We start from the raw sequence: 69788 nt of genomic DNA, 5'->3' as shown, positions 1-69788 counted from the left end.
CAGAAAGGATATCAACACAGATTTGAAATCTATACACGTGAATACAGATTTGTTTTGAACCTGTTTCGTATTAAAAAAATGATTGGAACCACTCTTTTTGTAAAAAATATGTTCCATTGAATACCGGTAAGTCATTTAAGATACATCCAATTTTGCTTCAGAATTCAGGCATCTTGAATTCTGGAACAAAGTTGGATGTATCGTAACCACTCTTACCGATATCTAGATAAACCTATTATTTAGAGGGATCCTAAATAAAGTATATTTTGAAAAAGATAAGCGGTTCCAATTATTTTTTCAAGACCCGATCGAGATGGGTGCCCTATCCATCTGTATGCGGGGTTTGTGTTGCTACATCTGTACGGATAGCATCTCTCATAATTGTCGCCATCGTGCTTGTAATTGAACATGAATGGCAGTAAATTAAGTGAGGATAGTAAGAAGACATGATTATTGAATTAAAGCCAACGAACGTCTAACGGCGTCCCAATCCGGATCTAAGGGACGGGGCCGGAGAGGAAATCTGCCACCTCCTCCTCCTTTGGGTGGTGATGGACGGCCACATAGAATCTCAGTCCATGATCGCTTGGACCCACCATTGACAGAGCACCAAGCCGGGGATAGCGCTCGCTTTAGGTAGCAACTTTCCCCGGTTCATCAACGCCTCGGTAATGGTGCGGGATTTAGAAGAAGAGAAGGGCGACGAGAAGGAAGCCCACATACTGTTTTCTCAAGTTTGTCGGCTGGAGACGAATATTCCTAGGGCTCCCAGAGTTACGATACCGTGGAATTTCAAGACAACGATCAGGCTCTTATCCCGTATGAATCCGAACGGCGAAGAAGCCGAACGCCGCGAAGAAACGGGAAAGGACCCCAGAGCCATCGTATTGAACATGATAAAGTCCCTCGGGAAAAGACCTACGACGGACGAGTAACAAATTCAGGGAACATTCGGAAACTTCCCCGTGAAAAAAGCGTAAGCGAAGTCGTTCGGCAAGACGATCGTCCTAGCCAACGAAGGGTCTATCATACTGAAAATCTTCCAGAAAAGGACCACAAAAGGGTCCCCATAGAGAAGAGAGAGAGGAGATCTCAACATCAGCATGATGTGACGGACGAAGAAATCTCGGAACAGGAATACCGAGCATCGAAGAAATCTCGGAACACTCGAAAAGGTCTCCCTCCTCGGCCAAATCACGAGTATCAATTGAAAAAGCTGACGGAATCTCCCTTATCAGCGAAGATCCAAGCCACCTTGCCAAAGCCAGGGCTCCATCTCCCGAAATTCCAGAAGTTCGACCCCAGCACGACCGAAGCATACACCCATCTCATCAGTTACAGAAGCACCATCTCATGCGTCACCGATGACGACGCCATCATATGCAAAGCATTTCCCTCGAGTCTTGGGCGCCTCGGCCTACTTTGGTTTAACCAATTAAAAGCAGGATCGATCCATAGTTTCAAAGAGCTTGAAAGGGCTTTTAACTATTGATTCATCACTAGCAACAAGTAAGCCAAGGAAGAAGATGCCCTGACACAGATGAGGAAGAGGCCCGGCGAAACGCTTCGGAAGTATGCCGAGCGTTACTGGCAATTGTTTAACGAGATACCCGGTGTTGATCAATACTGGGCAGCAAGGAACTTCAAAAATGGATTGGAAACAGGAAGCAAGATTTTAGATGAGCTGGCAATACGGGCACCTCATGGAATGAACGAGCTAATGAGGACGGTTGAACAGTTCTGTTCCTACGAAGAGTTCCTCGCCGAACGAGAACTCCAAGGAGGACAAAACTCAACTGCACCTCAAAGCCTTCATATCCCCACGCCCCAAATCGCACCACCAAAGCCTGTGGTCGCGGTCCAGCCAAAGAAGCAGGTCAACACAGTCAAGATGGCGGACAAAAAGGGTCCGAAAGCTCATGACTATATAGCTGAAACCACCGTTTTTAAAGAGCCAATTTATTTCCTCCTCTGTACGTTAGAGAGGGAACCGTTCTTTGTATGGCCGAACCCTCCCAAGTTGAACACAGAAGAAGGCAACAATAATGGTCGAAAGAGATGCTCGTACCACAACGAACTTGGGCATTACACTACGGCTTGCACTCCATATAAAGCACTTTTGGAAAATTTAGCGGCACAAGGACTAAATTTAGCGGCACAGGGACTTCTCGATGATCATATTGACTGGACAAAAACGCCGAGGAGACAACCGAACGCCAGTGGACAAATCCCATTCCCCGTCCGATCGGGGTAATAAACGTTATTCACGGACCAACCACAAAGGAAGCAGCGAAACAGCTTCGTTTAGAGCTTGACAAAGCTCAGAAAGCAACCCAAATTTTTTCCGTCAATCATGCTTCTAACCGGATGAAGACGCTTGAGCATCCCTGGTCAATTACTTTCACCGAGCAAGATCTTCAACGAATCCAAACACCCCATAGCGACGCTTTGGTGGTCACGGTGCAAATCTCAACTCACTCCGTCAAAAGGGTGCTTGTAGACCAAGGAAGCTCGATGGAAGTAATGTACTTATCCCTCTTCAAGGAACTCAGAATCCCAGAATCATGCCTTCTCCCAGCAGAAGTTCCCTCAATTGGATTCAGTGGAACTCCTGTTTGGCCTATCGGTAGGATCACCCTCCCCGTTGTTACTGGCTCGGTTGTTTCTAATCTAGAGTTCGTCGTCGTGGACGCCCCGAGTCCATACAACGTAATCCTCGGCCGAAATTGGCTCCATTCAATAAAAGCCGTCGCGTCAACCTACCACCAGGTGGTCAGATACATCGGCGCTCATGGCAAACAAGAAGATCTGTTGGGAGACCAATTACAGGCCAGACAATGTTATGTCTCGGCCGTCGGAAAGACATCAAGCTCCAAACGAGTACATTGGGTTGAAGTCCCGGACAAACCGATTCTCGAAGACGTCGGATCTCTTCCTGAAGAAAATCCATTGAAGACCTTATCAAATTCCCACTCAACGAGGATGCATCACGATATTTCATGATCGGCGCCGGATTGCCTGAAGCCGAGAGTAAAGAAACGTTTCAGTTCTTAAAAAACAATATTGAAGTCTTTGCTTGGACGCTGTACGATATGCCAGGCATCGACCCGAAGCTCATCCAGCATTCCCTTAACATTTCAAAATCGACAAAACCAGTGATTCAAAAGCCTCGACGTTCGGCCACTATTCATGCCGAAGCAGTAAACGAAGAAGTGGACAAACTCCTCGAGGCAGGTGCCATCAAAGAAGTGCAATACCCCACTTGGCCTGCGAACCCTGTGGTGGTAAAGAAGAAGAATGCAAAATGGAGGGTATGCGTGGACTACACCAACTTGAATGATGCTTGCCTAAAAAACTGTTTACCCCTCCCAAAGATAGATCAATTAGTAGATGCAACAGCGGGTCACGCTCGGCTAAGTTTTTGGATGCCTATAGAGGTTACCACCAGATAGCCATGGACCCCGATGACATGGAGAAGACGGCATTCATCACCCCCAGGGGCCTCTTTTGCTACCTGGTTATGCCGTTCGGTCTTAAGAACGCGGGGACCACATTTCAAAGAATGGTATACCTATTGTTCGGAATGCTCATCGGAGAGATCATGGAAGTCTATATTGACGACATGGTCGTCAAAAGTCTCAAAGCCGAGAACCACCTCTCTCACCTTGCCGAAGTCTTTGCAATACTGAAGAAGCACAAGTTAAGGCTAAATGCCAACAAATGCGCCTTCGGAGTTAGTTCCGAGAAGTTCCTCGGTTATCTCGTCACTCGGCGTGGAATCGAAGCAGATCCGAACTAGATCTCAGCTATTCAGCAATTAAAACCACCATCAACTCCTCGGGAAATTCAGAAGCTAACAGAGATGGCAGCGGCCCTCAACAAGTTTATTAGCCGCTCATCAGATAAATGCCACGTTTTCTTCCAAACCCTAAAGAAGCAAAGCCGACGAAGTTTTAAGTGGACGGAAGATTGCGACGCAGCCCTAACCGAGCTGAAATCTTATCTTTGTTCGGCCCCACTTCTCGTCAAACCAAAAGCTTTTGAAACTCTCCATCTCTACTTAGCTGTCTCTCCACATGCTGTGAGCTCGGCACTTATCCGACGGGAAGGCCTTGAAGACCAACCAATTTACTTTTCTAGCCAAACCTTACTCCCAGCACAAACCAGATATCTGCCACTGGAAAAGCTTCTTCTAGCATTGGTTACAGCTGCTCAAAAATTACTCCCTTGTTTTCAGGAGCACCCTATCGTAGTCCTCACAGAGTTTCCACTAAAAAACCTCCTAAGGAAGGCCGACCTATCTAGCCGAGTATCTCAGTGGGCGGTCGAATTAGCAAATTTTGATATCCATTTTGCGCCTCGAACAGCAATCAAGGCCCAAGTACTGGCAGACTTTATTGCTGAATTCACCCCTGGAAGCCCGGACGAAGAAGCATTGGTTAAACCTAATTTTGGAATGCTGGAACAACAAGAAGCTCGAAAAACATGGGACTTATTCAGTGGAGACGTTTGGAAGCTACACGTTGATAGGGCATCCAACAGTAACAGTGCGGGTGCTGGGGTTGTCCTTGTAAACCCTTGTGGCGTCCTCCATGAAAGCGCTATCACAATCAACTTTCCAGCCACAAACAACGAAGCTGAATATGAAGCACTGCTAGCTGGGCTTCGAGCAGCAACAAGTTTACAAGTTGAAGACCTACAAGTTTTTTGCGACTCTCAGCTGATGGTTAACCAAGTAACAGGGGATTTTGAAGCTCGGGACCCAAGGATGATAAAGTATCAGGCTTCGGCTCTTGAGCTAATACGAGGATTCAGGGGATTCCACATTGAACAGACCAACAGAGAGAACAACGCTCATGCCGATGCTCTGGCAAGTTTAGCCTCGGCAAATAAAGCATCTGAATACAGACACATTAGCCTCGGTGAGATCCACCAGCCAAGCTTTGAAGTCTCAGAAGAAGTTCTAAGCATCTCCATCAGTAATAGCTGGATGGATGAGATAGTCTCGTTCCTCAAGAATGATACGCTACCATCTGACAAAAAGGAGGCCCATCGTGTACGCAGCAAAGCAGCCCACTATTGGATCTCTGAGAACGGCCAACTCTACAGGAAAAGCTTCACAGGGCCATATCTTCGAGTCGTTCATCCATCCGAGGTCCCAACAATATTGACTGAGCTTCACTCTGAAAGCTGCGGTTGTCACTCCGGCGGGCGTTCCCTCTGTCAAGGAGCTCTAAGTCAAGGATACTTTTGGAAAGGAATAAAGAAGGATTGTGAAGAAGTAGTCAAAAAGTGCAAACCTTGCCAACTTTTTTCTCCTATACCAAAGCAGCCAGCTCAATCCCTCAAACCCATCACCAGCCCTTTGCCCAATGGGGCTTGGATATAGTTGGCAAACTTCCAACTGCCCCTGGGGGCTTCAAGTTTTTGATAACTGCAACGGATTATTTTTCCAAGTGGGTGGAAGCCGAGCCATTAGTCACAACCACTGAAGCAGATGTTCGGCAATTCGTTTGGAGGAACATCGTCACGAGGTTCGGCGTTCCTTATGCAATTGTTTCGGATAATGACTCCCAATTCGTCGGCAAAGAGTTAACAGGACTTTGTGCTGAGTTCAGAATTAGATTCTTCAATTCAACCCCATCCTACCCCTAGGGCAACGGTCAGGCCGAAGCAACAAACAAGACAGTGTGCACTGGCATTAAGCGTCGGCTAGACTCCAAACGAGGAAAATGGGCTGAAGAACTGCCTCGGGTTCTCTGGGCCTATCGCTCCACTCCAAGACGCTCCACTGGCCAAACTCCCTTTGCAATGGCCTTCGGCATGGAGGCTGTCATTCCACTTGAATCCAGGTTCCCAACCCTGCGCACTGAAACTTTTGATCCACAAACCAACAATGATGCAGTAGCTACCGAGCTTATTTTAGCCGAAGAAAAGTGAGACGATGCCCAGCTCAAATTAGCTAACTATCAGCAGGAAGTCGCTCGGGGCTACAATCGGAACGTACGACTCAAGAAGTTCCGAATCGATGATTGGGTCTGGAGGAAGGTTGTCCGAGCCAGCCAGAAGACTAAATTCAAACCTAATTGGGAAGGACCCTATAGGGTGATTAAGGATGTCGGCAGTGGCTCATACAAGTTGGAAGATAAAGAAGGAAGGGAAATTGAGAACCCCTGGAATGCTCTAAACCTCAGGAAGGCATACCTTTGAAGTTTCTCCTCGGTCTCGATCTATCACGCCCTCTACCAAGTTTGTTACTTATCGCTTACCAAAATGCTGTACCTGTTTTGGTCATCTTTTTATTTAATGAGAAGTCCCTCCTATTTCTGAAGCATCAATGTTCTCTATATTCGATTACATTGTTTAAACTTTGATACTTAAGTTCGGCTTTCTAACTTTCACGATTACGTTCGGACCAATCATCAGCAAAACATGTCGTGGCTCGGACAACTTGACGTCCAGACACAAAACAATCAACGAACTTAAAAGTTTGTTTTTAGCTTGGCTATGTTCATACTTTGACTTAAACTAAAGAGCCACATCGGACAATTACTCCACATATTACGTTGGCATGAGACTGGCATTTTTTAGCCGAGCCTTATACTAACGTAGGGGATATTATGAGTAAATATCAAAACCTTGGATACAAGCCAAGGTTGCTTGACCTTCGGCAAAACTCAGAAATATTTCTAAGGCATATAGAGGAATATTCAATAAAGCAACAAATTTGAGAATTTTTTCTAAGTCATTGAAACATAAACTGGAAATTCAGAAACTCCTACCAAGAGGGCTCGGCTTGGTAAACCGTTCGATGCCGACCCCCTTCAAACTATTACATCTGGCATGGCAAATTTCAAATGTTCGGAGCCATCCAGTCCAAAAATAAAGTTCAAAATATTCAGAAAGCAAAAAGATTTAAGAAAAATTCCTCAAACATTCAAAAGATCTTTCATCAAATGGCTCCCGATTGGAGCGTGCCCATCTTAGTCAATTTGAGCATCTCCACTTTCGGCATTCTTCTCTCGAAGCTCGGATGGCTATTCAGCAATTTTCCCCTGATGATCACCATCGGCCATTTCCTCATCATCATCTTCGGGTGGCAAAGGCTGACATTCCTCTTCGGTATATGGAAGATCAAGATCTGGCACAACCGGCTCGGGAAGCTATTTTAGGAACCCAGATTCTGGTTCGATAGCCATCACCCCAGCCATCGCGTCGGCACCAGCAGTGTACCCCAGTCCGTAAAAATCAGGAAGCCGAGCCTCCAGCTCATTGTTCACCATTTTGTGAGCAATTTGGGTGTACTCAAGGGCAGCTCGATTGATCCCGGCTTCGTAACCCTTTGCGTCGGCCTTCTTGAGTTTTTCCTCTTCCTTTTCCTTCATCTTCTTTATCTCGGCCTCGGCAATCGAAGCAGCGGTATTAGCATCAGCAAGCTCTTTCCGAAGCCTCTCTAACTCAGCTTCGGAATCCTTAACCTGCTGATCCGAGATCCTCCATTTGGTTCGAAAGGAGTCCCGATCAGACCTATATCGCTCACGCTCGGCGCTCACCTTGGTCGCCTTGTCTTAAGCCTTCAAAGCAGCTTGCCCGGCCTATCAGAAACATAGAAATAAAGATTACCACGAGGAAATTCTAAAAGCTAGATCACAAGGAGTAAAACTAAGTACAAGTAATACCTGCACCAGATGGGAGCACATTTCTCCGAGCCCAGGGATTAGGTCGGTTGGCACTTGATCATAGTCTCTCGGAAGAGCTAGACCCCTTAGGAGTGTTACTGCAAGATTCGGTTCTTCCTTAACGGAATCGCTTAGCTGCAGGACTCTGCCGTCAGACATCGTGTAGGAAGGACTGAATTGACAACGAACGGCAGCCTCGGTTGCAGGGTCAGTAAGATCAATGTGTGGTTCGGAAAGGTTTTTTTGTTCCTTTCGCGGAGAGGCTAGGGCAACATTTGAAGGAGTTGACTGAGAAACGTTCGGTGGTGGAACATCCTCAGATATTTTTTGTCTCTTTTCTTTTTGCTGAAGCTGCTGGTTCACAGAGCCTCAGCTACGACCTGGGTTAGTCGTCTTTGTTGGGATCACCGGCCTGGGAATGTTCCTCTGTGACATGTCCTCAGAAGAAAGCTCGACAAACTCGACAGATCCGAACGGCGTAAGCCACTCCTCAGCTGTAAACCTGATCCTCGGCAATCTTACCCCCCCTATTGCCTCCTCTTTCCGATTCCCTCAGGGTTTGAGGGTACCCTCTTCTTCTGTGCAGCCTCGGTTGGCAAAACACCAGATGTCTTTTTCTTGCTCGGCACGGGCTCTTTCCCCTTTTCCTTCCTCCTTAGCACACCTTTGTAAGAGGGTCTGTAATCAAGAAGAGTTGGAGCATGACGGCAAGCTTGAGCAAGCAGCGTCTCGCACGCCTTCTCTCGAGAGTTAGTGTTAAGCACCTTAGAAATTGGGCCGAGCTCTGCAAAAGAAAAATAACAATCAAGAAATGCCCTCAGCAGCAAAGAAGACAAAAATAGAAAGTCATGAAAGATTGAGCATATTCGGCCTTATCACCTCTCGTATCAATCACTTTCGGAATAGAGTATCGACGGAGACCGTCGCCGAACTCAAAGTTTCCGTGTACTTCAAGGTAAAAATCTGCCCATTTGTCAGTATATGAAAGTCCATCGATCAGAGGTTCCTTTTTGGGGCGCGTCGTCAAGTACCGACGGCCAGACTTGCCATGTCTGGACATGGTATATGTGAAAAATAGATCGGTTTGAGTAAAATCGAGGTCCTGGCTCTCGATCAAAGCAATCACCGACATGATTATTCGATAACTATTTATTGCGAGCTGATGAGGGGCCAGGCTGAACTTCAAAAGAATCTCCCTAAGGAAAGGGTGAATAGGGAATCGAAGTCCGGCTTCACAGACTGCCATCAGAGGCACTGTGATATGCTCAGGACGATCCTCTTTCCTATCTCTAATATCAATACTCCTGACTCGGTGAATCAAAACATCGTCGGGAATATTGTATTTTGTAGGGGGATGAAAACAATTGGTTCTTCTGATCAACTGGATTGCAACGGCTTATTCGTGCCTCTTCACCGGAACCCTAACTCGACGTCTGAACCCTAATCTGCAAAATAGACAGGGGGTGAGTGCACCTTTGCCTCTCGTGGCAAAGGCCCTCCGATGCCAAAGTTAGTATCACGTACTAACAGTTAAACCCTAATTATCAGTAGGAAAGCAAGAATGCAAAGTATTGCGTACCTTTTACCTCTAGGCTTACTCTGTTTATATAGACATTCGGATGCTTGGCGCCCAAGCATCCCTATTGCCATAGGATTCCCAACTCGTATAGGAAACCCAGGATATCAAGGATTCTCGTTTCCTTTATCAGTTTATGAAAAAGAGTCATTTCAGGATTCTTTTCCATTACTGACCGAACATCCCATTCTCATTGGGTATCTTTCTTAGACCCTATATTCTCGGGATCTTATTCCTTAACGGAATACCACTGTTTCTGGACCCTTCTAGAATGTTCCTTTTACTCCAATACCTGATCGGATTTCTTTCTCTGTTCAGCTATCTCATAGCCGAACAGACTGTCTGGACCAATTACTTCACTTGTAACTGGTCTTTCATCAATTATTTAGACTATTGCCTTGCATGATGACTGTCCCGTCATCACTCGTATTACGTGCTTAGTTCTTACTTCAACTGTTCGGCTGTATCATATTCGAGCAGTCTGTTTGGACCAGCTACTTCACATGTATCTTGGTCCAATGTAATCGGAATGTCTCTAACTGCCGAACAGTCAATTTATAGCCATGACTTCTCATATCATTGGCCCTTAATTTGCCGAATAGATTGCATGGATCAATGACTTTCCATATCATTGGTCCATATCGCTGTTCACCGAACTGCCCGGCGGTAAGTCCTGTCGTACTTACCACGTGCTCCCGAATATCACGTGTTCGGGAAATAATTGTACATGCTCGGGAATACCTCCCTACAATTGCTCCCCAGCTTCATCTTGTTACCACTGTTCGGGGGAAATATATGAAGCTTAGAAACAAAATTTTATTTAGACCAGAATCTTCTGATCCCATGCAGTCATAAATTCAATATTTCATTGATGCCTTTTGGCGCCTCCATCATTATACCATTTCGGGGTACGGGGTAATGACTCCACGTGGCACGTTTCGTATGCCTATCATTAATTTCGAACTGACGTTCTATGAAACGGCGTCAGAACGGTTTCTGCTTTCCGTTACTTTAACCTGTAACGGCGTGAGAGGAGACGTTTCATCTCCATCTCTTGCTTTTAAACCCCTGGAAGGGCGCCGTTTTGGGTTTTTTTACCCAAAATATAACTTGAACTTTCAGTTTCTTCTCTCTCTAAGCCTTCCGCCATCGCTGCCGTCTACAAACTCGATTGCATTCCAGGGAATCATCACAGTATTCTTGTAAGATTTCTCGTTCTTACTCCATTTCGTCTGCTTAGATTTCCATCTGAGATCTCATTCTCAGATTCGTGGGTCGTTTCTAAGGTTTCAATTCGTACCCATTTCCATTTTTTCTCCTTTTCTGAATATACTCATGGCGGATGACAACCCTCCTAGACCCAGTAAGTTTAGGAAGCTTTGTGATACCCCTGCTGCCATGGCGGCATTTAGAGAAAAATACAATATTCCTGAAAACGTAGGGCTTGAACTCGCCCCATTAGGAGCGGATAGGGATGCTGGATCATGGGATAGAATGTGTATCCCAATCGTGTCCATTGTCGAAGGCGGGGTTCGTTTCCCCCTTCATCCGTTACTTCGCCAGATTTTAAGCTGGTACCGTCTTACACCCATGCAAGTTTCTACGAATGTTTTCAAACTGATAATGGGGACTATAGCCCTAAATGGGATTTTAGAGACCAATTTAGGAATCTGGGACATCCAGTGGTGGTATAGTATAATACTAAATCCTGAGTACAATACTTACTACTTCAAAGTTAGGAGGGCAGAGAAGCGCTTCGTGCTCAATCTGCCAGATTCTGCTCGTGACCACGAGATCGACTTCCTCTATGTGACTGGAGCATTCGAGCCTTTAGAAGAAGATGGCCAAGTGCTGGGGCTCCATTGCCCCCACATATGGGGCTATCCACGTATGCTCTTGATTTTACCCTTTTACAATTCTTCATTTACTGCTTTCTCGTAGCTTTTTCATGTACTAAATTTGGTTTTTCGATTTGAATTTTGCAGCTGAAAACGTTAATCATCGTCCTAGACGTACACCAAGCAACATCCGAACAGAGGACATTAACAAAGTCCTAAAATATACAGGCGTGCCCGATACCCGAACAGCTGGTCGGGGTTGTGACGCTGACGTGCTTCTGGGATACGATCCTGCGTACAGAGGTGTCATCGACAGGAGGCTTGCTCACCCCAGCACCAGTGCTGCCTCTACATCAACTGCTCCTCAGCCTAGGAGCACAAGAGCTAACGCAGGAGTAACTGTAGCTGGTCAACTGGGTGAGATCCCTATTTCCGAAGGAGTTCTGTTACCTCGAGTGAGAGTTCGAAGATCCAGACAGGCTATTCCTCTTCAACCCGAACAGCCAGTGTTGAATCTTGACACCAGTCAATCGTCCTCTTCAGGTTACTCTCAACCTTCTCCTAACTCAAGCACCATGACACGTCAGCCTTTAAACCTCAGCTCTCTCCTCACCGTCTCTTCTCGGGGACGGGGATCTGGTCGGGTAGCTTCCACAGGGAACGCCCCTCCTGCACCCCGTCGTAACAGAGGAGGTTCGAACCGCTCCACTTCATCTCGTGAAGTGGATACTACCATAGAGGCCAGTGATGCTCACAGAGACAAACGGCCTAGATCAGAAGACCCAACTGGTACTGCTTCTCAAGCAGATACCGAAACACATCACTCTGTTTCACCAACTACCCAAGTACTTCCTCAAACATGGACTCCTCTATTCACTAGAGGAGACCGTCCCGTTCACGTCGGGGACAGTGCTAGTTCGTCGGAAACAGCACTTGCTCTGGCCCAAGGGTTGCTACTCCTTGTTGACTTACAGAAAGAGTCTTCGTCTCCCTCTGATCGGCTTGTGTCCACTGGTCTCGTCAATGGAATCAAGGTAACAAAAACTTCTCTTTTTTAAAGCTCCATCTTTGTAATATTTAAGAGAAAAGTTACTCACGTTTTGGTATTTGCTATAGTTTATCCAAAAAATGGTCGTACTGGGCCAGAAATTCCAGGAAGCTGAAGCCGAGAGGATTAGGCTTTTAATGACAACACCAGGCTGATCCGAACAGTCACGAGATTAGAGAGGGAGAGAGATAAAGCTAAAGCTGATCTCTCCGAGACAAAAGGCAAGCTAGAGACCACAGAGGAAAGCCTTCATCAAGTCTTGGCCGAGATGGAGAGCACCAAAAAGGCATCCTTCGAAGATGGCTATCAGAAGGGTTTTGATGCCACAACGGCTAGCTATGTAGAGCATATGCCGATCATTCAGGACGAAATCTGGGTTGCTTGCTGGGAGGCGTGCCTTACAAAGGCAGGAGTTGCTGAGGATTCTCCCCTATGGGTTGAGAATGATCTACCAAGTCGCCAAGTTGCAGCTCCAGCAGATGATGTTGATCAACAGATTAACGACTTTGCAGATGTTGATGAAGAAATACAAGTTGAATCACAAGATGACGTTGTGCAATCATCTGTTCTGGAAGTGACCACTGAGATTGTTATCCCAGAGGTACAAACTGCTGCTGCTGTTGCTGAGGCTGATGTCCCCCCAGAGATTCAGAACCTGGATTAAGATAGTAAACAGGTAGTTTTGTCTTAAAAATCATCCGGCTCGTCTTGCATGACCATAGCTTTCCTTACCCTGCGTGGTACCAGTACTTTTTTCTTAGTATGGTAATACTTTCCTGGTAAGACAAGTATTTGGCCCTTCGTGGCTTAACCTTATACAGTTTGCTTGGCTCCCCTCGTTTTGGATCATCAGTGTAATCTAAGTATTTCGTACTTTGATCAATTTAATCATATGTGTCATTTGTTTGCATAAGTGTTCGTACTTTAAGCAAATCCTACAAACATGATTATTTGTACTGAATCTAAGTTTCACGTACTTAAAAACATTTGTTTCCCAGTGTCTCGTACTGTTTTCAAGTTTTAGAACATACAAGTGTATTCATACTTGTATTCGTCTTCAAATCTTTCAAGTATTTTCGTACAAACACTTTGTAAGGTTCATAATCATATAGGTGTTCTTTTAAGTTTCACATACTTAAGAACAGATATTTATAAGTTTTACGTATTTTAACGTTTTTAAGTTTCTCGTACTTGAACAGATGTGGCTAACATATACTCGTTATGTTTTTAAGCCATGCCAATAAACGTTTACAAGAGTCTCGTACTTGCATTCGTTAAGTTCCACGTATTCACACAAAAACTTCTTTGATCCGAAGTAGTTCTAAGTATCACGTACTTAGAACTACTCGTGTGTTGGATAACGTTTAAGTTTTCTCGTATTTTAAGAATCCATACAAGTGTTTCATACTTGTTAAGTATCACGTACTTACACAAAAACGCCTAAGTATCACGTACTTAGAACATCACACAAGTGTTTCGTACTTGTGTTTAAGTTTCACGTACTTAAAGTTTTGAAAATCTTACAAGTGTGTCATACTTGTGTTTCAGTTTCACGTACTGAACTGTATACCCTGCTCCCCAATACGAATGAGGGAAACTAATCTCGTAGTTCGTATTTAAAACAAATACCAATATTCTAGATTATTAGAACATAACAATTATACTAAAAAAGTGATTTTATTCATAATCGGTAAAACTCAAGAGGGCGTTATTCGTACCCCTTGCAATTAAAATATAGAACAAGGTAATTATATTCGTAATTTCCACACAATCACGTAGTGCAAATCTAAAACAGAACTGAATGCTTCTTTTAAACAAAGAATTTTCGTAGATTATGGACATTCCAAGGCCTCGGAATTGGATTACCATCCAAATCTACCAATCTATAGGCCCCTATGCCTACAATCTCAGTCACTCGATACGGACCTTCCCAATTTGCCCCCAACTTGCCTTCGTTAGCCACCTTGGTGTTGCCGAGTACTTTTCGTAGCACGAGGTCCCCAACACCAAATTCTCGAGGATGAACTTGCTTGTTGTAGCTTTTCATCAGCTGTTCTTGGTAAGAAGCAAGATGTACCAAGGCCTTTTCTCTCCTCTCCTCGGCGAGATCAAGCTTGATTTGAAGGGCCCTGTCATTGCCTCCACTTTCAACCAAAACGGTCCTGTTGGTCGGCAGACCCACCTCTAGAGGTATGACAGCCTCTGTTCCATAGGCCAATGAATAGGGGGTCTCTCCCGTAGACCTCCTAGGCGTGGTTCGGTGAGCCCACAGAACTAATGGTAACTCGTCAGGCCACTTTCCCTTAGCTTTGTCCAATCTTTTCTTGATTCCATCAAGGATAGTTTTATTAGACGCCTCTGATTGCCCATTACTCTGAGGGTAGGCTGGGGTGGAATAATAATTTCTTATTCCATACTGGGCACAAAAAGCCTTGAATTTCTTCTGAAATTAGGATCCATTGTCTGTGATCAATGAATAAGGGACCCCAAAGCGAGTGATTATGCTTTTCCACACGAACCTTTCTATCATAGGTTCAGTGATTTTGGCTAGTGGTTCTGCCTCAATCCACTTTGTAAAATAGTCAGTTGCTACAAGCAGGAATTTTCGATTCCCAGTTGCTTTGTGCAATGGACCCACGATATCCATCCCCCATTGAGCAAAAGGCCAGGGACTTGTCAAAGGCACCAGATCTTCGGCAGGTGTTCGAATCATTGGTGAGAATTTTTGACACTTCTCACAAATCTTCACATACACCTTTGCATCTTCTTGCATGTGTGGCCACCAGTAGCCTTGAGTAATTGCTCGGTGGGCAATGGATCTTCCTCCAGCATGGCTCCCACATGTTCCCTCGTGGATTTCGTGAAGGAACTTCTGTACCATTTCAGGATGTACGCATAGCAAATATGGACCTATAAAGGATTTCCGGTACAATTTTCCCTCTGGGGACAGCCAAAACCTAGCAGATTTGACCCTTATCTTGTGGGCCTCCTTTTTGTCAAAAGGGAGTATCTCGTCTCGTAAGAACTCCATGATTGGGTCCATCCAACTTGGTCCTTGGTTCACGTCCAAGACTAAGTCTACACTCCTCCCAATGCTCGGCTTATTTAGATATTCTACTGCCACCCTTCTTTTGAACTCAGTTGGTACAGCTGCAGCCAACCAAGCTAAGGAATCTGCAAGAGCATTCTGTCCTGAACTTATTTGCTCAATATATACCCTCTCGAAGGTATCAAGCAAGTCCTTGGCTGCCTGCACGTAGGCCACCATCTTTTCATTTCGAGTCTCGTACTCGCCGGACAGCTGATTCACAACAAGCTGGGAATCACAATACACCCTGACCCGTTCTGCTTTAAGGGTCTTTGCACTTCTTAATCCAGCCAAGAGTGCCTCATATTCAGCCACATTATTCGATGCACTGAATCCAAGCCGAACAGATAGTTCAATCAGAACTCCTTGAGGAGGAAAAAGGACAACCCCAATTCCAGAACCAGTATTACATGCTGATCCGTCAACGAATAGCTTCCACTCCGTGGGATCCTGTTCGGCTGCAGGTTGATCCTCCATGGATGATGTCTCAGTCACCTGTTCCTTTCTCGTAGGAGGTAGGGGAGCCACAGTTGGTGAAAATTCTGCCACAAAATCTGCCAACACTTGGCCTTTGATTGCTGTGCGTGGCTGATATTCGAGATCGTACTGGCTTAACTCCACGGACCATGTCGAGATCCTTCCCGAAAAGTCTGCCTTTCGTAACAACGACTTTAATGGAAACTCAGTATACACCACAACCTTATGGCTTTGGAAGTAATGTGGCAATTTCCTTGTGGCTGTCCTAAGTGCCAGGACAAGTTTTTCTAAAGGCAGATATCTCGTCTCTGCATCCAACAATGTCTTGCTAACATAATAAATAGGGATTTGCTCGATCCCCAAATCCCTCAACAGAACTGCACTTACTGCATGCTCGGAAACAGCTAAGTACAGAATTAAAGACTCACCTGGTTGTGGAGTTGACAACAGTGGGGGTTCGGCCAGGTACTTCTTCAGGTCCTGGAAAGCTTGCTCACATTCTGCTCCCCATTCAAATCCCTCCCTCTTTTTTAATAGCTGAAAGAAGGGTCTGCACTTGTCACTTGACCTGCTGATGAATCTGTTAAGTGCTGCTGCCATTCCAGTCAGCCTCTGGACTTCCTTGGTAGTTTTGGGACTCTGTAGTCTCTGCAAGGCATCAATCTGATCGGGATTTGCCTCTATCCCTCTCATGGTTACCAAATGGCCCAGGAACTTTCCCGAACCAACTCCAAACGCACACTTCGAGGCGTTGAGTTTTAACTTGTATTTCCTCAGGATTTCGAACACTTCTTTTAAATCAGTAATATGCCCTCCTTTTTCTCGACTTTTTACTACCATATCATCTATGTAAACTTCCAAAGTCTTCCCAATGAGCTTCTTGAACATAATGGTTGCAAGTCTTTGGTATGTAGCCCCAGCATTCTTCAGCCCAAACGGCATGACACTGTAGCAGTATAACCCTCGTGGTGTGATGAACGAAGTCTTCTCTTGATCAGGTTCAAACATAGCAATCTGGTGATATCCTCGATATGCATCGAGAAAACTCATTCGCTCGTAACCAGAGGTTGCATCAACCAATTGGTCAATCCTGGGCAAAGGAAAACTGTCCTTAGGACACGCTTTGTTTAGGTCTGTGAAGTCCACACAGACACGCCACTTCCCATTCTTCTTCTTTACCACAACAGTGTTGGATAACCACTCTGGGTAATAGACTTCTCGTATTGCCTTGGCCTCCAGTAAACGATCGACCTCCTCAATCACTGCATCTACATGCTGCACGGCTGCCGTTCGTTTTTTCTGAATGATCGGCTTGTGCTGAGGGTCAATGTTTAAATGGTGACAGATCACATCTGCATCCACTCCGGGCATTTCCTCTGGCACCCATGCAAAAACATCAATATACTCCTTTAGAAATCTTATCGACTCAGCCTTTTCGTTTGCTGGTAGTGATTCCCCAATTAAAAAATATCTTTCAGGATCAGTCTCGTTGATCTGAATCTTCTCCAATCCTTCAACCACTTTTTCAGCCGGGCTTCTTCCAACATCCTCGATGGTTGGTTGATATGGTACTTCTAATGTATGAACATGGTGGACCTTTGGGGCTGTTTTGATGATAGAAATCAAACATTGCTGTGCCACCTTCTGGTTGCCTTTAAGGACTTCAATCCCATTTGAACCTGGGAATTTCACCATCTGGTGATAAGTCGAGGAGACTGCTCTCATCTTGTGCAACCACGTCCTCCCTATAATCGCGTTATAGGAAGATGGGACATCGACCACTAGAAAGTCTGTTCTCAACACCACTGATCCAGCCCGAACAGGTAACGTTACCTTTCCAAGGGGCCAGACTGCTCCTGCACCGAACCCAATAAGAGGTGTTGTTGACTGTTCTAAGTCTGATTGGGCCAGGCCCAGCTTCTTGAATGCATCATAGTACAATACCTCTGTACAACTCCCCGAGTCCACTAGAATTCTCTCGATGTCATATTCCCCAACTCGTAGGGTTACGACCAATGCATCGTTGTGGGGTATTTGGACCTCCCCCAAGTCATCATCACTGAATGCCAAGCTCTCATTGCATACATCAGTCTCTCGCCCTCTCTTGTTTCCCAATCGCATCACGTGCTGATCGTGTTTGACTTGTCTTTGCAACAGCCTCACCTCACTCCTCGTATAAGGTGCAGCCAACCCATGTATCATATGGATCACGCCTTTAGGGTTTTGCTCGTAACCCAGCTCCATAGCCTTCCCTTTCTCTTTAGCATCCTCCTGGATAAACTCCTTGAGATAGCCCCGAGAGACCAAATCATCAAGGTGCCTCTTGTATATCTCACAGTCCTCGGTCATATGGCCCCAATCTTTGTGATAGCTGCAGTGCTGATTCGTAGCACGTTTTGCATCTTTGTCTCCGCCTAGACTTGGGGGCCATTTAAAATATGGCTGATTCTTTATTCGATAAAGAATCCTGTAAATTGGTTCCTTCCAAACCGTAGTGATAGAAAAGAAGGACTTGGGGTCAGGAGCTTGCTTGTCCTTGTATGGCTCTTTCTTAGCCTGCCCGTACTCCCTTCTGTCTTTGTAAGTCTTGGGCTCTGGCTTATCCACTTTTTTGGCAGGTGCCTTCGGCTATTCGGCAACCGTCCTGCCATCCTCACGGAGTATGTCATCCTCCATTCTGGCGTGTTGCTCTATCCGTTCCATCAATTTAGCCAAGATGGCTACCGGATGTTTATTTAATGAACGGCGCAGCTCTCCCCGAACAGGCAAACCAGTTTTGAACGTACCAATTGCATACTCTTCACTGCAACTTTCAATCTCGTTGAAAGTTTCCCAGTACTTCTTTGCATATTCCCTGATCTGCTCATTCTCCTCCTGCTTCATGGTGGAAAGACTCTCAAAAGTCTTTGGGGCTTTTCTGCTCGTTAAGAACCGAGCAGTGAATTCCTCTGTCAACTGCCTCCATCCTCGTATGGATCGTGGGGCCAACTTATGAAACCAGGATAAAGCCACCTTGCCAAGACTGGAGGGAAACATCTTGCACAAGATGGAATCATCCCCTTCATGCATAAACATGGCCTGTTGATAATGTTGTATGTGAGCCACGGGATCCGTATTTGTTTCGTAAAGTACGAATGCACCGTGCTTCACTCTGCTCGGCAACCTTGCTTCTTGTAGCCTCTTTGTAAAGGGGGAGGCTGCAATATTACTCAGGGCCTTGTGTGCTGCTTCTCGTGCAGTCACTGTCCCATCTTCTTGCTCCTTGGATTTGTGAGCCGTGGCTTTGGCCCAATCAGCATCAGGTCTCTCGTACTTGTCTCGATGATGTTTCCTAGTTCCCTCCTCTTCGGGGGTGGAACTTCTGTCTCTGCTCCTCCCTTTTCGTGAAGAAGCCTTTCTCTCGGGTGTTCGGCTTTTACTTCTTCTTCCCCTTTTTCGTGGAGAAGCCTCATAACGCCCTATAACAGGACTTCTGCTCCTTCTTCGTGAATGGGTCTGCTTATGGACTACCAGCGTCCTTCCATCTCTTGGGGAATGCCTACGAGAGAGTCTAGAATCTTCTGGGTGCTCTCGTATCCGCTGCAACTCCTGTATCTCATACTCTCGTTTCTTAATCAAACGAGCATACTCCTCGATTTCTCCTCTCTTTTTATCTAGGAGATCATTGTCGTCATGTATACTTCTTGAACGGATGTCTGACTCATCCCTTCGATGTGACCTACTCCTTCTCGTGGAGCCAGTAGCAGTTTTGTCTCCTTTTTCTTTGGAGCTACCTCTGTCATGTCTACCAGTAGGCTTTCTTGGAGCGCCTGGTGGGGATTTATCTCTTCCCCCACCCAACTGGTCCTTCGGACTAAATGGAGTAGCTGGATCTTCTTCCATCGTACTTATTTTTCAAAAGGGAACTCGTTCGTTTCCCACAGACGGCGCCAATTGTAGGGGGATGAAAACAATTGGTTCTTTTGATCAACTGGATTGCAACGGCTTATTCGTGCCTCTTCACCGGAACCCTAACTCGACGTCTGAACCCTAATCTGCAAAATAGACAGGGGGTGAGTGCACCTTTGCCTCTCGTGGCAAAGGCCCTCCGATGCCAAAGTTAGTATCACGTACTAGCAGTTAAACCCTAATTATCACTAGGAAAGCAAGAATGCAAAGTATTGCGTACCTTTTACCTCTAGGCTTACTCTGTTTATATAGACATTCGGATGCTTGGCGCCCAAGCATCCCTATTGCCATAGGATTCCCAACTCGTATAGGAAACCCAGGATATCAAGGATTCTCGTTTCCTTTATCAGTTTATGGAAAAGAGTCCTTTCAGGATTCTTTTCCATTACTGACCGAACATCCCATTCTCATTGGGTATCTTTCTTAGACCCTATATTCTCGGGATCTTATTCCTTAACGGAATACCACTGTTTCTGGACCCTTCTAGAATGTTCCTTTTACTCCAATACCTGGTCGGATTTCTTTCTCTGTTCAGCTATCTCATAGCCGAACAGACTATCCGGACCAATTACTTCACTTGTAACTGGTCTTTCATCAATTATTTAGACTATTGCCTTGCATGATGACTGTCCCGTCATCACTCGTATTACGTGCTTAGTTCTTACTTCAACTGTTCGGCTGTATCATATCCGAGCAGTCTGTTTGGACCAGCTACTTCACATGTATCTTGGTCCAATGTAATCGGAATGTCTCTAACTGCCGAACAATCAGTTTATAGCCATGACTTCTCATATTATTGGCCCTTAATTTGCCGAATAGATTGCATGGATCAATGACTTCCCATATCATTGGTCCATATCGCTGTTCACCGAACTGCTCGGCGGTAAGTCCTGTCGTACTTACCACGTGCTCCCGAATATCACGTGTTCAGGAAATAATTGTACATGCTCGGGAATACCTCCCTACATACTTCATGCGAAATGCTGCGTATTCCCCGGGACTACCACTAAAATAGTGAGCATAAGGGCATAGCAAGCCCTTATCAAAAAGATCGGCGTCGCTCAGAGCCGACGTCGAAGCTTCAGCTCCTGACATAAGCCATGATTTGGCCTCCTGACCCACCTGTGGCTCGGTCTCGGATTGGGTTTCAGGGGAAAAGCTTATCTCGGGCTCCGTAAGGAAGTCATCCGCAGCATACTCATAATCACGCTCGGCGTTAGAATCATCAGACACAGGGGAAGTCGCCGACATCCTAGTTGAAGCAGATTCAACCGCTCGGCCGCTCCTCAACCTACGCAGCTCGAGAAGTTCGCTGATGAACTGGCGATCGGATTCAGTTTCCGAGCAATCCGAGTCTGAAGACACGTCGATGACCTCGTGAGCCAGACCTAGGAGAAGAACAAAGGGGTATTAAGCAGTCGAAATCTGCGTCGGCAAAGAAAATAATCTGGAAGTTCGGCTCATCTTATCGGCACACGAGTCATAGCTATCCTAGAACGGGCTCGGCACATCTAAAATGTTTTTCTACACTCGGCCTAACGATCAAACAGTGATCCCGTTCGGTTACTTACCCCCATCGGGAAAAGTCGTTCAGAGAGCTCCGAGCATCCTATTGGGGCTCGGAAGAACAGGTTGAGTTCAGGGATGAACAGTTCATCCCCAGATTTCTGCTATTGACTTAAAACAGAAAAACACCCAGAATCATCCCAAAAACCCATAAAGAATGCGTCAAAAGAAAAGGAGAAGAAAAGGCGATGAAAATCGAAGACATACCTGAAGATTTCTATTGAAATAAGGCTGGAAGATGAAGATCTGAGTCAGGATCGAGTTCTGGAACGGGATTGTAGAGAGAGAAGCTCCAGACGCTAGAGAGAGAAAGTGCAGAAGAGCCTTCTCTCTCCTTCTTCATCATTATTTATAGATGGAGCGGGCTTTTCGAATTTCCCGCCCATCATTTCACCGCCGAACCCCTCACTAACCACCACATGACACGTGGCGACTGAAAGCCTTGCCCATGCGAGCCGTCCCCTCATCTGCCAAGACGTCTTTTCGACTGACACACCCGTTCAAATGCTCGACACCTGTCATCCTATGTGGGGCTCGGATGAATCCGTAGCGGTTTCAAAAGAAGGTCCTCGGATAAAGCTCGGCCTAATCCGAAATCAACCCATACCAAGTAAAGAGCTTCGGCATGGGTTGAGGGGCTATTGCAGCAGGCCGAGCAAAGTGGCTCGTGCTATTTTCAAACTTGGTCCAGTATCCCTATCAACTCCAATCCATCTTTCTCTCAACGTTCGGAACTCCGAAGGCCTCCGTAGCCGAGGGTGTCGTTAATTACGACTTCCTTAATCGCCTCAGTTTCCAGTACCCACACGAACGGGAAACTCGCTCGGATTGGACACCACTCGAGGTCGCACAACATGCTCGGTGCCGAACGAAGTGTAGCCATCGTTCCAGCTCGCCCGCATGGGAACAGCAACCGTGGCAATGATGATGGTTGTGACGTCATCCAAACGGTTAGGAGGATAGCGATGGTGGCACGTGAAGGTGCCAGCTCATCCTATAAATGGTAACAAAACCCTAAACGTGACATAAGAGTGACGTCAGCCGACGCGTGTTGAGCGTTGGTGCAATCTTGGAGATCAAGCTAAGAGGTTCCCTATAAATACCCCATTATGCCTACTTGGAGGAGGTACGCACAGAAAAAACCCTAGCTCCTAATTCTTAATTTCTCCCTGCAAGTAAACTGACTCTTGCACTGGAGGGCCATCCCGGAGGACCTTCGGTGTGGTCTTTAGTCGTGCTTCGTTTTGCAAAGCAAAGAAAGGAACTAGGAGCGGACCTCGAGCCCACATTCAAAAAGTATGAATCACTCGGAATGGAGCCCCCACATCATGGATGCTCGGAACTTTACTCTTATACTGCACAATTTTGTTTATGATAAAGCTTGGCTAATTGGTGCTATAATTAACCAAGAATGCTTATACTGCCTCGGAATTTGGAATGTTATACTACAGATTCCACAAACACTTATTTACGTGACATGGCTTACCCTCAATCCAAGCGAAGTTGCACCTGGAATAACTTCACTTCCAAAATCATTTGCTCCAAGGAACTTCTCTCGAAGTAAGTCTAGCATTACGTCTTTACTGAAAACATAAATACCCATACTTGCAATATATGGCATCTCCTTGGCCCTCTCATCATCAAGGCCTAAAATGGTAGTATCAACCTGAGATGAAAAGGGAATAAAAAGGAAATCGCTAAGACAAACAAAAACATCTGCCATGTCATTGAACACTTTTGGCACAGTACGATCCTGAATTGAAGTGGTGATACAGGAAAATAGTTCAAGTAATAATATCCATAACCACGGCAATTGTGTACCTTCATTGCTTTCAATTGCTCGCCTTGGGGCTTCTCTGCAAATTCGACAATTCGCCCTTCGTCGTCAATCTTCATAAGACCAAAAGCAGTGGCACGTTTCTCATCCATTGGCAGTGCAGCTACTGTTATATCTGCATCGGCTTCTCTGTGTGCTAGGATGAATTTCTCATAATCCATGCGATATAAATGGTCTCCGGCAAGAATCAGAAACTCCAAAACATTATGTTCTTCCAATAGCCACAGATACTGTCTGACAGCATCAGCTGTACCCTAAAATTTCAGAAACCAAACCATAGTCAGATAATCGCAACAAGTTATGCCTTGTGCAGCTGCAGTCTAGTTATGCATGTAAACGTGAGCCTTTGTTGAAAGTAGAACCTAGTGGGATGATCAACAGTATTTAGTCACTGCATACAGATACTCAATGGTAATAAAAATGCCAAGACTGCCCTTTTCATTCAAATACCTGATATTTAGGAAGGCTTAAGATGAGGGTTTCCCTCATTGCCTAGGGAGACTATGTTAGTTTTACCAGAATCAATGGGATAAGTAGCAGAGCCGTTGCTCGGTGCGATTCTAGAAATTTGCAAGGAAGCATCGAAGGCAGCCTAATTCTAACAGCATCAGAAATTGGGGGCTGTCTGGCTTTGAGCAGTGGCCTTCTTAAGATCTGAAGCTGGATTATCCATATCCTTTTCTGATGCGTAGGCTAGAATTATCTTATTATTTTTCTCAACAGTAGTTCAAGTCAGGTTTTAAGTTTCTGACATTTCCTGACAGTCATGAAGCGAATATACTTCAAGCAGTTAGAAACTTAGAAGACCCTCTTACGGTTCCACAAGCTTATTGGTAACCAAATAAATCGTTAATGCCATTAGATGTTTCACCTCTTTGTCAAGATAACCAATAAGTTGAGACCTACAAAGGAAATGGAACAAAGCTGTTGTCGTGTGTGACAACTCTGAGTTCAATATCAAGCTTTGACTAAAAACCTGATAGATTTCATGTTGATACCGACAGAGAAATGCAATGACTTTCCTTCGTAAAGTCATTACCTGGAACCAGTTCGGGTTTTCTGGACTCTGCTAGAGTCGGATATAGCAGAAACCACAAGAGGATTAAGACCAACTCTTCTTCGATTACTTTTCTTGGGGCTTCTCTTGGCATCCAACCCAATTCTTTTCCCGAAAAGCTCAGAAGCATTGCTTGAAAAACAGAACTTCGTCTTCTTGTTGTTGCGGTGGCTGGAGACGAATTTGCAACGCGAGGTTGAATACATGGCTGTAGTCGCCATTTCAAACAAGAAGAAGGAGACGAAGAAGAGTAGGATTTGCTACTGCAGTAGAAAACCAGAGAGAGGGATGGCCTTACAATAAAACATACCACACTCTATCTAAGTGAGTGTGCATGCGAGCGCTCCCATTTGGCGGTCGTCTGATGCGTATGGTTGTACATGTATCATGTGAGGCACACGTGCATCAAACGGCTTCGAACGCATGTGCTCGCTTGCAGTGTGAGCTTCTAGTGGGAGAGAGAGTACATTTATGGCCCATTCTTGGGTTAGTTCTTTTAGTTTATTCCGCTTCTAGTATTCTTCTACAAGGATATCCGTTGGTGAGAAAGCTCAGCTGAGCAACGGTGGTCCTCATTCGTCGCAAGTCTTAACAGTATTTGTGGGGGCTCCGTTCCGAATGGTTTGTACTTTGTGAATGTTGATTCGGGGTTGGCCCCTGGCTCCTTGCTCTGTCCTGCAAAACGAAGCACGACTAAAAGACCACGCCGGAGGTTCTCCGGGATGGCCCTCCAGTGCAAGAGTCAATTTGCTTGCAAGGAAGAGTTAGGGATTGGGAGCTAGGGTTTTATTTGTGCGTACCTCTTCCAAGATGGCATAATGGGATATTTATAGGGAACCCTTAGCTTGGTCTCCAAGGTCGCACCAACGCTCAACACGCGTCGGCTGATGTCACTCTTACATCACGTTTAGGGTTTTTGCAATCGTTTCCAAGATGAGTTGGCACCTTCACGTGCCCTCATCATTATCCTTGTAACCGTTTGGATGACGTCATAACCATCATCATTGCCACGGTTATTGTCCCAACGCAGATGGGCTGAATCGTCGGCCATGCAACGCTCGGAACCGAGCATGTTGTGCGACCTCGGCAGCCGTCCAAACGAACGCATTCCCCTGCCTGTGCGGGTGCTCGGACTGGAGCGTTTATAGAAGTAGTAATTAACGGGACCCTCGGTAACGGGGACCCTCGGCAACGGTTGCTGCTCCGAACGTCCAAAGACAGACGACTTGAGTTGAAAGGGAATATCGGATCACGTTCGGAAATGGTCCGAGCCATTTTGCTCGGCCTGTTACAATAGCCCCTCAACTCATGCCGAAGCTCTTTGCTTGGTATGGGTTGATTTAAGATTTGGCCAAGCTTCATCCGAGGATCTTTATCCGAACCTGCAACAAATTAATCCGAGCCCCACAGAGGATGACAGCTGTCGAGAATTCGAACGGGTGTGTCAGTCGAAAGGACGTCTTAGCAGATGAGGAGACGGCTGGCACGGGCAAGGTTTTCAGTTGCCACGTGTCACGTAGTGGTTGGCGAGGGGTTCGGCAGAGAAATGATGGGCGGGAAATTCGAAAAGTCCCGCTCCGTTTATAAATACCGGTGAAGAAGGAGAGAGAAAGTTCTTCTGCATTTTCACTCTCTAGCACCTGGAGCTTCTCTCTCTACAACTCCGTTCCAGAACTCAACTCGAATCCAGATCTTCAACTTCAAGCCCCATTCCAACAGAAATCTTTAGGTATGTCATCGATTCCTATTGTTTTATCCTTTCCCTCGCTTTTCATGCACATGTTCTGGGCTTTTTGGGTGATTTTGGGGTTTTTTTTGTACTGTATGAACAGTAGAATACTGGGAAGGACGATGATGTTCATCCCTGAATTCAACTTGTTCTTCCGAGCCCCCATAGGATGTCTGGGGCTCGCCAAACGATTTCTTCTGATGGGGATAAACAGCCGAATGATCCCCAATTCTCTGGTTTGCCGAACGAAGGGAATCTTTATAGAAGTACCGAGCCCATTATAGGTTAGCATATGACTCGTGAGCCGATAAGATGAACCGATCTTCCAAACAATTTTCTTTGCCAACGCAAATTTCAACTGCTTAATACCCCTTTGTTCTTTTCCTAGGTCTGGCTCACGAGGTCATCGACGTGTTTTCAAACTCGGATTGCTCGGAAATTGAATCCGATCATCAATTCATCAGCGAACTTCTCGAGCTGCGTAGGTTGAGGAGTAGCCGAGCGATTGTATCATCTTCAACAAGGATGTCGGCGACTTCTCCTGTGTCCGACGACTCTAACGCCGAGCGCGATTATGAGTATGCCGCCAATGACTTCCTTACGGAGCCCGAGATAAGTTTCTCCCCAGAAACCCAATCCGAAACCGAGCCACAGGTGGGGCAAGAAGCCAAGTCAAGAGCCAAAGCTTCGACATCGGCTCCGAGCGACGCCGACCTTTTCGATAAGGGCTTGCTATGTCCCTACGCTCACTATTTCAGTGGCAGCCCGGGGGAGTACGGAGCATTCCGAACAAAATACAATATTCTCGACGATGTTCTGATTCATAGAGTCAAGAGCACCGACATAAAAGACCATAGGGATCACTGTCCCGAGCATATAACCGTGCTTCTAATGGCCATCTGCGAGGCCGGGCTCCGGTTCCCTTTACATCCTTTCCTTAAGGAGATCCTTTGGAAGTTCAGCCTGGCCCCTCACCAGCTCGCAATAAATAGTTACCGTATAATCATGTCGGTGATAGCTCTGATCGAGAGCCAGGACCTCGACTTTACCCCAACCGACCTGTTTTTTACATACACCATGTCCAAACATGGCAAATCTGGCCGTCGGTATTTGTCGACGCGTCCCAAAAAGGAACCCCTGATAGACGGACTTTCCGATACCGACAAATGGGCTGATTTTTACCTCGAAGTGCATGGAAACTTCGAGTTCGGCGACGGTCTCCGCCGATACTCCGTTCCGAAAGTGGCTGATACGAGAGGTGATAAGACCGAACGTGCTCAACTCTTTTATTTCGTTCTACTTTTGTCTTCTTCACTGCTAAGGGTATTTATATTTTTTTTTGATTTGTTGTTGTTTTTGCAGAGCTCGGCCCAATTTCCAAGGTACTTAACACCAACTCTCGGGGGAAGGCGAGCGAGACGCTGCTTGCTCAGGTTTGCTGTCACGCTCCGACCCTCCTTGATTACCGACCCTCCTACAAAGGTGTGCTGAGGAGGAAGGAGAAAGGGAAAGAGGTCGTTCAGAGCAAAAAAAAGACATCCAGTGCTCCACCTGCCGAGGCTGTACAAAAGAAGAAGGGAACCTCCAACGCCGTCGGAATCCGAAAGAAGAGGCAACAGGGAGGAGTGAAATTGCCGAGGATTGGATTTACAGCAGAGGAGTGGCTTACTCCGTTCGATTCTGCCGAACTTCCCCAACCCTCTTTTGAAGATATGTCAAGAAGGAACATTCCAAGGCCCGTGATCCCAACAAAGACGGCTAATCCTGGCCGAGGCCGAAGCTCTTCTGAACAGCAGAGTCAAAAGGAGAAGAGACAGAAAACGTCAGAGGACGTTGTTTTGCCGACCATTTCTCAATCCGTGCCTCTTGACACTGTCCCAGCCCCTCTATCAAAGGATCAGGGGAATCTTGTTGAACCTCATATTGATCTTACTGATCCAGCCACCGAGGCCGCCGTCCGTCGCCAGTTCAGCCCTTCATACACGATGCCTGATGGCAGGGTTCTGCTCAAAACGACTCGGTCAATGAGGAGCCGAACCTTGCTATTACACTTCTGAGGGGGCTAGCCCTGCCGAGGGATTATGATCAGGTTCCAACCGACCTTTTTCCAGGTCTTGGTGAGATGTGTTCTCATCTTGTTCAGGTTTGTTCCCTTTTTTCTCTTCTCTATCTTTTTCCTATTTATTTCCTCTTTTTTCACTTTGCTCTTTTGATTAGGCTGGGCAAGCTGCGCTGAAGGCGTATGACAAGGCTTCCAAAGTTTCTGCCGAACGAGAGAGGTATAGGTCTGACCGAGATTCTTGGCGTACCAAGTTTAGGATCTCGGAATAGCAGGTCAAGGATTCGGAGGCCGAGATGGAGAAGTTGAAGAAGGAGCTTGCTGATGCGAGAGTTGCTGCCGAGACTGCTGTGGCCGAAGTGAAAAAGCTGAAGGAGGAGGAGAAAGAGAAGATTACAGCTGCCGACGCCCGTGGTTATGAGGCCGAGATCCAAAGAGCCGCCCTAGAGTACACCCAGGTTGCTCATAAAATGGTCAACGACGAGCTTGAAGCTCGGTTACCTAACTTCTTCAGGCTGGGATACGCTGCCAGTGCCGACGCAATGGCTGGTGTTATGGCGATTCAGCCTGAGTAAGGTTTTCTGAAGCAACTTCCCGAGCCGACTGTGCCTGACCTTGACCTTCCATACTCCGAGGAGGAGTGTCAGCCTCTCCCTCCTAAGGATGATGATGAAGTGATGATCGATGCGCCTGCCGCCGATCAACAGCAGAAGGTTGGTGAAGGTGACAGTCATTCCCAGGCTCAGGAGGAAGTTGCTAAGGAAGAGCGAGTTCAGGTTGATTGAGGTGGGCAGCTGTGGTGGATGAAGATCTTTTAAGGAATCTCCTTAAGTTTTGTTTTGTTTCTAAATATTCTGAACTTTGCTTCTTTGGACTGGATGGCTCCGAACATTTGGAATTTGCCATGTCAGATGTAATAGTTTGAGGAGGGACGGCATCGAACGTTTTACCAAGCCGAGCCCTCTTGGTAGGAGTTTCTGAATTTCAAGTTGGTGTTTAAATGACTTAGAAAAAATTCTCAACTTTGTTACTGGATTGAATATTTCTCCATGCCTTAGAAATATTTTCTGATTTTGGCCACCGAAGGTCAAGCAACCTTGGCTTGTTTCCAGGTTTATTTACTTGTAACAACCCCTACGTTGGTATAAGGCTCGGCTTCAAATGCCAGTCTTGTGCCAACGTAATATGTTAAGTAAATGTTTTAAGTGGCAATTAGTTCAAGTCAAATTATGAACATAGCCGAACCAATATGTTTGATCGAGTTGTGGCTGGAAATCAAATTGTCCGAGCCATAACTTGTTTGCAGTAAAGAAATCCGAACGTAACTGTAATGGTTAGAATACCGAGCTAAAACGATCGAAGTTTGAACATTGTAATCAAATGTAGAGAACATTGATGCTTCAGAAGTAGGAGAGGCTTTCCATTAAATAAAAGATGGCCAAAACGAGTACAATATTTTGGAAAGAGAAAAGTAATAGACTTAGACTTGAGAGCTCGTGTGATAGATTGAGACCGAGGAGAGACTTCAAAGGTAGGCCTTCCTGAGGTTCAGAGTGTTCCAGGGGTTCTCAATTTCCCTACCTTCTTTGTCTTCTAACTTATACGAGCCATTGCCGACCTCTTTAATCACCCTGTAAGGACCTTCCCAATTCGGTTTGAATTTTGTCTTCTGGTTGGCTCGGACAACCTTCTGCCAGACCCAGTCGTCGGTTCTGAACTTCTTAAGCCGTACGCTTCGATTGTAGCCCCGAGCGACTTCTTGCTGATAGTTGGCTAATTTGAGCTGGGCATCGTCTCGCTTTTCTTCGGCTAAAATAAGCTCGGTTGTCACTGCATCATTGTTAGTTTAGGGATCAAAAGTTTCAGTACGCAGGGTTGGGAACCTTGATTCGAGTGGGATGACAGCCTCCATGCCAAAGGCCATTGCAAAGGGAGTTTGGCCAGTGGAACGTCTTGGAGTGGAACGATAGGCCCAAAGGACCCGAGGCAGCTCTTCGGCCCATTTTCCTCGTTTAGAGTCCAGCCGACGTTTGATACCAGCGCAGACAGTCTTGTTTGTGGCTTCGGCCTGGCCGTTGCCTTGGGGGTAGGATGGGGTTGAATTGAAGAATCTAATTTCAAATTCAGCACAGAGTCCAGTTAACTCTTTGCCGACGAATTGGGCGCTGTTATCCGAAACAATTGTATAAGGCACGCCGAACCTCGTGACGATATTCCTCCAAACAAATCGCTGAACGTCTGCTTCAGTCATTGTGACTAATGGCTCGGCTTCCACCCACTTTGAAAAGTAATCTGTTGCAGTGATCAAAAACTTGAAGCCCCCAAAGGCAGTTGGAAGTTTGCCAACTATATCCAAGCCCCACTGGGCAAAGGGCCAAGGACTAGTGATAGGTTTGAGAGATTGAGCGGGCTGCCTTGGTATAGGAGAAAAAAGTTGGCAAGGTTTGCACTTTTTGACCACTTCTTCACAATCCTTCTTCATTCCTTTTCAGAAGTATCCTTGACTGAGAGCTCTTTGACAGAGGGAGGGCCGGCCAGAGTGACAACCGCAGCTTCCAGAGTGAAGTTCGGTCAAAATAATTGGGACCTCGGTTGGATGAACCACTCTTAGATATGGCCCTGTGAAGCTTTTTCTGTAGAGTTGGCCGTGCTCAGAGATCCAATAGTAGGCTGCATTACTGCGTACACGGTGGGCCTCATTTTTGTCTGAGGGTAGCGTATCATCTTTGAGGAACGAGACGATCTCATCCATCCAACTTGGGCCGAGGGAAATGTTGAATACTTCTTCCGAGACTTCGAAGCTTGGCTGGTGGATCTCGCCGAGGCTGATGTGTCGGTATTCAGATGCTTTGCTTGCCGAGGCCAAACTTGCTAGAGCGTCGGCATGAGCGTTGTTCTCTCTGTTGATCTGTTCGATTTGGAATCCTTTGAACCCTCTGATTAGCTCTAGAGCCGTAGCTTGATACTTTATCATTCTTGGGTCCCGGGCTTCGTAATCACCTGTTACTTGATTGACGATCAGCTAAGAGTCACAGAAAACTTGTAGGTCTTCAACTTGTAAACTTGTCGCGGCTCGGAGACCAGCAAGCAAAGCTTCATATTCGGCTTCGTTGTTTGTGGCTTGAAAGTTAATTGTGATAGCACTTTCATGAAGGACGCCACAAGGGTTTACCAGGACAACCCCTGCACCCGCGTCGTTGGTGTTTGATGCCCCATCAACGTGTAACTTCCAAACGTCTCCGCTGAATAAGTTCCAAATTTTCCGAGCCTCTTGTTGTTCTAGCATTCCATAATTAGGCTTGACCAATGTTTCTTCGTCCGGGCTTCCAGGGGTGAATTCAGGAATGAAGTCTGCCAATACTTGGGCCTTGATTGCAGTTCGAGGCTCAAAGTGGATATCAAAATTTGCTAATTCGACCACCCATTGAGATACTCTGCTTGATAGATTAGCCTTCCTCAAAAGATTTTTAAGTGGAAACTCCGTGAGAACTATGATTGGGTGCTCTTGAAAATAAGGGAGCAATTTCCGAGCTGCTGTAACCAATGCTAGAAGTAGCTTCTCCAGTGGCAGATATCTAGTCTGTGCTGGGAGTAAGGTTCGGCTAGAAAAGTAGATTGGTTGGTCCTCAAGGCCTTCCCGTCGGACAAGTGCCGAGCTTACGGCATGTGGAGAGACAGTTAGATAGAGATGGAGAGTTTCAAAAGCTACTGGTTTGACAAGAAGAGGGGCCGAACAAAGATAGGATTTCAGCTTGGTGAGGGCTGCATCGCAATCTTCCGTCCACTTGAAACTTCGTCGGCTTTGCTTCTTAAGAGTTTGGAAGAAGACATGGCATTTATCTGATGAGCGGCTAATAAACCTATTGAGAGCCGCTGCCATCCCTGTTAGCTTCTGAATTTCCCGGGGAGTGGATGGTGGTTTTAATTGCTGAATAGCTGAGATCTGGTTCGGATCCGCTTCGATACCACGCCGAGTAACCAGGTAGCCGAGGAACTTCCCCGAGCTAACTCCGAAGGCGCACTTGTCGGCGTTAAGCCGTAGCTTATGCTTCTTCAATATTGCAAAGACCTCGGCAAGATGAGAGAGGTGGTTCTCGGCTTTGAGACTTTTGACGACCATATCGTCAATATAAGCTTCCATGATCTCGCCGATGAGAATTCCGAACAACAGGTTACCATTCTTTGAAATGTGGCCCCCGCATTCTTAAGGCCGAACGGCATAACCAAGTAGCAGAAGAGGCCCCTGGGAGTGATGAACACTGTCTTTTCCATATCGTCAGGATCTATGGCTATCTGGTGGTATCCTCTATAAGCGTCCAGGAAACTCAGCCGAGCGTGACCCGCGGTTGCGTCTACCAATTGATCAATCTTTGGAAGGGGTAGGCAGTCTTTAGGACAAGCATCATTCAAGTTGGTGTAGTCCACGCAGACTCTCCATTTTCCATTCTTCTTCTTTACCACCACAAGGTTCGCGAGCCAAGTGGGGTATTGCACTTCTTTGATGGCACCAGCTTCAAGGAGTTTGTCCACTTCTTCGTTTACTGCTTCGGCATGAATAGTGGCCGACCGCCGAGGCTTTTGAATCACAGGCTTTGCTGATTTTAAAACGTTGAGTGAGTGCTGGATGATCTTCGGGTCAATGCCTGGCATATCGTACGGCGTCCACGCAAAAACTTCAATGTTGTTCTTGAGGAACTGCAAGGTTTCCTCACTCTCAGCTTGGGGCAAACTGGCGCCGAGCATGAAATATCGTGATGCATCCTCGTTGAGTGGGAATTTGATAAGATCCTCAATTGATTTCTCTTCAGGAAGAGATCCGACGTCTTCGAGGACGGGTTTGTCAGGTACTTCAACCCAATGAATTCGTTTGGAGCTTGATGACTTTCTGATGGCCTAGACGTAACATTGTCTGGCTTGAAACTGGTCCCCAAATAGATCTTCTTGTTTACCGTAAGCACTGATGTACCTGACCACTTGGTGGTAGGTTGAGGCGACGGCTTTTATTGAATGGAGCCAATTTCGGCCAAGGATCGCGTTGTATGGGCTCGGGGCGTCCACAACGACGAACTCGAGATTAGAAGCAACCGAGCCCGTAACAATAGGGAGGGTAATCCGTCTAAGAGGCCAAACAGGAGTGCCACTGAATCCGATCAGAGGGACTTCAGCCGGTAGAAGGCACGATTCTGGGATTTTGAGCTCCTTGAAGAGAGACAAGTACATTACTTCTGCCGAGCTTCCTTGATCAATAAGCACCCTTTTGACGGAGTGAGTTGAGACTTGGATTGTGACCACCAGAGCGTCGCTATGGGGTGTTTGGACACGTTGAAGGTCTTGCTCGATGAAAGTGATTGACCAAGGACGCTCAAGCAATTTGGTTCTTTTAGGAGCACGATTGATGGAAAAAATTTGGGTAGCTTTCTCAGCTTTGACAAGCTCCTGACGAAGCTGTTTTGCTGCCTCCTTTGTTGTTGATCCATGAATAACGTTGATTACTCCGACCGGGCAAGGAATGGAGTTCGGTCCCCCAGCGTTCGGCTGTCTCCTCGGCGTTTTTGTCCAGTCAATATGATCATCAAGAAGTCCTTGTGCCGCTAGATTTTCCAAAAGTGCCTTATAGGGAGCGCAAGCCGTGGTGTAATGCCCGAGCTCATTGTGGTACGAACATCTTTTTCGACTGTTGTTGTTGCCTTCTTCTGTGTTCAACTTTGGAGGGTTCGGCCAGACAAAAAATGGTTCCCTCTCTAACGTACGGAGGAGGAAATAAATTGGCTCTTTGAAAACAATTGTTTTGGCTATATAATCATGAGCTTTCGGACCCTTTTTGTCTGCCACTTTGACTGTGTTGACCTGCTTCTTCGGCTGGACCGCGACCACAGGCTTTGGTGGTGCGATTTGGGGCGTGGGGATATGAAGGCTTTGAGGTGCGATTGAGTTTTGTCCTCCTTGGAGTTCTCGCTCGGCAAGGAACTCTTCGTAGGAACACAACTGTTCTACCGTCCTCATTAGCTCGTTCATTCCATGAGGCGCCCTTATCGCCAGCTCATCTAAGATCTTGCTTCTTGTTTCCAACCCATTTTTGAAGTTCCTTGTAGCCCAGTATTGATCAACACCGGGTATTTCGTTAAACAATTGCCAGTAACGTTCGGCATACTTCCGAAGCGTTTCGCTGGGCCTTTTCTTCATCTGTGCCAAGGCATCTTCTTCCTTGGCTTGCTTATTGCTAGTGATGAACCGATAGTTAAAAGCCCTTTCAAGCTCTTTGAAACTATGGATCGATCCAGCCTCTAATTGGTTGAACCAAAGCAAGCCGAGGCGCCCGAGACTCGAGGGAAATGCTTTGCACATCATGGCGTCGTCGTCGGTGACGCATGAGATGGTGCTTCTGTAACTGATGAGATGGGTGTATGCCTCGGTTGTGCTGGGGTCAAACTTCTGGAACTTCGGGAGGTGGAGACCTGGCTTCGGCAATGTGGCTTGGATCTTTGCCGATAAGGGTGATTCCGTCAGCTTTTTCAATTGATACTCGTGGGTTGGCCGAGGGGGAAGACCTTCCCGAGCGTTCCGAGATTTCTTCGATGCTCGGTATTCATGTTCAATTAGTTTTCCTTCGTTCTTATCCTGCCAACGTTGAGATCCCCTCTCTTTCTTCTCTATGGGGACCCTTCTGTAGTCCTCTTCTGGAAGATTTTCGGTATGATAGACCCTTCGTTGGCTAGGGCGATCGTCTTGCCGAACGACCACACTTACGCTCCTTTCACGGTTTAGCTTCCGAGCGCTTACTGAATTTGTTGCTCGTCCTTCGTAGGCCTTTTCCCGAGGGACTTCATCATGTTCCATTCGATGGCTCTGGGGACCTTTCCCGTTTCTTCTCAGCGTTCGGCTTCTTTGTCGTTCGGATTTGTATGGGATGAGAGCCTGATCGTTGTCCTGAAATTCCACGGTATCGTAGCTTTGGGAGACCTTGGAGTATCCGTCTCCAGCCGATGAACTAGAGAAAACAGTATGTGGGCTCCCTTCTTGCCTTCCTTTAAGTCCCGCACCATTGCCGAGATGCTTATGAACTGGGGAGAGTTGCTGCCTAAAGCGAGCACTATCCCCAGCTCGGTGGTCTGTCAATGGTGGGTCCAGGCGGTCGTGCACTGATATTCTATGTTGCCGTGCATCACCACCCAGTGGAGGAGGGGGTGGCAGATTTCCTCTCCGGCGCCATCCCTGAGATCCAGAGTGGGATACCGTCGGAAATTCTTTGGCCTTAATCTTTTCGATCTCCATTCTTAGTATGGCGACATCAGCGTTGGTCTGTTCTTGTTGCTGTTCTAGCATTTGTACGTATGCTAGAGCGTCTTCACTTAAGCCCACTGGACGTTGGATGGAGGAGCTCACGCCTGGTGGAGTAAATCCAGGAGGGTGAGATGGGGAGGCGGCGTTGATACCGGTTTCAGAGGTGATGTGCAAAGAGGAACTGATGGGTTGAAAAAGAGGAGGTGGTAGTGCTCCGCCCATTTTTGTTGGAGGAGACGGGTGGAGATCTGGAGGGGTGAAATTTTTAGGTACGAAAGAGGTGGTCGAGGTGGAGGAGCAGCCGTGGATCTGAGAAACAAGGTTCACGTCGGGTTCACCAAATTGTGGGGGCTCCGTTCCGAATGGTTTGTACTTTATGAATGTTGATTCGGGGTTAGCCCCTGGCTCCTTGCTCTGTCCTGCAAAACGAAGCACGACTAAAAGACCACGCCGGAGGTTCTCTGGGATGGCCCTCCAGTGCAAGAGTCAGTTTGCTTGCAAGGAAGAGTTAGGGATTGGGAGCTAGGGTTTTGTTTGTGCGTACCTCTTCCAAGATGGCATAATTGGATATTTATAAGGAACCCTTAGCTTGGTCTCCAAGGTCGCACCAACGCTCAACACGCGTCGGCTGATGTCACTCTTACATCACGTTTAGGGTTTTTGCAACCGTTTCCAAGATGAGCTGGCACCTTCACGTGCCCCCATCATTATCCTCGTAACCGTTTGGATGACGTCACAACCATCATCATTGCCACGGTTATTGTCCCAACGTAGATGGGCTGAATCGTCGGCCATGCAACGCTCGGAACCGAGCATGTTGTGCGACCTCGGCAGCCGTCCAAACGAACGCATTCCCCTGCCCGTGCGGGTGCTCGGACTGGAGCGTTTATAGAAGTAGTAATTAACGGGACCCTCGGCAACGGTTGCTGCTCCGAACGTCCAAAGAGAGACGACTTGAGTTGAAAGGGAATATCGGATCACGTTCGGAAATGGTCCGAGCCATTTTGCTCGGCCTGCTACAGTATTCTTTCTCTCTCTCTCTCTCTCTCTCTCTCTCTCTCTCTCTCCAAAGACTTATCCACATTCTTATTATCGCATAACAAGGAGCTCATCATAGGTTGACTGATTCCAACCAAAACAGTAAACTCCAAATATTCCCAAATTTTGCCTATCAAGGAGCTCAGTATTGTAGCCTCATGGCTAGCTTATGAATATCCGATTCCCATTAGTGGACGATGAAATTAGGTCTTGGCAGAGCCAGAAATCGGTGTTAGTGGGGCACTAAACACGCTCTGCCCGAATTAAATCGTGATAAAGTGATGCTAGAATAATTGAAGAAGTTTTGTGCTAAAACTAATAAAAAGCCAACATATTTAAAGAAAGTTGCATACATAGACTAGCAAAACAAATGAATTGCTTGAATTGTCTCAGGAATCAAGTCGATCTAAGAGCAATACAAAACACAATATTTAGAATTTTCATATTTAGCAATTTTGCTCCAATTAGAGAGAATTTCTTTTACTCGAATTTGACACCTAACATCTCCAAATTCGAATCCGTTGTAAGTTCTGCCGGCCGGAGAGAGAAAGGAACGGAACTATAAATTATCAAAATTGTATGTAATTGCTAAAATGTAATGCATATAGCCAGTGATTTAGCCACTTTTCAATTGTAATGGTGATGAAGTGTTTGCATTAGCCATAGGGGTGTTCAAGAAAACCGCATGAACCGTAAAATCGGTCCGATCCTGACCGAACCCTCCTATTTGGTCCAATTTTGTGATTCTACGGCTAGGTTATGGTTCTAAAAAAATAAGAACCGTTAATTTTGGTTCGGTTACTGGTTCTCAATTAATGAACCATGGTTAGAACCGAATCGGACCATTTAAAACTAAGATAAATATAGAAATACATATGTATGTGTAATTAAATATATATTTGAATTTGGTAGGTTAATCTTTTCCTTGCTCGTGGAAAAAAAAAATCTTTTCCTTGCTAAACTTAATTTATTTAGAGATGAAATCTCATTTGTTAGGAAAGCTTTTATTTTCTTCCTTTCTTTCCTATTCCAGTAGATTATCTTCCTATTTCTTTAATTTTATGAGTTCATATTTTGTGAATAAGTGTTTGGATGCTTATTGGATAGAACCGGAACCGAACCAAAATCGAACCGGTCTTGCGATTTGGTTCTGGTCAGGTTCTGATTTCCAATTTTCTAAAACCTTTTGAAATAGTCCAGTTACTGATTTTCTAGAGAACCGGACTAATCCGGACTATGTACACTCCTAATTTAGCCATCTCTTTTCGCTGGTGTATTAATGGTGATGTTCTAATATTTAAAATGAAAAAAATTTGAGAACGAAGTGATTAACAAAATGCATTACAGTGACTAAAAACATAATAATTCATGAAATCAAGTTATAAAATGCAAAAAATTTTGAGGAAAAAAAGTTATGCGGGGCCCACTTGTCATACATTCCGCCACAAATTAGATCCTCCTTAAGAAGGCAACGTGATTGGGTTCCTGGTTTTGGAAGTGTACTAATTCCGGCTCAGTAAATGTGGCTGGATTATTCGAAAGCGGAAAATCAGCCACTAAAGCAAATAGTTGCGGACAAGGAAAACCTTGGAGTTCTAGCAGATATCTTGTGAGCGCTGCTATGGTGGAAAAAATCCATTTGGGAATTAACCATTCCGAACCCCCGCAAAATCAATAGGAACCGTTCATTTTGCTTAAAGTATTTTGTTTAAGGTCCCCGTACTATGGAGATTGGCTACGATTATTAGTAGCCTCGGAGAAATCTTTGCTATGGGGTTTTACTCTCAAAGTCTAATCCTCGTGCTATCAATTCCAGTATTGGACCGGTTCTTTATAAAACGTCTTTGCCTGTGTTCTGACTCAATCCCCCATAGAGGACGATAAAGTTGAACCTCGTGCTACTCCGTCCATTGAATCAAATATGGAAGTATATATAAACAAATCACTAGGATCTACCCCTTCTTTTTGCCTTTTTTTGCGACTCTTCGTTGATCATTGATTATCGAAATGAATGATCTGGATGAAAACCTCACATAATTCTTTCAGAGAAATCCTCGTAGAATTACAAACCACTTATTTATACAAACCACGTCCCTTCCCATCCCATAAAATCACAAACCAGAAGAACCAACAATGGCTTATTTTCTCCCTTCTCCCCGCCTCTACAACTTCTTCTTCCTCCTCTTGTTCTTCTGCTGCTGTTTTTTCACCCTACTTATAAATCCCACGTCCTCTCATCCAACACAACCGACGTCCGAGCTCGTCGAGAGCGTCTGCAAAAACACCACCATCTACGAATTCTGCGTCGACGCTCTCTACTCCAACCCTCGAACACCGACGATCCACGACCCCTACAGTCTCGCCTACATCTCATTCACCTTGGCTGTCGTCAATGCCTCCGACGCGAGACTCAACATGCAAATATTGTTGAAAAGCAGCCGCAGCCGCAGCGAGTACTCGAAGCTCTTGAGGAGATGCGTGCAGTTGTACGGGGAAGCCGAAGTGACTCTGGGACAAGCCTTCAATGACATGAACTCGGAGGATTACAACCTGGCCTCGTACGCTGCCGACTCTGCTCGCAATGCTCGCGACTGCCAAGCCGCCTTGGGGGGCAGAGTCACTGACTCCCGTTTGTCTCGGATGAATCGAGATTTTCTGAGGCTCGCCCAGATTTGTGTTGTCGTCTCCAATCTTTGTTATCCTGGCTGAACAATTTAAAGAAGAAAATTTAAGCAATAAATCTTGAATGAAATATTTGCATTATTTCCTGCAAATCATCTTGGCTTTATTTGATTTACATTTTAGAAAGTTATTTTTAAGAGTTGAAGTGGTAATGAGTGGAGAGATAAAGAAATAGATTTATTGAAAACTGTGCCGAGAGTTAAATGTAACTCTCAAAATGTTAAACCAAACGGAGTGCTTACTTATGTGTGATTACCACCAACACCTAACATTCTTTATGGTCAGCAATTTGATCTGTGGAATGAATTCCTACCCTCAGAGTCGAAACATATTAAGTGACCAAAACACGCAGTGTCGGGTCTAGGGTTTAGATGTTAGGGCAAGAGAACACACACGCAAACAAAAGAAAGAAGCAATCGAAAGGCGAGATACGCGATAGACGTGGTTCCGACTTTAGCAATTTGCTTAATTGTACTCCATTGAGGATTTCATTATGATGAAAATATGAACAAGTTACATATATAGACTGCCCTAACTTTGATTTTAAAGTCCAAGCAAGTTAATACATCAGAAAACCCTAACCTAAAAAATACTGAAATGCACATTTTTTCTTGCGCCTGGGCGAAATTGGATTTCTGCCCGGACGGGATTGTCAGAAATCACATCCTGCTCATCCTGGAATGGGCAGCCCGGGTGGGATTTCAGAATTTTACATGAATAGAATGAAGAAATCTTCGCCTTCTTCGTTTTGATGTTTTACTTTATTTTAATTTTGTTTTTCAATCTTTACCCTATATCTTTCTTCAATCATTACCTTATTTCTCAAATTATTAATTTCATTTCTTTCTCTATCTCTCTCCACTCATTACCTCTCTCTCTAATCATTACTTTATTTCTCCCTTCACCTACTACCAAAACTAAAATATCCAAAATTACCAAATGAACAATGTCGAAGTGTGCTTGAATAATAGGAGTGTTAAAGTTAAGTTCCATAACATATGGACATAATCTCCTTTGAATATAATTGTCCAGAAAGGATATCAACACAGATTTGAAATCTGTACAAGCGAGTACATATTTGTTTTGAACCCGTTTCGTACTCAAAAAATTGATTGGAGCCACTTATTTTGTAAAAAATATGTTCCACTGAATACCGGTAAGGCGTTTAAGATACATCTAATTTTGCTTTAGAATTCAGGCATGAATTCTGGAACAAACTTGGATGTATCGTAAACGCTCTTGCTGTTGTCCAGATAAACCTATTTTTTATAGGGGCCCTAAATAAAGTATTTTAAAAAAGATGAGCGGCTCTGATCATTTTTTTAAACTCGAGACGGGTGCCCTAACCATCTGTATGCGGGGTCTGTGTTGCTACATTTGTACGGGTAGCATCTCTCATAATTGTCGCCATCGTGCTTGTAATTGAACACAAATGGCAGTAAATTAAGTGAGGATAGTAACAAGACATGATTATTGAATAAGAATAAGATTCTGAAAGACATGATGATTAAAACGTAATAGACCTTATAGCAAATGCATGTTATATTCAGATATCTTTTGAAAAATATATCAATCTCTTTAAATACTTGAATTGATGTACGTGGTGTAGACATATCGTAATGGGTTGAAATATATTTGAGCTCTCTTCCTTTTCTGTTTTTTTTCCATGGTCTGGGTGTCCGGGCCAGTTTATACACACCTAAATTAATCTCCTCTAGTTCGGTCAAAAGTAAACAATCTATGCCGAAACGAAAGAATTCACAAGAAATTATTTTTATGCAACATAACCCCAAAAATCAAACCCTGAACAATCGCGTGTAGGAGCGACACGTGATTGGGTTTCTGAATACTAGTAAGAGTTTCGGAGACGGAAAATGGCGGAATTCTAGCCCATAATGCCAAATCCCCCATTTGTCCTGATATATTTGTTGCCCGCCATACGAAACTACCTAGTACCTATTTGGAGAATCATGTGATTTCTTCATGCCATCTTTCTCACATGATTTATTTACATTTTACACTAACTCCCTTGCATAAATGATTTACTATATGCTAAGAGCTTTAGAATGAATAGATCAAATCATCAAATTAGGACTACGTCGATCTCCACCCTCCTCATAATTTTGAGGATTGACGCAATGATAGTCATCTTGCCAATCAGAAGCCTCGAAATATTTTTAGCACTATGATTTAACTTTAATCAGTGTGCTATCTTATTGGATCGGTCCATACAGAATTTTGCCTCATCTTCAACTGGATCTCTACTAGAGGACGATAAAATAAATTCTCGTACTAGTCGGTCCATTGAACTGAAAGTTACGCAAAAAAAAAAAAATTCATGAAAGTAAATCACAAGGATCTACCCTTTCTTTTTCCCCTTTTGCGTCCTTTCGTTGGCTGGAAGGAGGTTACATGTACGCCTCACTTTCCTGCCCACCCCTTCAAATCCCATAAAATTCCAAACCACCCACCAAAACCGCCACAAAGAACCATCACAAATGGCTTATTCTCTACCTTCTCTCCGCCGCTACAACCCCCTCCTCCTCCTCCTCTTCTGCTGCTGCTCTTCCACCCTAGTAAGTCCCACCTCCTCCTACGCAAAAAACCCGACCAAGCTCGTCGAGAGCGTCTGCAAAAACACGACCACTTACGCATTCTGCGTCGACTCCCTCTACTCCGACCCGCGAACCCCGACCGCCGACGCCTACGTCCTCGCCTTCGTCTCGTTCGACTTGGCCTACGCCAACGCCACCAGTGCCGAGGCCTACGTACGGGCATTGCTGGGCCGCCGCCACCGCCGCGGCAGCAGCCGCCGCGATGAGTACTCGAGGCTCTTGGAGAGATGCGACCGGTTGTACGGGGAAGCCGTCTCGGCTCTGGCGCTGGCGCTCAACGACTTGGACTCGGAGACTTACTCCGAACTGGCCTCTTACGCCGCCGACTCCGCTCGCAAGGCCGGCGACTGCCAGGCGGCGTTCCGAGGCACGGCATTTCACTCCCCTTTGACTCGGATGAATCGCGATTTGAGGGGCCTCGCCGGAATCTGCATTATCGTCTCCCATCTTTTTACTGCGTTGTAAAAAAATGGCCTGTTTTGTTTGAGTTTCATCTTGTCCTGCCTGCAGAATTTAAAGAAGAAAATTTAAGCAGTAAATAATGAATGAAATAGCAATGCAGCATTTGTCCTCCAAATCACTTATCTTGCTGCTTTACTGCTAAGGCTTAATGTTTTTATTTTTTAAATACTTATTTTTTTGTTTTACGAGACAGGATCATTTTTTTGTAACACATCATCTTTGATTCAAAAAATAAGTTCTTATTTTTTTTAGCGGAACAGAGTTGACATCTAACATTCTTTATGGTCAACAATTTGAGCTTTGGAACGATTCCTTGAGTGTAAACATATTGAAGTTGCTGAAGCACGCAAACGATAGAAATTGTTCATTCTATATAGATTCATTTGCTAACAGACCATGCAAAAATTCCGCTCATTCAGATATTAGTGAGAGTTTCATGTCAGAACTATTTTTTTTTTCTCTCTATTCAAGAGTTGAATTTTTTAGATTAAGAACTTATTGAGAGGAACATAGTTGACATCTAACATTCTTTATGGTCAACAATTTGAGCTTTGGAATGATTCCTTGAGTGCAAACATATTCAAGTTGCTGAAGCACGCAAACGATAGAAATTGTTCATTCTATATAGATTCATTTGCTAACAGACCATGCAAAAATTCCGCTCATTCAGATATTAGTGAGAGTTTCATGTCAGAACTTTTTTTTTTTTCTCTCTATTCAAGAGTTGAATTTTTTAGATTAAGAACTTATTGAGAGGAACATAGTTGACATTTAACATTCTTTATGGTCAACAATTTGAGCTTTGGAATGATTCCTTGAGTGCAAACATATTCAAGTTGCTGAAGCACGCAAACGATAGAAATTGTTCATTCTATATAGATTCATTTGCTAACAGACCACGCAAAAATTCCGCTCATTCAGATATTAGTGAGAGTTTCATGTCAGAACTATTTTTTTTTCTTCTCTATTCAAGAGTTGAATTTTTTAGATTAAGAACTTATTGAGAGGAACAGAGTTGACATCTAACATTCTTTATGGTCAACAATTTGAGCTTTGGAATGATTCCTTGAGTGCAAACATATTCAAGTTGCTGAAGCACGCAAACGATAGAAATTGTTCATTCTATATAGATTCATTTGCTAACAGACCATGCAAATATTCCGCTCATTCAGATATTAGTGAGAGTTTCATGTCAGAACTATTTTTTTTTTTCTCTCTATTCAAGAGTTGAATTTTTTAGATTAAGAACTTATTGAGATCTATTTTGAGTTAAATTTTTCCACAGTTTATTAGCAAATACGGAAAGAATAAATTAGTTTGATTATCAAAATAATACCAGAATGAGCATGTCTCTTTTTAAGTGTTTTGTATTCTATTTTGAGCTATCCAAAATAAGTGTCCTGTTGTAAAGTTAATGGATAAAAGTTGATATATTTTCTATTTTGCTCCTAAAAGTAGATTCACTTTTGAAAAATTGATGAGTAAAAGTGTAATAATGATGTCTCCATAGAGGGTAAGTATGAAAAATAATATTTTAGAGGTACAATTATGTAAACTCCTAAAATTGCATGAAAGTCAAATTATGACGCTTAAAAAGTGACGGAGCAAGTATGAATTTGTGGATTACTTTCATAGAACATCAGACAAATGAATCCGTCCAAAGGTCTTAGCTTATTCCACCCCTATCATAGATAAGAGTCATCATTTAGCCCGAAGGCCCACGACCCGCCCAAAGCCCGCCTGGCCCGCTGGGCTTTTACCCGGCTCAAGCCCGTAAAACGGGCGGGCTAGCCCGGCCCGTAGTTTGTAATGGGCAGGCTCGGGCCTATGAATTTTTACTTGGTCCGCCCGTAGGCCCAGCCCGTGGTACCCGCTGAAAAGCCCGCCAACAGGCCCGCCTATTAGCCCAAAATCCCACAAAACCCTTTCTTTTTTCCCTTGGTTTAGTTTTGCCCAAGGAAATTTAAGCCCGGCCGGCTTTTGGCCCGCTGGCCAGCCAATTGGGCTAGCCCGTGGGCCGGGCTTAGGCTTCAATTTATGGTAGGTAGCCCGGCCTATCAAAAAGAAAAAGCCATGTCGGCCCGGCCCGTGGGCGGGCTTGGGCAGAGACTTGGTGGGCTGGGCCTGCCTGGCCCGGCCCGATGATGACCTTTAATCATAGAAATAGCTTATCTGGGTGAAAAATAGAGAGACCTATTTACCCCTTGAACGGTTAAACCTTTTTTTGTATTCTCAATATAATTATTTAATGACGGTAATCGGGTAATTTTCACATTATCTGCTTTTATTCACACATATCAACTACTGCTCAAACTACATAAAAAATAAAAACTACATAAAAGCTAATCCCCCTCCTTAACCAATCCCTCCAAATAACATGTCCACCCTTCTTCATTACCCACCAAAAACCTTATCCGTCCGACAAACGGATCGTAAGGGGTTGGCCAGAAGGCATGGGACTTAGGCCCCGTTTGATAACAGTGATAGATGGGTGAGATTCATAAGTAAATGAGATTAGGATTGAGATTGATAATGAGAAGGGATTAGAAATGAGAAAAGATTAGTAATGAGTATGTTTGTTTGAGATATGATTGGATGATAAGATTATTAATATCATGTTTGTTTGAGAAGAGATTGGATTGAATTGATAGAAAAAATTGGTAATGAAAATGGATTGGTAATAAAAATGGGTTGGGACAGGACTATTAATACCATCTCCCCCAAGTTATTCCTATTAACCCCATTTTGGGGAATTCATAATTCCACCAGCTTAGCAATCCACCCCAACTTTGTGAAACCAAACAAAGTATTAGGAAACCCATCACTTTCATAATCCAATCCCATCCCCCAAAACTTTTATCAAACAGGGCCGGGGTTTGTAATTCTCCCTTAAAATCTCAGGTTCGATTCTCTTTACCAGCAACTCTTGGGACCACCTCACTCCTATCCGGTTGTAAAGGGAAAAAAAAAACTTATATACGTTGAAGTGTGGTTAATTGTATATCCTAATAAGGCCCAAACCCAATTCAACCACCCTGAACCAAACCGGCGCGATGCATGACAAAGTTTAATACAACTGCCTACTTATTTCGGCTCACATAATAGTATCGAAATCGAATTCACTGGCTCGAGGGTAAATTACCCTAAAAATTGATGAAAGCAAACGATTTACATCCCATGTCATTTGGGTAGACGTCGATGAGGGAGCGAATCCCTGTCTGCCGAGGTACAGGTCTAACGAATGACCTCGTCGATACCTGATATACAACGTTCTTGGTCGTAACGGGGTAGACACGTTAACCCTAAACGATAATTAATTTGTCGTCCCGTAACTATAACCCAGCATTCCAAATTAACGCACTCCTCGAGTATAACTAGAAATGGACTTCAAGTTTGGAGGCATCAATTTGAACACTACTCGATCTATTCGGCCAAATAGTTTTGACCCGTTAATTTTCTATGTATAAAAAAATTGTGTAACCATCAATGTCGGACAGACAACAATTTTTAATTTTTTTTGACAACTCAAGTCTCCAGATCAGTTCAATCAAGGTAAGTGTAAGCGGACCTGAATACCTAAGTTGTAAAAAATAGACAGCAAATTGGAAGGGAAGGGGACTATATAGGCTCCGTTCCGCTAAGATTCGCATTTTTTAGGTACTTATTTTTCGCCTTACTAGACAGGTCATTCTCTCGCTATAAATTACCTTTTCGAAAAAGGCCGGAATATTATTTTCAAGATTCCCTATGAGATGCTGCCGGACCAGACCGGTCCATTATACTCCCTCCGTCCTAATTTTCTTGTCCCAGTTCTATTCTAACTGGATAAAAAACTAGTTATATCTTTAAATTTATAATAAATTTTATATCCAATATGGATCTTGTTTGATAGATCACGATTTGTTCTATAATACAATATTTTCAAAATCACTTAAAATATTATAAATTATAAGATATAATCAATTGAAAAGTGGCACAAACTCCCAAAAATGATAATTAAATTGAGACGGAGGTAGTACATCGCAATTGGACCATCACATCCAAGATCACCTTCCTAGCGGCCAAGGGTCCTGTCCAGTCTCGTCGAGTGTGATTTTTGTGGGTCTTTTTTCGGGCTCACAATAATAATTGGAACTGTTCATTTTGTAGAGCTTGTGGAGGCCTTCGACCCTATAAAAATTAGGTTCGTATGTTACTAATCGACGCATGATCGGAAAACATTTATCTTTAAATGAGTACACTTATCACATTGGATCGGACTCATTTATTTCTAAGGCTTCCTTCTTTTGGACGTGGTAGAAGACGTTGATTGCTTCTTTTTATACAAATAATTGCTGAAATTTTTATTGATATTTTACTTTTTTTTGGCTGGAAACCCTTTTGAACAATTAATAGTAAAAGTTTCTCTTTTTTTAATTTAGAGACTAGAGTGCACGTGTCAGTTTATTCTCATCCCAATTAATTTTTTAGATCAACCACACAGTCCAATATCGTAAGCCAATTAAAATTCAAGGAAAGCCTGCATGTAGTGTCTCGGACTTTGACCACCATACCAACCTCTAGTGCCAAGAAATAAAAAGAAGCATTGTAATTAACAAAAAGGAACAAGGTATAAGATTAGTTTTTGTGTGAACTGGAAATTGGTAGTGGAAGACATAGCCATGGCTGGATAAAAAGAGAAAAATGATGTCATATATACCCAGGGGCGGACCCACGTGGAGGCACATGGGGTCAAGTGTCCCCACGCATTTTTAAAAAATAATATAAAATAATATAAATTTGATATAAATTTATAAAAGTTTCCTACATTGGTACTAATCAGTAGTGTGGTGGAGTGGTTATGTGTGTTGTGAAAAGCTCTAGGCAACTTGGGTTTGATTCCCAGACATGCCTGTGTTTTTTAGTCTCTTTCCTTTATTTTTTCATTTTTGTTCTATCTATTTCCTGTATTTCTCCATTTTTGTTCTACCTCTTTTTTTTATTTCTCTATTTTTGTCCTATCTCTGTGTGTTTTCCTCCCAATCCAAAATATTATGAAAATCAAATTACTAAATTCTTTAGTTTACTTTCTATTAATTTTACGGTTGCCACCGCGACAGTTGAAAGAGTATTTTCAAATATGAAGATTATCAAAAATCGGTTGTGGAATAAAATGAGTGATTAATATTCAATTATTGAGCGATAATTTAGTGGTATATATACAGAGAAATATTTTTCAAAATTGTAAATAATAGGTGCCCCCTGTATATGGAATTTCTGGGTCCACCACTATTTATACCTGATTGTCATGGCTGGACACATACGATACGTACGTATACAAGTCAAATTTTGACAAAATATGTACAATAGCTTCCCGTTTATTGTTTGTTTGATTTAATTTTGACAAAACAAGCAAAAATTGACTTGCACGTGCATCGCATGTGTCCTGGCCTCTAGTAGCCAGGGCCGGCTTATAAGTTTTGGCGGCCGAAAGCGAACCTCTTGAATGAGGCCTCCCTATATTTTCATAAAAAGTTGGCCTACAAAGAGTTTCATAAATAAAAAAAACCATTACAAAATATAAGCCCATAGTTATCCCCAAAAAATGCAACAATTACAATATCTCAAAATCCATCATTTGAAAATTAATCTTCTCAATTCCATTCCATTCATTGCCAATTTCATTCTATCGAACTAAATGTACCCTAATGAGTTATGCAACTAGTGTATTTCACCGTTGGGCCCTATTTTGTGGCTTCTAAATTTTAATTGGGCCTATTTTGTGTAAAGAAAACTTAGAGCAATTTTTTTTTGGGACCATAAAGGTCCCATTTTTAGCCTTTTTTTTGCCTGAAGTGCATACTTCTCGCCTATCCTCTAAGCCAGCCCTACTAGTAGCTAAATTATATGTTATTTTTGAATGGTTTTTTATGATTGGGAAGTCCACCATAAATAATTCGAATCAAAGTTATGAGCCAAGGGTGAAAATAAAGATTGAAGATTTGAAAAATATCGAGAGTGTAGGCATGAAGACTAGCAGAACCCTACCTCAAAAGCAAACATCAAATGGATGTCAATATATAGATGCTGTCTAGCAGGGGTGCTTGGCAGTGGTTCAATTGTTCATCTTCGCAATTGACGGCTCGGATCTTAATTTGAACAACGGAAAGTTTAAATTTTTATGCACTCGAATTAGATCTGAACCGTTTATGCCAAGATGAACTGTCGAATCAACCGCTCGGCACACTACCAAGCACCCCCGCTTTGCAGCATTTCCCAATATACGTAAGAAGAATTTTTAGTTGGACGTACAACTATAAAACCAAGTACGTACTATCAATTATGACAACAAAGTGGACAATAATACAATTAAAATATAGGGTTGATTTTAGAAATAGTCCCTTTAGTTTATATTTTGTTTCAATTTGGTCCCTCTCACTCACGGTGTCATTAAAACTAATAGAACTCATGGGCAAAATTGGCATTTCGGTCTTAGAGGGACGAAATTGCGGCAAAATGTAAATAAGAGGGATTATTTTAGAAATTTTACAATTTTTTTGTTTTTTAAAGACAAACTCACACCTAAAATCTTTCTCAGATTGAATAATCAAAATATATTGAGGAAATTATGAAATTTATTTTCAAATATATTACAGATAATATTATGAAATTTAAAAAGCATCCATTAGTTAAATATCTTTGTATCGATTTTTTTAATGGATTTATCTTGATTTTTACAATCCCGTTACATATGTTCTTTTTTATGCGATTACGATAAAAAAGTTGTTGTGAAACACTTTGTTAATCTTTATATGAAATAGTTTTCTTTCTTTCTACGAAAATAAAGAAAAAAGTTTTTTTTGGTGAATAAGGAAAGGGTTGTGATGAAACAATTTGCTAATACTATTACGATTTTTTTTTTCTAATTGCGTAAGAAAGAACACAATGGGATTGTAAAAATTAAGATAAATCCATTGAAAGAAAAAACCCAATGCAAAGTTATTTAACTAAAGAATACTTTTCTAATTTCATAATATTATATGTATTATATCTTAAAATTATGTTATTAATTTTTCCAATTTATTTTGATTATTCAATAAAAGAAAAATAATTAAGATGAGAAAGATATTAGGTATGAGTTTGTCTTTGCAAAATAAAAAAAAAAATGTAAGATTCTTGAAACAGCCCCTCTAGTTTGCATTTTGTCTCAATTTCATCCCTCTACGAGGAAAATGTCAATTTTGCTCTCGAGTTCCGTTAGTTCTAATAACGCCGACAGTGAGAGGGACCAAATTGAGACAAAGTACAAACTATAGGGTTAAAAATAACACAATTAATATTAGAGGGATGAAATTGAAATTGCATGCAAACTAGAGAGACTATTTCTAAAATTAACCCTAAAATATATGTCCACAAACTCCACACACAATGGTCGACTAAAGAAAGAAAGAAAATACTAGTGGAAAATTCAAAATACCCCCAACCGTTACTCTAAATTTCAATTAGACTCTCAAACTTTTAAAAAAAATCAATTTTTTACTCACAAAGTTATCTTCCATTAATAAAAATGCCTGCTTTTGTCTAAAAGACTAACAGATTTCGTTAAAGACCTCGTTAAATAGCATTCCGGTCGAATTTTGATGATCTGAGCCGCTCAATGTGATCAGAGTTCAATAAAAAACGGTTAGGATGAAGCCATTCCCAGTCATTTTTTTGCTGATTTCTCGCAAGTATCCTTAAAATCACGTTCTGAACACATTAAATGGCTTGGATCATTGAAATTCAATCGGAAAAGGGGAGGTGCGGACCGATCCGGATTTTGCTTAAGTTAGGACGTCCGGATTTTGCTTCGGTCCACACCTCCCTTTTTCCAATCGAATTTCAATGATTTGAGCCGCTCAATGTGCTCAAAATGTGATTTTAAGAGTACCCTCGAGAAATCAGAAAAAAAGACCAGGAAGGGCTTGATTTGAGTAGTTTTTTATTGAATAGTTCAATAAAAAGTTGTTCGAATGAAGCTCTTTCCGGTCATTTTTTTTTTACTGATTTCTTATAAGTACCCTTAAAATCACGTTCTAAACACATTGAACGGCTCAGATCATTGAAATTCGATCGGAAAATGGGAGGTGCGAACCGAAGCAAAATCCTGATGTCCTGACTTGAACAAAATCCGGATCGGTCCGCACCACCCCTTTCCCTATCGAATTTCAATGATCCGAACCGTTCAATGTGTTCAAAACGTGATTTTAAGAGTATCTATGGAAAATCAGCAACAAAAATGACCGGAAATGGCTTCATCTGGACAGTTTTTTATTGAACTATTCAATAAAAAATTGCTCAAATCAAGCCATTCCCAGTCTATTTTTTTTTTCTAATTTCTCGAGGTTATCACATTCTGAATACATTGAGCGGCTCAGATCATCGAAATTCGATCAGGACGCTATTTAACGAAATCCGTTAATCATTTAGACGGAAGGGATCGTTTTGATCAACAGAAGATAACGTTGGAGGTAAAATTGATTTTTTTGAAAGTTTGGAAGTCTAATTGAAATTTAGAGTAAAGGTTGGGGGTATTTTGAAATTTTCCCAAAATACCAATACTCTATTTATATAGAAGAACTTAAAGTTATATAAAGTTATATAAAGTTGCCTTTCAAAAAAAAAAGTTATATAAAGTTGTTTTTACGCTGAAATATTCATGTATCCATGACTTAAAATGTCAAGTGACAATTTTCTAATATATCCAGCCAAATAATTCGTCAGATGAAATGAGTTCACTCTCAAACAAGTTGCAAGAAAATCATGTCTAATAGGATGGAGTAAAATTTATACATATAATGCGGGTGTTTTATGATCTAGTTCATAGTCAATAGCATATTCGCAGAACGAGAGTATTATTCCCTCGTCTCCACCACATATTTTCTACATGAATTAAAATAGTACACGTATTAAAAAAAGGATAAATCAAGCGTTTGATTTTCTTCACCGTTTTTGGCGACAATGGAACGGCGTATTAAAAGAAGGATAAATCAAGCGTTTGATTTTCTTCGCTGTTTTAGCGACAAATGAACAACACTTTGACTCTCATTAGTTGAAAATGTGGAGCTTAAGAGAACAATTAATACATTTTTTTTATGTATGAGATTGTTATTTGTTAACATGAGATTCATACTTCCCCCACCAATAGGATAATATTTGCTCTCAAATGAAGATGAATAAAATAAAAGATAACACAAGTTATTGCTCCTTATTTCAAAGGTACATGAGTTCAAATATTCATAACCTAGCTTTAGTCACATAATTTTTCAAAATGCTACATATTTTCATTCTCAATTTTCACATTATACTCGCGCTCTCAATTTCTGTTCTCATGCTAACGCTCCTGCACGCGAATTATGTAACTTAGGTCATAGTCCTTGTGTACCAAAAAAAGGGTCATAGTCTTTGAAGATAAGTCCAATTAAAAAAATGTACTAGTATGTAAAGACTTTTTTAGTACTTCTCATAAAAAATTCATTTCCAACCCTAATCAGATCCCGACACCTCGCTAGTGAATAATAAAATTTGTATTTCGATAATTAGTCAATGTACACATATACTGACGCAAACGTGTTAATATAAGCAAATTTTTTAAGTACTCTCCAACCTATCCGGCTATCCCAGATTCCCATAATCCATAGTCCTAGAGATTCCTACTTTTAAAATGTGAAAAAGAGTCCAATAGATTTGTCCGGATTTTTTTCCAACAAAAAATTTGTCTTTTTTATTTTGTCTGCTAAAAAATTAAAATATAAGATTTGATGAGCAAGCACGCATCCACTTATCCCTTTATCCCCCGAAATTTCAATCAGCTTTGAGCGAAGGGAAAGGGTGGGAGTCCACGAGCAAGGAGTTGGTTTGGGTTTCAATTGAATTGTTGATTCGGCGATCTGGGTATGTTTTTTCTTGGATTTTCAGATCTGGGTATGCTCTTGCTTCTTCTTCTTTTACGCCTTTTGTTCGTTATTGTACATCTTCTCTGCGAATTACTACAAGTTTCTACACCACTGTTTCTTTTATGTGGTAAATGGCGTAATAGTTTTTGTAGTTGGATTTGAAGAATTGTAAATGGCGCAACAGGGATTCTTTCTTCTTCTTTTTCTTTTCTTTTGGGTTAATTGCCCTTTGGATTGTGAGACAGGGAGAGAAAAGAAAGGATTTTTGGTTAGAAATTCACCTGGACTAACAAAAACCCATATTTTTTTCTTCATTTCTCACCTTTTTTAATCAACCAAAACAAGTGATTTGATTCTTGTTCCTTTTATCTTCTCACCCTTTTCTGGAGGTGCAAAAGAGCTAAGACAGTTGTTAATAATTCTTCAAGTTGCTCTAACTAATGGGGCTAACTGCCAATTTTACTTGGTGGTGGGGTTATATGGAAGTACATTTAGATATGTGGAGGTTTCTTTTACTCTTTCTTATGATCCATGCCATTGAATTAGAATTTGGATGTAACCTACCTCTTCTTGCGGTTTGTAGCTGTGGATCACCTTTTTCGTTTTAATTGAATGCGAGAGAACGTTTTTCTATGCCATGACCCAAGTATTTTTTTCCCCCTCCTTTCCTTTGTTTGTTTTGCTGAAAAGTTTAAACTTTGACGACATTGTTATGTTTTCAATTTTCCTTTTGGACCATTCTGATATCTTTGCTTATCGACAGGAGTCCTTCAATTGGTTGCTTTTTTCACCCAAGTTCTCCAAGCTACTGTTGGCTAAATGTTGAATTAATAAGTTGTGGTAAGTTAATGCCTATGACCTAGATGCCCAGCTATCCGCTAATTTGTTATCGGTGGTGTGTGTTTTGTGGATAGAAGGTTCATATTGAAACAAGTTGTGGATTGGCTTGAGGAGCTAATATATTGCCACTAAAATGACACGTCTGGATGCTAGTTATTTATCACAGGAAAGGTTGCTTCATTTCTGTTACATATGAAAGGAAGCACAAATGATTACTTCCTTTTTGCTTAAGTTTCTAGGAAGCTAAAGCTTACCAAGCTCTTTTATGAGCATCAAAGTCTATCCTGTTATACTTGGTTCACGAAACTGATTATTGCGTGGACCTTAGATTTCGTCACTTCTCTTAAGGCAGTTCAACAGCTTGTTGTCCAAATGCACGTAGTGTTTAAATGTGTTCGTTATGCTTCCAATAACATTGGTTACTTTTTGTAGATAATGACAAATTTTGTTGATCAAAGGGTGTCTCTAGCTGAAGTTTAGCTCCTAACAAGTCAGAAGCGGTTTTTTGTCAAAAGGTAGATTGTGGTGCCAGCACTATGAATGGATGTAACAGTCTTACTCTTAACAACAATCCTAGTCTGGCCGCCAGGCAACGGTTGCGGTGGACACATGAGCTTCATGAACGCTTTGTCGAAGCAGTGGCACAACTGGGTGGGCCAGATCGTGAGTTGTCTTGACCTTAATCTGGCTAAAATTTATATCTATTTAGCATTACATCCTTCACACCTACCTCAAGTGAGAAAAGTTCAAACTGGAACAGGAGCAAACATTTCCTTCGGTTAAGCTTCTTTCTTTTCATACACAATCCCTATCCAAACAAAGAAGTTGCTTGCTGACTTTCTGTTTGCACTTGATGTCAACTTGAATGACTGAGAAACATGTTGAAAGTCAATTGTTCATTGACATTGTAGCTTGTTAAATATGATAGGCATCTAGTTCTAGATTTGGCTTCCAGGTTACTGTGGTAAAGATTTGTACCTGTATGCTGAACTTGTTAGAATGCTAAATGAAATTTTGAATAGCGCTGTCCAGCGGTTAGATGATCTGGTTGAGAAATTGGACAAATTTAACTGTAGATTATCTAAGCATAAACATCGATAACATTCCACTAATCTAACCATTACCCTAATTTTAGGAGCTACACCCAAAGGCGTACTCAAGGTCATGGGCGTACAAGAACTAACAATTTACCACGTCAAGAGCCATTTGCAGGTACCTATAATTGTTTTCTCATGAAAATTATCTTATTGTTTTCTTCAAATATTCCCCCCCTTTTGAGACTTCCACTAATTCTTCTATGTGATGCATCCAGAAATATAGACTTGCAAAATACCTACCTGACTCTTCATCCGATGGTAAGTGACGAAGTATACCATATTGTCAATTTACTTTCGTTTGACAACACACAAACCGACTATAATACCTTGTACCTTTACCGGAGAAATAAAATAGGGAGGTTTATAGTAATGATGATTCTTCTCTGTGATGGCTTAAAATGTATCCGGCGTCTAACAAGACAATTTATTGATACCTGACTTGAATTGATGACGCCAGGGAAAAAAGCTGACAAGAAAGACTCCGGGGACTTGCTTTCCAGTTTGGATGGTTCATCGTAAGTAACTTCGCCTCCTTCTATTAATGCTTTGCATTTGTGTGGAGAGAATATTTATAGCGCTTACGACTGAAGATCCAATTTGTGCGCTATCTTATAAACGTGGCACACATTCAAGAGGTGGTTAACTGTTCAATGCTCCTGCCCAATTAGGGCCAGAAATTTCAAAGCGACTAATAAGCAATTTAATCAGCTTTTTTCTGCGTCATATTCTCATATATGGATCGCATGAGAACTTTTAGTGCGGATAAGATAACATAATGGAATATCTTAATTCTAGTCATTTAGCTGATTAATGGGCTACTTGATCTGAGAAGGTTAGTGTTCTCACTTCTTACCTGTTTGCAGAGGGATGCAAATTACTGAAGCACTTAAGTTGCAGATGGAGGTACAGAAGCGGCTTCATGAACAATTGGAGGTAGCGTTCCTGTCCTCCTTGAGCATCCTTTTCATTACAGATAGATACCCTGTGTACCTTATACAAATTTCTTTGAACTTGTTTTTACATATTTACAGTAAAATTTACAGCATTGTTTTCTTCCTCTTTAGAAAACAAGACAAAGGTCTTCTCTCACGATAACAACAGATATTTCACTCATGCGTAATATGAAAAATATATATTAGCGGGCATTGCAAATGAGCTATCACGCACCACATCCAATACTTGAAAGTTGTCAAGGTGTTTTTGCAAATCAAAACTGTTCTTCTGAATGAAATGTAACATTTTATGTATATTATTGCTTAAAAGTTATTTTTCTAGAGGAGTTTTATCCTAAAACCTTTCACGTCACTCTAAACGAAATCTGCCCCCACTAAATAAGAATCCCTCTCGTCGCTGAGAGGCAACCAGGCTTGTTGCAGGGCGGGGTGCCAATGGAGGTGAGGCATCCATGCGGCCGTGTGGCAGCACACCATTGGAGGACGAGTAGCTGATCAATGTGGCAGGGCTACTCCCATGTACCCTCCTTAAGAAACATGAATACTTAGGTGTCAGGTGTGGACACACATATTAGATGAATCCCCACTGTGACACTTCGGTTAGACTGAGTTTTTTAATCCTTCATGTTATGCTAGTATACAAGGTACTATTGGTTTGTGAGCCAAGCTTTTTACCAGCAAGTGGTGTTAAAATTTGAAATATAACAGGTGCAGAGACAGCTGCAGTTGCGCATAGAAGCTCAAGGCAAGTATTTGAAGAAGATAATCGAAGAGCAACATCGACTGAGTGGAGTTCTTTCAGAAGGTCCCAGCTCAGGGTTGTCTGCCCCAGCATCAAATGACAACTGGCCCGCTTCAGACATTAAGACTGACCCGGCAACCCCTGCCCCAACTTCTGAGACCCCATTATTGGACAAGGATGCGAAGGAAAATGCCCTAGCCAAGAGTATTTCTATTGATGAATCATTCTCTTCTCGCCATGAGCCCCTTACACCAGATTCCGGTTGCCATAGCAGTTCACCAGATGAGAGCCCCAAGGGTGTGAGGTCAGCAAAGAAGCAACGAGTGAGCATGGATGCAGCGTATTCTATACCAGAAACTGTGCTTACACAGCGGATATTGGACTCGAGCTGTAGCCCACCATACAAGCAACCCCACTCACTCTTACTGGCCAGAGAGCAGTAGGATCATTTGTCGAGGATACCCATTAGCAACGAAGATCAGTTTGAAGATGTTTCAGGTAGTAACTTATAGTTTAGGCATGTTGCATGTTGTTGTGCATGCGAGGTTTCCCACTCTCCTTGCATGTGTAGTTCCTTGAAGAATGTATTCTTCTTAGGTGAAAGAACCCTGTTGGTTTTTAGGTGGTGTGACTAATTGAGGTTCTGGAGGCTCGTCTTCCGAACGTAATTATAGACCATACTTCTGACCTTCATGAGGTCGTAACAAGGAGAAATCTACTTGGTATGAAATATATCATGGGTAAACGTTTGTGATTCGATTGGAAACTTATGATAGATCAACTTTTCAAGAAAGCAGCAAAAATGAAAACGGTGAAGAAAGTTGTAGTGTGAAGCTTCTGGGCTGTTTGGGAGGAGGATATAGGATGGAGCTGGATATACACATCCGGGTTGGGCGTATCCGTTACTTGTTTGGATTTTGGCTCCCGGATATTTTTTGGCTTGGATATGTATATCTAACTCAAGGGGGATAATTTTTAGACATCCCCCAGGGGTGATTAAATCTTATCCAGCTTGGAACATTACCGATGTACCCCTTTGGCCCACGTTGTTTGTACCTTCTTCTTCCTATCAGTTTCTTTTCATTTCTTGTGTGTCCGTCTACGATTTTACTTCTCTTCTTGCCATCGCGGATGCTTTCGATTGACAAGCCGTTGCCGTCCATAGGTTAATCATTCATCTCCGACAGATTAAAAAAAACTTGTTCATTTCCGGTTTCCTTAAGTCGTTGCCGATGACACTTTCCGTGATTTTGGGTTTCTGATTTGCGGCTGGAGAAAGGAATCGTCAGGAACGAGAAATTGATTTTGGATTTCTTGATTCTGGGATTGTTTTGATTGGGTGTGTGATTTTGGAACAAGAACCCAATCGGCCGGAGAAAGGGTTCTGTAATTGATTTTGGCCGGATGAATGCATTTCCAGTTGAGTTTTGGGTGAACATTATCACAATGTGATATCATGCTTTACCAAAAAGTGTATTGCAGAGGTAAGGCATATATCATTTCAACTAATAAGAGGGAGGGTAATGTTCACATTTTTTATAAGAAGAATGAACAAAATTGCACTCGTGAACCCATTGCTGGAATTTGAGGCAACGATTCGGACGAGTTGAGCCTTCTAGGCTTACACATTCATGTGTTTTTTTCTTTTCTAAAAAAATGACAGATTACGTACCTGGAGTAGATGTTTCGGCAGAGTAAATCAAAATTGAGCTTGAGGCTGCGTTCCTGTAAATTTATAATCTAAAACTTATTTTGGTTTTTTTTTTTTTTCCCCTTTTTGTTTAGCATTTCATCGTAACTTTTGGGATTAATTGTTCGTCTCATGAGACGCATCGAAAAAGTATAGAAATATAGACCAATATTGAAAAAATTCAAATAAGACGACATTTTAGACAAATAAAACTGTTTGATATTTTTTCCGTTTTAGATGTTGGGATTGATCTTGATGGTGTGCGGTTTTTCTGAGAGGGAGGGAGAGAGACGAAATAATCCAAGGGCAAACTAGGAATATCACACAATGGTACATCATTCACCGCCTCATATCCACCTTCTAAAACACCTAAACAAACCAAGTAATTTTTAAATCGGGGCGGTTCCGGGGACACTTAAAAAAACACCTCATAGTTCCCGATCAAATTTTAATGATCTGAGCCGCTCAATGTAATCAGAACATGATTTTAAGTGTACTTTCAAGGAATCAACCAAAAAAATGACCAGGAAGGATTTGATCCAAACAGTTTCGAACAGTTTTTTATTGAACGATTCAAATAAAAACTGCTCAAATCAAGCCTTTCTCGGTCATTTTTTTGCTAATTTATCGTTGGCACCCTTAAAATCTCATTCTGCACACATTGAACGGTTCGGATCATAAAAATTTGATCGGAAACTATGAGATTGAGATTTGGGGTGTTTTTTTAGGTGTTTTTTTGGATGTCCCTTGAACCCTCCCGTTTTTAAATACCCCTCATTAAATTCTAAAATAATCATCCCTATAATTATATCCACCTCTTTATCTCCCTTTTATTATATCTCCTTCTCCTGTCCAAAATTTTAACCTCTACCAAAGCCCTGTGAGAGTCAATTGCAACCCTCCTTGGCTCAACCTGTGGGAATCTGGGTTGTTCACACTAATGAATAAATCGTGCACCACAATTTATTCATTGAAAATTACCAATTGTTCACACTAACGAATAAATTGTAAAAAATAATTGTTCCCACTAATGAAAAATAAGTTGTTCACTTGTTCACACTAATAAAAATGGGGGAAATGAGGATGCAAAACTTCTCAATTAATGTTAACAACATGCAAATTTATCACAACTTGTTAACCAAAAAATTAGTGAAAACACCCGGTTAAGCACCTAGGTTTTTTTTTTTCCCGTTTTGGGGTAATCATAACCACCTAGGGTTGTGGAGGTATAAATAAAATAATGTACTACTTCTGTTCTTAAATAAGTGTTCGACACGCGAATCTAGACCTTACCAAAAATGCATATTTTTCGTTAAAAAATCTAATTTTTTTTCACAGTCTAATAAAACTCATTGCTATCTATTTATTTGTGAAAAACAATTAAATTTGTCAACCAAACAAATACATCTTTTTAAAAGATAAGATTTGCGCGTCGAACATTTATTTAGGGACGAAAGGAGTACTTAATACCTATTTCCACTAACAAAAAATACTAAAAACTTTATTGTATGTTTCCACTAACAAAAAAGTTTCAACATTTTCCTATCTCGTTTCTACTAACAAAAAAGTTGTTAACAAATGCTGTTTTTGCTTCAATAAGTCTACTCACAAACTATCAACAACTTATTCACTATCGAAAAACAACTTGACATTTCTCAACAACTTATTCACTATCGGAAAAACACCTAAGAACACTTTAACCACAAATAAAAAACTACAATTTCACTGCCGAAAACACCCCTGAGTTGACTTGGGGTTCGTCTCTCTTATATGGCATCATGCGGAACAAGAAAAACGAAGCTCCTTTGTACTGTATATATATTGCGATAGATATTCGTAACAAATCTTGCTAGTCTTCTACTCTACTCTCTCTTCCTCTCAGTTGCCGATTCTAGGTGGGTCAGATTCGATACTCTTCTTTGTTCTTTTTTGTTTTTGCTGCGTTTCACTTTCTACCCAACAAAAACTACATAATCTGCAAGTTTTATGGATGTATCATCAGTATCCTCTTACTACTATTATCTCTCATCCCCTTTTCTTCCTCTTTCTGATGCAATGATTCCCAACACAATGCTTCCTTTACTTTGCAAACCCAATAAATCACTTACCCATGTCAAGGTAGATTTGGTAGTTTCACCTAAATACCTAATCGAAGTATTTCCTCATCATTGCATCTGCAGAGCTCACAGAATTTACCTAGTTTAAGTTGTGATAGCAGCACTAGTACCAACGATGTGCTTTCTTTCACAATTGATGATATAATCACTTCCTGTGGGTTATCCGACCTGTTAGTATGATTGGCATTTTCCGGATTTTGTCAAAACCATTGGAGTCTGTATTGTTCTTTTTTCATTTGGGTTTGGGAGAGAGTTTTTATTTTATCTTGTCTAGATACTCCGCCTGGTGAATGAAGAATTATTGAGAAGCTCTTGCCTTGAAGGATGCTCAGATTATGTTCGAAAGAGGTATATGCATTCATATGCATTTAGTATAATATTTTCCTTGCATCTCTTCTAAGTTTTATTCATAAACTTCAATACAGTAACCACGCCTTTTAATTCCATGGCATTAGTTTTCTTTGTTTGCATTGGTGGGTGATGGAGAAAATTTTCTAAGGTATGAGAAAAGCTTTGCTGGCCTTGCTTGAACGAAGAAAATTTTTCTAAGGCATTAAAGGGATCAGAACGCTGTGCTAGCGGAGCGCCCTAACAGCGCGCTAGCTCTTGTATGCGCCCCAAGAGTGCTAGAGCCCTCTGGTGGCGCCATTCAAAGTGTTCTTGATTTTTTGATTTAATTTTAAATGCCAGAGTTTGATTGGCGCTTGCGGAGCGCCCCAGCAGCGCGCTAGCGCCAGCTCGCGTCCTAAGAGCGCCCCAGCAGCGCGCTAGCGCCCGACGTGTTTGTTTCTCATTGGCTAGCTCTAGGTTTCGGTTCAGCACATATATATTCCGAATTTTCACTCTTTTAGGGCAACCCACTCTTGCATTAGCCCACTTTAGAGAGAGAAAATCAATTTCACTCATATCCCTTGTGTGCTTATGCATTTGAGATGATCTAAATTGAGTATTTGATCATCCTTTGTCATCCTAGAGAAATACTCTAATATTCAATGTATTCTCTCTAGGTTGATTTGTTTTTTTCACAAAAAACTTCATCTCCTTTTTAAATCCATACATTGTTGCCTATGACTCTACATGGCCGGATGATTCCGGAGCCGGCTTGACCCGGAGATCGAGGTGGTGAACTCGTGGTGGCTATGGAATCAAGAAGGGGCTCGGAGAGCTATATCAAAGAGTGGAGTTAGGTGTCATAAGAGGCTTGTGGGTAATTCCTAATGTGTATTCTCTTTGTAAACCTTTTGATTTATAGCATTTTGGTAGATTAGGCCGTGGTTTTATGCTTAGGGTGAGTTTACCCTAAGTAGTTTCCACGTATATCCTTGCGTTCGAGTTCTTTAGTTTTATTGCTATTGTCTTTAGTTGTTGAATTGATAGAATAGCATGGAACTTGATTAATGGATTAAGATAGGAGGTTACATGAATTTTAATCGATCGTCCTATTCACCCCCCCTCTAGGACTCTTTTGGTGCTTAGTATAATTTCATTTGGTATCAGAGCGGGCTGCTCTTTGTTGGTATAATTGCCTGAGTAGATCCTACTTTTGCACTATGGATAGAGATTCCATGATGGAGGGTGCTTCTAATTTTCGACCACCTTATTTTGATGGAAGTGACTATGCTCTTTGGAAAACAAAAATGAAAAATCATTTAATATCTCAAGGCATTAGGGTTTGGAGGTCTGTTCTGTATGGTTACGAAGAACCTACAATCGAGGATGCCATCACGAAGGTGATTAGAGCGAAAAAGGAATCCGAGTGGAATTCCGGTGATAATACGAGTTGTGAGGCTAATGACCGTGCTTTAGGTGCTATCTTTGGTGCTATGTCTAGAAATGAAATCACACGTATTTCCTCTTGTGTCACGGCCAAAGAGGCTTGGGAAATACTTCGTACATCTCATGAGGGAATAGAGACAGTTAGAGTATCTAAGCTTCAAATGTGCACCACGAAATTTGAACAACTTAAAATGCATGATGAGGAAACCTTTGATAGTTTCATCTCTAGGCTAACCGAACTTGTTAACACTTTTCATAGTCTAGGTGAACCTCTCTCCGATCTCAAAGTGTGTCGCAAAATCCTTAGGTCTCTTCCCGAGAGGTTTAGGGTTAAGGTCACCGCCATAGAAGAGCGTCCAGATGTTGACAATTTGACCTTTGCCGAGCTTGTAGGAAAACTTCAAATCTTTGAGATTAACCACCTCTCTGATTTCAAACCCTCTAAGTCTAGTACTGGTATAGCTTTTAAGTCCGCGCATGAGGACACCTCGGAGACTTGTGAAGATGATGATGATTTGAGTGATGAAGAGATTACTAAATTTGCTAAAAAATTTAAGAAGTTTTTTAAGAGAAGGAATGACCTAGGTAAGTCCCATAAACCTTCGTCTAATCTTATGAAAAACACTCTAGGAAATGATGATAAGAGGCCATCGTTTGACAAGTCTAGAAAGCCACAAGGAATCCAATGCCACGAATGTCATGGTTTTGGGCATATTCAATCCGAGTGTGCTAACACCCTCAAGAAAAAGATGAAAAAGGGTCTTAAAGTCACATGGGATGATGATAGTGGAGATGATGATAGTGAGAGTGGTTTTCAAATAGGAGGTGAATGGAATTCTAGTGCCTCCGTGCTAGTGGCTACCGTTGACTCACCCATTTCTCCTAAACTCTTGTCTGTTTCCTCCTCTTCTAGTCTTGAGAGCATTGAAAGTGATAAGTCAAGTGCCGAAGTAAAGATAATTAGAAATGTTGAAAATGAAGGAGAGGAATATGAGATAGAATCCATTCATGAGGTCTATGACCTAATGTATGAAGACTTTATGAAACAAGGAAAGAGAAAGAAAGAGTTGGAAACTTGTCTTAAAATAGTGGAAAAGGAGAAAATGTCTCTTAGGGAAGATCTAACTAATACATCTCAAGAATTAGATGAGCTTAAGAAGTATAATGCCAAATTAGCCAATAAGTTTGCCATCATAGAGAAAGAGAGGTTAGAAGGATTAAGAGAACTTGAGGAGGCTAAGTCTAGGATTTGTCAGCTTGAGAGAGACCTTAGTGAGGCAAGCGAAGCCATTAAAAGAAATGACTGTGGAGCTACTAGAATTGCCGAGATGACGCCTACATTTAGAGACAAGAGTGGTCTAGGTTTCCTAGATCCACCATCCCTTAAAACGGGGTCTAGTGAGCCTAAGAAGAAAATCACGTTTGTAAGCGCTAAAACTATAATGAATCCTTCCTTTTCTAGCAATGCAAAGTCTAGTGTAAACGAGACACTTGTGAGTACTAAAGCCATAGCTAATTCTCTTTCATCTAGCAACTCAAAACCTATAGTACACGCGTTTCTTAAAAAGAGAGTCCTCACATGTCATCATTGCGGGAGTGAGGGTCACATTTGACCATATTGCTATCGTTTGAAAAGGGAGATTCGTAAGGGTCAAACTCATAGACCTATGAATCTTTTTGTCCCTTGTAGTGTCTCTCTTGGTCAATCCAATGTGAAACGATCTCATAACGTCACTTGCTTTCCTCCTAAGACTCGAAATGATGATTTTCTTTCTCAATTGACTCATCTTACAACACAATCATCTTACATTGTTGAGGAAATTAATAAGTTGACTTTGCATGCTAAGAACATGAATGGTGCATCACGTGTTCATAAGAAACCTAATCATGTTTGGAAAGAAGTTGCTCATGGTTTATGTGCCTCACAACCTCTAGATACTCTTAGGGAGTTTAGGGGTTCTCCTCCTCGTGATTGAGTTGTTTTGGGTAGCATGACACTCTTGTGTGTTTTATTTTCATTATCATGTTTAGAGTGTGCATGTGTCTCATTGTTTTAGGTATTTTTCTTTTGCCTTGCCTTTCTTTTTGTTATTTTTTTCTTTTGCATTTGTCTCGCCTTTTATGCCTTTGGGTGTGCTTGCTTGTCTGTATGATTGCATGCTTGCGTTGAATATTCTCCAAGTATCATGCTTAAGGATAAGTTCGGTATTATTTGATTGTTGAGCTTTGAGCCTTGAAGGCACCTCTTGTGACCATAGAATTGTTCATATTTGATTATATTGTGAGGTGTCTCATTGTCTCGCTTGAATCTCATGCTCTTTGCTATTTGTACACACTCTCATGGGGCGTGGTCCTTTTGGTGTCTAAGGATTCTTATTTCTATTCTCGGTTGAATTCTATTTGTCTTGATCTTAGATTGACCAAATGTTTGAGGTTTACCTTTAGATGCTTTCCCCCATTGATTCTACTCGAGGGACCGCCTAGGGATTAGTGTGAAAGCTTCCCTTTGTGCATAAAACAGTGAGATCTTTGCTTATTATCTTTCATTTTCCTCTCTCTATCTTGAAAAAGAAAAAAAAAATATAAAAAAAAATCAAACACAATAGAAAGAAGAAAAACAAAAATTATGAGTAATCCTTAGACTTGGGTTGTTGCTCTAGTGCACCCCCTTCTTGTGATTTATTAGTTTTAGAATTGAGGTTGTTGCTCTAGTGCACCCTCTTTTCGTGATCTCGCACCTAGGGCGAATGGCTACCTAATCATTGCACCATCCTAGGTGTGTGTGTCTCTTGAGTCCATAAGAATGCGAAATGGGGTTTGTGCGTGAAGTCTTTAGGTCCAAACGACTTATGGTTTGACTTCTTTCATCAAGCTTGTGTGAATTCTCCTCGGGAATCGTTTTGGATATTTCTTGGCTTCTATAAGGATCTCGCACCACCCTCACAGAGTTCACTTGTTCAGCTTGATAGCATAGAGCATGGAATTCTTTTGAAACATGGTTTATTTCATAACATGATTAAGTTATGCTTAGCTCTATGCAATCTTTGGTACCCTTATCGCTTCAAACTCAACTCACATAATTCCTTACTTTGCACTTGAGTATGATGCTTGGAGAATTTGAATCTATTTCATGCTTGAGCCTTCTGTGTGGAGGAATGCTTGAATGTTCATTTTAGGGGTTCATACAGTAAGGGGGAGTGTAGGCATTGAGGGGTACCCATCTTGGTTTTATTGCTCCAATCCAATTTGAAACGATGGCATGATTAAGTATTTGTTCATAATATGCATTGTTCTTAACTGGTGTTTTGTGTCTTCAATGGGTCTAAGATTTCCAAGAGCTTTCCTTCATTATGCTTGGGTATGACGTTTAAAAGTGAATATTTGATATGCATATGTTTTTTGGATCATCTTTGTACTTGGGTGCTCATTTGAGTTGGTATTAAGTAAGGGGGAGTATTTATTTGTTCTGGCTAAAAGATGCTTCTAGCTTGTGTTTTTTATCTTGTTGCATGCTCACTTGCTTTATGTGGTTGAATGCTTGATTTATGAGCATTGCTTGGTGTGAGGGGGAGCTTTTGGGTGTTTGTTCCACCCTTTTGCCTTTTTCGTGACAAAAAGGGGGAGAAGTTATTTGGTTTGAAAGCCTGGGAGAAGTTGCTCTAGCTTTATGGTTACTTAGCTTATGCCTCGATCTTGTAATTTTCTTTAGATACGCTCATCTTGTTGCTTATGCTTTCCATGTGATAGCTTTGTTAATTGTTTCTATTTCCGTAGCACTATATTTTGTAGCTATCATACCCTGTCTTGCTTGCTTGTTCTTGGATGAGTTACCTTTGCAGGATCTTGGTATTTATCATGGAAGCTTCATTGCCTAGTTATTTGAGTTTTTAGAAGTTTCTCAAACTTCTTAGGATTTGTTTCCATGTATTGCTTTTGTTGTTTAAATGGTTTTGTCCCGGAAAAGCCAAAGGGGGAGATTGTTAGTATGATTGGCATTTTCCGGATTTTGTCAAAACCATTGGAGTCTGTATTGTTCTTTTTTCATTTGGGTTTGGGAGAGAGTTTTTATTTTATCTTGTCTAGATACTCCGCCTGGTGAATGAAGAATTATTGAGAAGCTCTTGCCTTGAAGGATGCTCAGATTATGTTCGAAAGAGGTATATGCATTCATATGCATTTAGTATAATATTTTCCATGCATCTCTTCTAAGTTTTATTCATAAACTTCAATACAGTAACCACGCCTTTTAATTCCATGGCATTAGTTTTCTTTGTTTGCATTGGTGGGTGATGGAGAAAATTTTCTAAGGCATGAGAAAAGCTTTGCTGGCCTTGCTTGAACGAAGAAAATTTTTCTAAGGTATTAAAGGGATCAGAACGCTGTGCTAGCGGAGCGCCCTAACAGCGCGCTAGCTCTTGTATGCGCCCCAAGAGTGCTAGGGCCCTCTGGTGGCGCCATTCAAAGTGTTCTTGATTTTTTGATTTAATTTTAAATGCCAGAGTTTGATTGGCGCTTGCGGAGCGCCCCAGCAGCGCGCTAGCGCCAGCTCGCGTCCTAAGAGCGCCCCAGCAGTGCGCTAGCGCCCGACGTGTTTGTTTCTCATTGGCTAGCTCTAGGTTTCGGTTCAGCACATATATATTCCGAATTTTCACTCTTTTAGGGCAACCCTCTCTTGCATTAGCCCACTTTAGAGAGAGAAAATCAATTTCACTCATATCCCTTGTGTGCTTATGCATTTGAGATGATCTAAATTGAGTATTTGATCATCCTTTGTCATCCTAGAGAAATACTCTAATATTCAATGTATTCTCTCTAGGTTGATTTGTTTTTTTCACAAAAAACTTCATCTCCTTTTTAAATCCATACATTGTTGCCTATGACTCTACGTGGCCGGATGATTCCGGAGCCGGCTTGACCCGGAGATCGAGGTGGTGAACTCGTGGTGGCTATGGAATCAAGAAGGGGCTCGGAGAGCTATATCAAAGAGTGGAGTTAGGTGTCATAAGAGGCTTGTGGGTAATTCCTAATGTGTATTCTCTTTGTAAACCTTTTGATTTATAGCATTTTGGTAGATTAGGCCGTGGTTTTATGCTTAGGGTGAGTTTACCCTAAGTAGTTTCCACGTATATCCTTGCGTTCGAGTTCTTTAGTTTTATTGCTATTGTCTTTAGTTGTTGAATTGATAGAATAGCATGGAACTTGATTAATGGATTAAGATAGGAGGTTACATGAATTTTAATCGATCGTCCTATTCACCCCCCCCTCTAGGACTCTTTTGGTGCTTAGTATAATTTCACGACCGATTTCGTGTTCTATGTAAGTCCTCGGAGAAGCCAAATGCAGTCTTAAAGCTTCTGAGTGACTATGGGTTTTCACGAACCCAAGTCGAAACCATGGTTTCCAAATACCCCAGAATTCTCTCCTGCAGTGTTGAGAAAACCCTCAAGCCCAAGATTGATTTCCTTCGTTCGGTTGGCTTGTCCAAAACTGAATTCCTTGGTGTGGTCACCACCTGCCCTATGTTATTTACACGAAGCTTAAAGAATCACCTTGTCCCAATAGTTGAGTTTCTCATAACTTCGTTTGGTTCTCGAGATAATGCAGTTTTGGTAATTAAAAGGTACCCATTTATTCTGTTCAACACCTCGAAAAGATTGGTGCCTAATCTGTCAACATTGCGGAATCTTGGCATCCCCCAATCCCAGATTTCAAATATGATGGCTGTGATAGGTGGCCGTGTAATAACATGTACAAAACCATGCAGGTTTATTAAGGTTGTGTCCACTGCAATGGAAATGGGTTTCGACCCTTTGTCATTGGCATTTAAAAATGTTGTTAGTGCAATGTTGTTCTGCCCTGGATCGACTTGGGAGGACAAACTTATGTTTTACAAAACCTTGGGGTTTTCCGATGAGGAGACCCTTGATATCTTTAGGTTCAACCCCTCTTTCATATCCAGGTCAGAGGAGGTGATAAGAGGCCCGGTGGAGTTCTACGTCAGTAAGTTTCATTGGAGCCCATCGCAGTTGTCAAGGAGGCCTGTAGTACTTACTTATAGTTTGGAGAAGAGGATCATCCCAAGGTGTTTGGTTGTGCAAGTTTTGTTGTCAAGAAACAAGATTCAAGAAAATGTGAAGTTGTCAGCAGTTTTGATCTGTAGAGAGAACGAATTCTTGCGGAGGTATGTGATTAAGTACAAGGATGAGATTCCTGAAGTGTTGGACGCGTACCATGGTAAGATGAAATCTGCTGAATGTGACTTTTATTGGGAGGAACTGAGCAGGCTACCGTTTAAAATTATACTGTAGCTCAGAACATAAGGGGAGCAGTTGAGCTCTATGTAAAGGAAGTTTCAATGGTGCCAATTGGAGTAGTCAAAAGAGGAGCTTTGGGATGTCGGGTTAGGTTTTGCAAGTTTTACTGTGCAGAAACAGGATTTAAGATTCTGACTGTAACCACAATTCCGAAAACCCCATAAAACTTGCCTAACGCCACCGCCTTGTTGGGCGGAGCTGCTGGAACTTGATAGCTCCTCGCTGCTGTTGCCGCTGGCATCGCCTGAGCCTGATGGCTCTTTCCAAACCATCCCCATCTTTGTTCCCAACACTTTTCTCTCTCTCTCTCTCTCAACTACTGCAAAGTTTTTTCTTTCGGCTTTGTTTGGAGAGAGTGGCTCCTCCGTGAATTAAGTCTTGCTGCGCAATCTCACCCGTCAGCGATATGTGATATTTGTTTTTAAATTTTGATCGATAATAATTCGTTTTCAATTTGAATTGTTCAAAATGAACGGACGAAATTATGCTCCGTAAATTTTATTTACCGAAAGCTTTGTAAATTTTTTTTTCTCTTATTTGGAACATGTTAAAAAGAAATGAAAATTAAAAAAAAAATATCCTCCCTTTATTTGGTTTGGAAAGAAAGTGACTACTCCCTCCCTCCGTCTACCTTTGTTGGTTCATTTTGGGGATTCCAATTAAGAAGGAAAAATAATGTTGCTTGTGTAAGATAATAATTTTTTTGCCTTTCAATAAAAAATTTAGCTCAAAAGTGAGGTTTTAAATATTGATGTAACTACAAAAAAAAAAAGAAGGGCAAGAAAAGAAACTCACTTTATTTTGCACATTGATGTGACTACATAGATATTCTTTGTGAAACTTAAAAAACACATGTTTGTGAATTAACAAACGCGGACGGAGGAAGTTAAAAATAAGAAAACATAGTTATAAGCATAGTACATTTTTCCTTATGTTTCTTCACATTTTTCTCACACTTTCTTTTCTTTCCATAAGTTTCAAATAGGCTTCAAGTTTTTGTTCAGAAAAAGGATTACCACAGCTCGAAAATGTTAGGTCTAGTTACATTTGACTTCCTCAATCCTGAATCCATAGCAATTTGTATCACAAATTAAGGGTCTGTTTGGAACTCAAGGGAAAAAAATGAAAAAGAAGGAAAAAATTTAAATTTTTTATATCTCATTCTTTGGTTTCTAGAGAAAAAGAAGGGAAAGTTTAAAACACAAGTTTAATTTTCTCTCCAATTTTACCTTAACTTTTCCTCTTATTTTGCTCTATATTATTTTTCCTTCCTATCGCTTTCCATCTCCAAGTTCCAAACCTACCTACCCTGAAGGTTCAAAGTTTAACAATTATCATGCTTTGTATTGCAGGTTTTCTCTTCCTCTTTTCTCTCTTAGACTCTCCCCATGGGTGTCCGGCCCATCCCAAGCCCAAAGAATTTATGAAATGGTACTAGATAATATTGTTGTAGTGTTTATTCGAAAGGAAAGTGCTTATCCATAATTAGTCGTAGTACTCTCATCAAGAGTGTCAAATGAAGAGATTCCCTCCTACATTGCCCATTCTAAAATGCTCTTCCGAAATCCATTACCAACAAACAGATTGGACAAGATCAACCGTGATTTCGTTTGGGGTTTCACTCCAGATAAGAAAAAACTCCATGTCGCGGGTTTGGATAAAGTGGCAAAACCTAAACACTTGGGAGGGTTAGGGATTCGGCCAGCTGGTTTTGCGAATAAGATAGCCCTTGCCAAGCTGAATTGGAGAGTGGATAGAGAGAACGATTCCTTGTGGGCTAAGGTTCTCAAGAATAATTATGGTGAGTTCACCAGCACTAGACATAGACCTTCTTTCGTTTGGCGTAGCCTAAGAAAAGGTTTTGATTTATATCGGCAGGGTGTTCCGATTTCCGTTAGAGGGGGTAGGAACCCTTCCTTCTGGTTTGATAATTGCCCCCTTTCGTAACCATGTTGAAGGACCTTTGAATGTCATCGCTTCTGCCTTGACCGTGGTTCGTTAGGGATGTCTGGTCGTACTCTCCAATGGTTCGATGGTCATACTCTCCAATGGCTTGTTTTCTAGTAGTAAGTTTGCTTACCGTTTGTGCGCTAAAGATATCAGTACCCTTTTACTGATTGGAATTAGAATTGGATTTGGAAATGTTCACTCTAATCCCAGGATCTCCAATTTTATTTGGCTCGCTGCACAAGAACATTTGGCGACTAATAGTATAATTTTTTCCTCGGACATATCATCACTGATGATACCTGCCACCTCTGTCCTGGCGTGAGTTGCGTGACTTAAAATGCTTACCATGTTTTTGTGAGGTTGTCCGAAAGCCATCGATATTTGACATTCCCTCTCTGTTCCAGATACTATTCCC

General features: G+C 42.4%; 9 protein-coding genes across 10 annotated transcripts; 8 read left to right on the top strand and 1 right to left on the bottom strand.

Moving 5' to 3' along the window:
- The first annotated feature begins 1540 nt into the window (after positions 1 to 1540).
- LOC131317164 (uncharacterized) lies at positions 1541 to 2254 on the top strand. Its single transcript, XM_058346736.1, has one exon. The coding sequence runs from the start codon at positions 1541 to 1543 to the stop codon at positions 2252 to 2254; it is 714 nt and encodes a 237-aa protein (XP_058202719.1).
- A 113-nt stretch (positions 2255 to 2367) lies between these two features.
- LOC131317163 (uncharacterized) lies at positions 2368 to 3003 on the top strand. The gene has a single exon (XM_058346735.1). It carries the CDS (start codon positions 2368 to 2370, stop codon positions 3001 to 3003), a length of 636 nt encoding a protein of 211 aa, XP_058202718.1.
- Positions 3004 to 3862: 859 nt separating this feature from the next.
- Positions 3863 to 5940, top strand: LOC131317162 (uncharacterized). The gene is made up of 3 exons (XM_058346734.1): positions 3863 to 4570; positions 4721 to 5281; positions 5656 to 5940. The coding sequence occupies exons 1-3, from the start codon at positions 3863 to 3865 to the stop codon at positions 5938 to 5940; spliced, it is 1554 nt and encodes a 517-aa protein (XP_058202717.1).
- A 24450-nt stretch (positions 5941 to 30390) lies between these two features.
- Positions 30391 to 31782, bottom strand: LOC131317161 (uncharacterized). The gene is made up of 3 exons (XM_058346733.1): positions 31336 to 31782; positions 31075 to 31269; positions 30391 to 30924 (listed from the first exon to the last, which is right to left on the bottom strand). The coding sequence occupies exons 1-3, from the start codon at positions 31780 to 31782 to the stop codon at positions 30391 to 30393; spliced, it is 1176 nt and encodes a 391-aa protein (XP_058202716.1).
- A 6572-nt stretch (positions 31783 to 38354) lies between these two features.
- On the top strand, positions 38355 to 38930 carry LOC131317160 (cell wall / vacuolar inhibitor of fructosidase 2-like). Its single transcript, XM_058346732.1, has one exon. The coding sequence runs from the start codon at positions 38355 to 38357 to the stop codon at positions 38928 to 38930; it is 576 nt and encodes a 191-aa protein (XP_058202715.1).
- Positions 38931 to 41401: 2471 nt separating this feature from the next.
- Positions 41402 to 41983, top strand: LOC131317159 (cell wall / vacuolar inhibitor of fructosidase 2-like). Its single transcript, XM_058346731.1, has one exon. It carries the CDS (start codon positions 41402 to 41404, stop codon positions 41981 to 41983), a length of 582 nt encoding a protein of 193 aa, XP_058202714.1.
- A 9624-nt stretch (positions 41984 to 51607) lies between these two features.
- Positions 51608 to 56282, top strand: LOC131316913 (myb family transcription factor PHL7-like). Of its 2 annotated transcripts, none has more exons than XM_058346432.1 (8): positions 51608 to 51892; positions 52658 to 52734; positions 53193 to 53397; positions 53870 to 53946; positions 54047 to 54089; positions 54289 to 54346; positions 54695 to 54764; positions 55493 to 56282. In XM_058346432.1, the coding sequence occupies exons 3-8, from the start codon at positions 53271 to 53273 to the stop codon at positions 55967 to 55969; spliced, it is 852 nt and encodes a 283-aa protein (XP_058202415.1). In that variant the 5' UTR covers positions 51608 to 51892; positions 52658 to 52734; positions 53193 to 53270; the 3' UTR covers positions 55970 to 56282. The 2 variants fall into 2 exon arrangements, with proteins under 2 accessions (XP_058202415.1, XP_058202414.1); XM_058346431.1 differs by having other exon boundaries at positions 53167 to 53397.
- Positions 56283 to 59057: 2775 nt separating this feature from the next.
- On the top strand, positions 59058 to 67580 carry LOC131316912 (transcription termination factor MTERF6, chloroplastic/mitochondrial-like). The gene is made up of 2 exons (XM_058346430.1): positions 59058 to 59501; positions 66410 to 67580. Exon 2 carries the CDS (start codon positions 66503 to 66505, stop codon positions 67415 to 67417), a length of 915 nt encoding a protein of 304 aa, XP_058202413.1. The 5' UTR covers positions 59058 to 59501; positions 66410 to 66502; the 3' UTR covers positions 67418 to 67580.
- Positions 60884 to 62722, top strand: LOC131317158 (uncharacterized). The gene has a single exon (XM_058346729.1). The coding sequence runs from the start codon at positions 60884 to 60886 to the stop codon at positions 62720 to 62722; it is 1839 nt and encodes a 612-aa protein (XP_058202712.1).
- Positions 67581 to 69788: the final 2208 nt, after the last annotated feature.

This window comes from Rhododendron vialii, chromosome 2a (genome assembly GCF_030253575.1).
Source record: "Rhododendron vialii isolate Sample 1 chromosome 2a, ASM3025357v1".
Taxonomy (NCBI): Eukaryota; Viridiplantae; Streptophyta; class Magnoliopsida; order Ericales; family Ericaceae; genus Rhododendron; species Rhododendron vialii.
This window is presented reverse-complemented; position numbering and strand designations above follow the sequence as displayed.

Coding starts and splice junctions, on each gene's coding strand:
- LOC131317164 (XM_058346736.1), top strand. CDS start 1,541: ATGAGGAAGAGGCCCGGCGAAACGCTTCGGAAGTATGCCGAGCGTTAC.
- LOC131316912 (XM_058346430.1), top strand. CDS start 66,503: ATGGTTTCCAAATACCCCAGAATTCTCTCCTGCAGTGTTGAGAAAACC.
- LOC131317163 (XM_058346735.1), top strand. CDS start 2,368: ATGAAGACGCTTGAGCATCCCTGGTCAATTACTTTCACCGAGCAAGAT.
- LOC131317161 (XM_058346733.1), bottom strand. CDS start 31,782: ATGGCAGCGGCTCTCAATAGGTTTATTAGCCGCTCATCAGATAAATGC. Junction 31,270..31,335: donor AGGCTAATCTATCAAGCAGA/GTATCTCAATGG, acceptor ACTGCAATCAAG/GCCCAAGTATTGGCAGACTT. Junction 30,925..31,074: donor CGGGTGCAGGGGTTGTCCTG/GTAAACCCTTGT, acceptor TGTGACTCTTAG/CTGATCGTCAATCAAGTAAC.
- LOC131317158 (XM_058346729.1), top strand. CDS start 60,884: ATGGATAGAGATTCCATGATGGAGGGTGCTTCTAATTTTCGACCACCT.
- LOC131317162 (XM_058346734.1), top strand. CDS start 3,863: ATGGCAGCGGCCCTCAACAAGTTTATTAGCCGCTCATCAGATAAATGC. Junction 4,571..4,720: donor CGGGTGCTGGGGTTGTCCTT/GTAAACCCTTGT, acceptor TGCGACTCTCAG/CTGATGGTTAACCAAGTAAC. Junction 5,282..5,655: donor TAAAGAAGGATTGTGAAGAA/GTAGTCAAAAAG, acceptor TCCTACCCCTAG/GGCAACGGTCAGGCCGAAGC.
- LOC131317160 (XM_058346732.1), top strand. CDS start 38,355: ATGGCTTATTTTCTCCCTTCTCCCCGCCTCTACAACTTCTTCTTCCTC.
- LOC131316913 (XM_058346432.1), top strand. CDS start 53,271: ATGAATGGATGTAACAGTCTTACTCTTAACAACAATCCTAGTCTGGCC. Junction 53,398..53,869: donor ACAACTGGGTGGGCCAGATC/GTGAGTTGTCTT, acceptor CCCTAATTTTAG/GAGCTACACCCAAAGGCGTA. Junction 54,765..55,492: donor GGCTTCATGAACAATTGGAG/GTAGCGTTCCTG, acceptor GAAATATAACAG/GTGCAGAGACAGCTGCAGTT.
- LOC131317159 (XM_058346731.1), top strand. CDS start 41,402: ATGGCTTATTCTCTACCTTCTCTCCGCCGCTACAACCCCCTCCTCCTC.